General features: G+C 37.6%; 1 protein-coding gene across 1 annotated transcript; it reads left to right on the forward strand.

Moving 5' to 3' along the window:
- Positions 1–31,623: 31,623 nt before the first annotated feature.
- Positions 31,624–45,898, forward strand: snw1 (SNW domain containing 1). Its single transcript, XM_056480894.1, has 14 exons — positions 31,624–31,663; positions 34,644–34,797; positions 36,453–36,614; positions 36,718–36,813; positions 37,651–37,757; positions 38,656–38,760; positions 38,845–38,914; positions 39,081–39,146; positions 39,256–39,372; positions 39,687–39,828; positions 40,297–40,399; positions 40,796–40,913; positions 43,185–43,348; positions 45,492–45,898. The coding sequence occupies exons 1-14, from the start codon at positions 31,650–31,652 to the stop codon at positions 45,682–45,684; spliced, it is 1,611 nt and encodes a 536-aa protein (XP_056336869.1). The 5' UTR covers positions 31,624–31,649; the 3' UTR covers positions 45,685–45,898.
- The last annotated feature ends 26,191 nt before the right edge of the window (positions 45,899–72,089 follow it).

Below are 72,089 nucleotides of genomic sequence, written 5' to 3' on the forward strand. Positions count from 1 at the left end.
ATGTTCAAAGAGTACCCAGCATCAGATTCGGCTGACAGAGAACAAATCTTTTCGTGAACGGTCAAGGCGTCTTGCACCAGCTGATCTGGAAGATGTTAGGCTACATCTGGAGAAATTAAAAGGAGCAGGGATTATCACAGAATCTAGGAGTCAATATGCTTCTCCGATAGTTGTAGTACGGAAAAAGAATGGCCAGATCAGGATGTGTGTGGATTATCAAACGCTAAACCGACGTACTATTCCAGACCAATACACTGTTCCACGGATAGAGGATGCATTAACTTGTCTGAATGGGAGCAAGTGGTTGTAGGATTGGGTTTAAAACCACAGCGGTTCGAACTGTAGTTCTGCCGAATGGGCAGTATTATTAGCTATAAATGTGGGAGAGCGTTGATATGATGTGATTGTATTGTATGCAATATGGAACAATTAGATGTTGATGTTAAATCAAAAGTAATTCACAAATACTTGAAAATGAGATGATTTAAGGACAATAATTCTCTATGGTTACAACTGAATTAGTTACAAAATAACTGTATAAAATGATCAAATATGGAATGATAAACCATATGATATAAATTGTACCCAGCTTAAATGTAAAATTAAAGTTACCAGAGGTAGAAGGGGAGACACAGGAGGAGGGAGAGAGAGACAAAGAGAGCAGGCCCAGAAGTTAGCCTGATTGCAGAAGATTCAAAGGAGGAGAGGAGCAGAGGAGGAAAGCAGACCAGGAAAGACAGGCCAGGAAAAGAAAAGAGACAGAGCAGCATTTTACCACCTATTTTGTATCTTTCTTGACCATGTGACTAAAGCCCAAATGCTGAGACATTCAAACTGACCAATCAACATGTGACCACATCGTAAAACCCCCAAAGTCCACATACCAGTCCCTGATCTTATCAGTATCTGCCTTTGGAGTCAGTATGGACCTTCTTGAGTCAAAAATACATGTTTTGTCATATAAACAAACGCATATAATAATTTAGCCTCTTACATGGTTTAGTGTATTGGATCTCAGGAGTGGATATTACCAGATTCCAATGAGTGAAGCAGATCAAGAAAAGACAGCATTCATCTGCCCAGTGGGGTTCTATCAGTTCCAGAGAATGCCGCAGGGGATTTGTGGAGCTCCATCAACTTTTCAAAGAGTTATGGAAAAGATCGTTGGGGACATGAACTTTTTGGAAGTATTAGTGTATCTGGACAACCTCATCATATTCAGCAGTACATTGGAGGAGCATGAAGAGAGGTTGTTAAAAGTCTTGGACCGATTACAGAGTGAAGAATTGAAGTTGTCTTTGGATAAATGCACCTTCTGTCAGACCTCTGTTAGCTACGTTGGACACATTGTCTCCCAAGAAGGTGTCTCAACAGACCCCTCCAAGATTGGTGCTGTAAAGTCTTGGCCTCTACCCCAAAACATGTCAGAGCTGCGTTCATTTTTAGGTTTCTGTGGATACTATAGAAGACTTGTGAAAGACTATTTAAAAGTATCCTGTCCACTAAATCAGCTCTTACAAGGTTGTCTGCCTGCAGCAAGTTTGAAAAAATCAAAGCAGGACTTCAGCCAGAACAATTAGCGTACAAAGCTACTGACCCTTTTGGGAGTGGATGGATTGATGCATGCCATAGTGCATTTAAAGAGTTAAAGGTGAGATTAACTGAGGCACCAGTCTTGGTCTTTGCCAATCCTCAGCTTCCCTATGTATTACATGTCGATGCCTGTTGTGAAGGACTTGGTGGTGTGTTGTACCAGGATCAAGGACAGGGGTTGAGACCAGTGGCATTTGTCAGCAGAAGTTTGACGCCTTCTGAAAAGAACTACCCTGTCAACAAACTTGAGTTCTTGGCAATAAAGTGGGTGGTCGTTGACAAGCTACATGACTATCTCTATGGGGTTAAATTTGAGGTCCAGACAGACAATAACCTGCTAACTTATGTTCTGACAACAGCCAAGCTGGATGCTGTAGGACATCGTTGGCTGGCAGCCCTCTCATCCTATGACTTCAGTCTCAAGTACCGGCCTGGGAGACAGAATATAGATGCTGATGCATTATCTCGTCGATCTCATGGAAAAGAAAAGGAATGGACAAGTATTCCATCTTCTGGAGTAAGATCTTTGTGTAAGCTGCCGGGCCAGGACAAGCCGACTTGCTTTGCAAGTGCCAGCAGGATTGTGATGTCATTAGGAGGATCTCCTATGTCAGTCCCCAAAGCGTACTGTAATTTAGCTACGTTGGTTGCTCTAAAAATTCCAAAATTGAGTTCTGTAGATCTGTCCTGTGCTCAGCAAGAAGACCCATGTATGGGTGAGATATGGAGAGCTTTGAAAAAGAAAGATTTGTCCACAGTTAAGAAAGAAGCTCACAAAGACATTCCATTGGTCATGAGAGACTGGGACAAAATAGTCTTGGAGTGATGTTTGGGTGCACACAAGTACCAGAAAGGTCTTGTCATAAACAGCTATGTCTGCCCAAGAAGTTCCATGAAGTAGATTTAAAATCACTTCATGATGATTCAGGTCACATTGTGTTTGACAAGACCTATGGTTTTGTGAAAAATAGATTTTACTGGCCCCGAATGAAGGTTGATGTTGAGAAATATTGCCAGACATGTGCCAGGTGTGTCCAAAGAAAGACTCTGCCCAGAAGAGCTGCGCCCTTGTCACATTTGTCTAGTAACGGACCGATGGATCTTGTATGTATGGATTTTCTATCCATAGAGCCAGATTCCAAAAACATCTGTAATGTCCTTGTCGTCACGGACCACTACACAATGTATGCACAGGCCTTTCCAACTAAAGATCAGAAGGCAACCACAGTTGCAAAAGTTCTGTGGGAGAAATACTTCATTCACTACGGACTGCCTAAAAGAATGCACTCGGACCAGGGTCGGGATTTCGAGAGCAAGCCCATCCATGAGTTGTTTGACCTATTAGGAGTGGAGAAATCCCGAACAACACCGTATCATCCGCAGGGTGATCCGCAGCCTGAACGGTTCAACCGGACACTTTTGGATATGCTTGGGACCCTGGATTCAAGGCAGAAACATCAGTGGAGTCATCACATCAGACATCTTGTGCATGTGTACAATTGCAGCGTGAATGAAGCCACAGGGTATTCCCCTTACTTTCTTATGTTTGGCAGGGAAGCCAGGCTGCCCATTGACTTGAGTGTTGGTGTTTCAAGTGATGGTACTTCTGTAAAGTCTTACCAACGGTTTGTAAAGACGATGCAGAAAGAACTCAAGTCTGCTTATCAGCTAGAAGAGGAAAATGCTGAGAAGAAAAATGCAGGAAATAAGAAAAGATATGATCAGAGATTGCATTATTGTCACCTGGTTCCTGGAGACAAAGTCTTGATTAGAAATCTTGGACTGCAAGGAAAGCACAAGTTGGCAGGCAGATGGAATTCTGAGCCTTATGTTGTCCAGAGCCAGATGCCTAACCTACCTGTGTTTCGATTGAAGCCACAGAGTGGAACTGGACCCATCAAGATTCTGCACAGGAATCATATTCTTCCTATTGGACAACCGTTGAGACAGAGTTTCAGACAACATACCAAAAACTCAGGAAAGACAGAGAAAAAATGTTGGAAAAAGTCAGAGTACAGAACAAGGAAGTAATGATGCCTCTGTAGTGCAAGAAATTGAAGCCAGGGCTGATCAGACTGTTGACGAAAGTTGTGAGAGTGAGGATGAAGAATATGGAGTATGGGTTCCAATTGCTAAAGACAGTCAATTGCCTTTTAGTGTGAATGAGTCTTTACAGAATGATTCAGTTATTTCAGAGAACGAAGCCAGAGAAATTATAAAACATGTAGATGTGAAAGATGAGACTCCTCAAGAAGTTGGGAAAGATGATTCTGTAGAGACTGATTTAAGACTTCAGTCTGAGAATGATTCAGAAAATTTACAAAATTTGAGTCAAGTGTCAGATCTTTGTGAAGCTGTTACAAAGCATTGTGCAGGACATAGAGAGTGTGGACCAGAGTAACGTAAACAAAACTATCTCTGATAGTGTACCTGAAATTGAAAAGAGGTCTCAGAGAAAGAGAACTGTGCCTAAGAGGTTTACATATGATACTCTTGGGATGCCAACAGTTGAACCTGTGGTTGTGCAGGCCAAAGTAGTAAATCCAGTAAGATACAATTCTTCTGTATATTTGTGGTTGAATGTGCCATCAAGGAAGATGAGTACATGTACTATTACTTTAAAGAAAAGACAGAAAATATAGTTATTACTGGGTAATTGATCATTGTCTGATATTTGCTTTTATTTTGTTGTTTTTACTTTGAGAGTACTGTGCACGTCATGGATGCAGATATTGAGTAACTGTGTAAAAAAAAAAAAAAAAGTGTAATGTTGTGGTATTTCATTCATTTAGATGTAGTTTTCCTCGTAATGAGGGCATAACGATTCTTGGTGGGGGAGAATGTAGAGCCCTACTAATATAGGATCTGTTGATATTAAGCATTTTTGTTTTTTCTTTTATTTTTCAACAAATTATTTTAAGAACTTTCTGCTAAATTATAAATGTGTTTAAAATCTGAACTCATAGTTCTTTATAAAAATATTATCTAATAAATAAATAAATATATACGTTTTATGTGTTCAGTTTGATGACCCCTAGAGATTAAGGGGTCGGGGTTTTGGAAGACGGGAAGAAAAAAGTGAAACCGAGAGCAGAGAGTGAGATGCGATTGATTTAGAGTTTTTGTTTTAATAGCTTACCTTGAAATAGTTACACAAAACCAAATTCGTGTGTAGTTTCTGAGTTACAAAGACTGTTAACCCACACATTATTGCATTTGAGGATCGCTGGACAATCTGTGTGGTTAAACGTTCAGTGAGAGAGAGTGAACGTCAGACCTCCTGCGGACTGAAAGAGTGACTGGAGAGAGACTTTGCTAATCGGGCCTGTTGCGAGGATTTGCAACTGTGGTGATGCAATTCAATTTCGTGATCGAGGATGGACGTCAGAGACGTTTGGAGTGTGCTTGTCATCTTGTTCCTTGAATGGATAATGTGATTGTGAACATCACTATTTCAACGGATTTTGTGAGTACTGATAAGTTTTTTTTTCACGTGAGCTCCAAAAATGCGCGCCAACGTAAGACTTAAATCCCCGCTGGGTAGAATTTTATTTTGGGTTTTATTTGATGCTATAATGTTGCTAAACAGTGTGTTTTCTTTGTATGTCTGTTTAAGTGGATTGTATCCTCCGGCTTAACGTGATTTAAACAAAGAAGGAAGAAAAAAAATAACAATAGCCTCAAAATATTTAATAAATGTAAAAAGTTTATTGAACATCTTGCATTTGTGATTTTCCTGTACTAAAAGGGTGATAAAAAATGATGGTTAAATGGTCCAGTGAGTAAAGGAATTTTGTAAATGTGAGAGTTGAATTATATTATGCAATAGCATAACATAGTCATTTCTACTCTGAATAACACTACACATATATCTGAGACCCGGTATTATGTCTAAATGTTTGTTATTACTAAATGATGAACAGACATTTATAATATGAAAGTTATTGGGATGTCCCTAGACATACTATTTTTCTGAGCCAGTAACGGGGAGAGGGCTACATTTGTCTTTGCCCTTTTAATCTGCTTTGGACTGATTGATGTTGTATCATGTGAATCATGTTAGGACGATGCTTTCAAGATTACTGAAAAACCAACTGTACGTCAAAGCAGAAAAATGTGAGTTTCATGTAAAGCAAACCTTATTCCTAGGCTACCACATCCGTCATTTCATTGTGGAGGTTGATGCTTCGGGTCTGAGCATTGGAGCAGTGCTGTCGCAAAGGTATGGAACCCCAGTTAAACTGCACCCATGTGCGTTCTTTTCCAGAAAACTGACATCTGCAGAATGCAATTATGGTGTGGGTAATAAGGAATTACTTTCCATGAAGGAGGCAATAGCAGAATGGAGACATTGGCTAGAGGGAGCTGTTCACTACTTCCAAGTTATCACGGATCATAAAAATCTGCAATATGTTAAGAGTGCAAAAGACTTAAACCCCAGACAAGCATGGTGGGCCCTGTTCGTTACAGCACTGTCTCTTGCTGTCACGACTCCCCCACAGACAATAACACCACTGAATCCATACTCCCTTCTACAGTGGTCATTACTCTGGTATCATGGGACATTATGGAAAAAATCCAACGTGAGCAACAGAATGAAGCTCCATCCCCACAGTGTCCACCCAACAAACACTACTTGCCAGCTAACTTATGCCAGAGAGCCATGCAATGGGTCCATACTTCCATATGTGTCATCCAGGTATATCCAGAACAATCCATCTAGTGCAAAACTCATTCTGGTGGCCAATGATGAGCAAAGATATAACAAACTATGTAAAGTCATGGCAAGTCTGCGCCTAGTCGAAAACACTCAACGAATTACTCTCAGGTCTCCTCAAACCATTACCCATCCCATGGTCACACCTATCCATCGATTTCATAACAGACTTACCTCCATCAAACAACTTTACCACAATTCTGGTAATTATAGACTGTTTCTCCAAGTCATGATGAATGGATTCGTCGTAGTCAGAGGGTGTGGGACAGTTCCTATGTGCATCTCCAACGGGCCTTGAGAACACAGGAGTTCCAGGCCAATCGACGACGTCGTCCACACCCTCCCTACCAACCAGGACATCGGGTCTGACTCTCTACAAGGGACATCAAGCTACGGCTACCCAGCAGGAAGCTCAGTCCAAGGTATGTTGGTCCTTTCAAGATTCTTAAGAGAATAAATGATGTGACTTACCAACTAGAGCTTTCTGCTAACTATCGTACATCTCCTTCCTTTCATGTATCCCTGCTTAAACCGATCCACCCGGAGGCTGACCCTGGCCAGAAGGCCCCAAAACCACCCCCGCCATTGAACATTAATGGAAACCTGGCATACTGGGTAAACGTGTTGCTGGACTGAAGAAGAAGAGGGGGTCAGCTCCAATATCTGGTGAACTGTGAAGGGTATGGACCAGAGGAGAGATCATGGGTTTCTGCCAAGGGCATTCTGGACCCTTCTCTCATCAAGGAGTTTCATTGAGCCAGGCCCGACCGCCCAGCTCCCAGACCACGTGGGCGCCCACGTCAAGCTCCAGGAGTCGCTCCTGGGGGGAGGGGGTTGGGGGGGGGGTTCTGTAATGCTACGCCAGCAGAGGGAGCCCTTGCCCGACTACTGACTCAGCTCCGCTCCCTCTGCACTCACTTCCAGTTTGTGCTGTATATTAGTGAGAACTCAGGCCATGTTACTTTGCGAAGTATTGCCAGTTTACCTGCCTTGTTCCAAGTGACTCTCATGAATGCTATCCTGTGTATGACCCTGCCTGCTTTGATCACGTACGTTCTTTGTCTTTACCCTTTTGATGCTACGCCAGCAGAGGGAGCCCTTGCCCGACTACTGACTCAGCTCCGCTCCCTCTGCACTCACTTCCAGTTTGTGCTGTATATTAGTGAGAACTCAGGCCATGTTACTTTGCGAAGTATTGCCAGTTTACCTGCCTTGTTCCAAGTGACTCTCATGAATGCTATCCTGTGTATGACCCTGCCTGCTTTGATCACGTACGTTCTTTGTCTTTACCCTTTTGATCCGCTTTGAACTGATTGTTTTTGCCTTGAACTATTGCCTGCTTTTATCATTACGTCTTCTGGATTTGCCACGTGTTTGTTGATTGTTTTTTACTGCTCACATGTTGCCGACTCTTTACCTGTTTACACGTTGATGTCTCTGCATAAGCCCGTTAATAAACTTCCGCATATGGATTCTAACACTGTCTCAGCCTCCTCCTCATATTTTACATTTCTGTCAAAAGAGGGGATGTTTTGGTCTTTAATGGGTCTCATGCAGTCACATGTTACAATTCGCAGGTCAGAGTTTACCAAGCTTGAACTTTCCAACGCAGCGCACTGCGAAACTTGTTGCACGAGCTTGCGTCTTCAGTCTACCACATTCGCATGCGTATGAATAGACGTCTATGGGGAAAAAAGTCCAGTGTGACCGCAGCTTAAGTGTGTTGAAGCAGGGTTGAAACTAAACAGTGCAGAGCTGCGGCCCTCCAGGAACTGGATTTAATACCTGTGTCTTATTCCAGGTTACTTATCTGTATTCTTGTGCCAAAGTTCTCAATCTCCTTTGTCTGCTGCTTGTGTTCTCTGTGTGCATGCATGTGTGTGTAGTTATAACCTGTCTGTGTCCAGAGTCTGACTTCATGTTTGTCACAGCTGGGCCAGGTTCTCCCCACTCTGTAACCACAATCCCTCTGATCACAGTCAACTGAGTATTAATTAGCCCCGCACCTGCACGTCATTCCTGCTTATCAATCCAGCACCATAAATAGCATCAACACTCCAAAAACTATTCCAAGTTATGCTGTGGTCACACTAGAGTTTGTGCGTGCAAAATTCTGTCGTGCGGTGCTGCAAAAGGGTCGGGATTAAACAAGATGATTAGACATTCATGTTTTAAGATAATTTCTCAATCACATACATGTCAAAAGTGGGGTGTTAAAATATAGAATTCACCCTGCCCCCACACACCCAAATTTTTTCACATTATAAAGTAAATATAAATTTTTATTAAAGTTACTAAAGTTATTTAATGAAGAGCAGCAAATGAATCTCTCATTTATTTTTATTTTTAATTTTTTGTTTTAATTTCCATTAAATAGGTGACATGGTGGCACAGTGGTTAGTACTGTCGCCTCAGAGCAAGAAGGTTGCTGGTTCAAGCCCCAACTGGATCAGTTGGCATTTCTTGGTAAAGTTTGCATGTTCTCCCTGTGTTTGCGTGGTTTTCCTCCGGGTGCTCTAGTCAGAGGGCGGACTCTATTACATTTTAAACAATATGTTGTCTCAAACTACTAAAATGCCAGTAAAATTCACTTTGTTAATCTGCTGTGTTGGATTTTCAACATCAAAATCTCTTTACAGAGTGAATGGCCCATCTCTACTGACTCACAGTGAGCCTCTTTTGGCTCACATTATGAGAACATTATCAAGTGCAAGTAATGCCCTAAAGAAAAGGAAATCTTTTCCATCAACAGGGGTGCCTACAGGATTTTATTCCAAGGTATGTACAAATACAGCACCGCCTGCCCCCTTCCCCAATCATGTCAAGAAACACTGATGCTTACTGTCAAAGGCTACAATATTTAAGGCTTTTCGTTTCGACATAACTTGTTTCCTTTTTAATTGTAATATTTCATTAAAATCTAAATGTAATAAAAGCACATCAGCACCAAGGAAAAATCAGATGCTCAAGACGTAATCTTTAAAATTGACATATTAAAAAAATGCAAATATATGTGAGAAGATTGTGATACAATACAATTAGTGAAGCATTAATTAAATCCTTACTTTCCACTGACCGAAAATCATCCACCCGCAGTTGAGTAGTGGCAGGGCTCAAACAAAAATATAATTCGTATATTTTTCTTGGAAAAAAAAATATCTTTTTAAAATGAATTTAGTATATAGTTTGTCTCTTTGTTTAAATATTTTTCTGGGTCAGTTATCTACTAGATAAAATAGCCTTGAATGGTAGCCGTTCCATGCGAGGAGGCTGTGCAGCAGCTGGATCTGATCTGTCTAATGAGAGAGACAGTTTCCCCGACTCAGGTGCTGATGAGACTGCGGTCTCCACTCCATTTGGGGGATCAGTATTTGTCTTATTAGTTTTAGGTCTTTTGGCAAATGTCTCAATTAAGTTTATCTGTTTTAAAGAGCATTTACTCTTTTTGAAACTTGTTTTAAAGCTATCTGAATTGTAATTTTTAGTGTGCGGAAAAAACGTTATTAAACTAAAGCCAATAGATTTCTTTACCCATCTCCCACCATGCAAGTACTTACACTCTTTAAAACACACAAACGCACACCTTTATTTGTTGTCATTCTTTCTTGATTTGTCAGTATATTGTAGTGTATACTTTTAAAAAATCAATTTAAATTATGTAATGAATAAATAACAAAGCGGCATTAATTCCCGCCCTCTCATGGTAAGCACAGTGCGTATGGCCATACGGTTGCAGGCGCCACTGTCTATCAATATCATTGATAGACCATCATTAAGTGCAAGTAACATCCTAAAGATGTTCCAAGAAAATTGTTCTAAGATCATTTTCTGTCAAAATTATAAGAACATTAAGTACAAATAACATCAAATAGACATTTCATGAACATTATTCTAAAAAAAAATTCTTTCAGTGTTACAAAAAAAATGAATAAATATTACTTTGCATTATGCTATATGGTAACATACAACTTGTAAGGAACATTACTAAATATTCTGAGAATGTACCCTGTTAGCTGGTTAAACGCATTTATAGATTTGTATGGGAGGAGATATTTAGCTATTGAGAAAGGATGAAAAGAATCAAGAAAACCAAATATATGAACAAACACAGAAAGAAAGAAAAATAATAGAAGTAAGACCTTTACATCAGCGACGCAGTGGTGCAGTAGGTAGTGCTGTCGCCTCACCGCAAGAAGGTCGCTGGTTCGAGTCTTGGCTGGGTCAGTTGGCATTTCCGTGTGGAGTTTGCATCTTCTCCCGCGTTCGCGTGGGTTTCCTCGGGTGCTCCGGTTTCCCCCACAGTCCAAAGACATGCGATACAGGTAAATTGGGTAGGCTAAATTGTCTGTAGTGTATGACTGTGTCTGGATGTTTCCCAGAGATGGGTTGCAGCTGGAAGGGCATTCAATGCTTAAAACATGTGCTGGTTAAGTTGGCGGTTCATTCCGCTGTGGCGACCGCAGATTAATAAAGGGACTAAGCCGAAAAGAAAATGAATGAATGCCTTTTTTCCTAGAACCTTCGCTAGAACCAAACTTTACATACAAATAGCCACTACAAATAGCCATAATGACCATGTTAATATAATAAATTGTGAGTAAACAGTATACTGGCAGTGAATCTAAAAGAAGAGACTATTTAAATTGACATTAAAGAGATAATTCACCCTAAAATGTCAATTCTGTCATCTTTTACTCACTCTTTTTCAAACATTTATGAAATTTCTTATTTTGTTAAAAACAAAAGAATATATTTTGAGGAAAGCATGTAATAATTTACTTCCATAGTATTTGTTTTTTCTACAATGACAGTCAGTGGTTATAGTTTTTAAGCCTACTTCAAAGTAATTAGTGACTCAATATTAATTTTTGGACGAACTATTTCTTTAAGTCAGCTAAATCTCTGAAGTGTGTAAAATTTAAATGATCACAAACAACAATTTTGTTTTTGTCCAAAGAACAGGTCCAACCAACCTATTTTCAATAAACAGTGATCTCGCAAACTTGGTTCACACATATTACCACTGTGCTTGTCTTTTTCGTCAACAAGTTTTGATCACAACATAAGGATTCAATTACCTGGGTGCAATAGGTAAGTAGCCTTGAAAAAAGTAAATAACATTCCTGTTGATGAGAATCTCTGAGTGTGGCCTTACTGCTGAGGATATGGTCTGGAGATGATTGGGTCTATTAAAAGTGTTCTTATCCATGCTGAGGCTGTGTGATTGATCTCAGCTGACACGTCCTTTTACCAACTGTCACATTAATAACTTGGTGTCTCTCATGAGAATGACAGACTCCTTAGTCCTGGGAGCTCACGCTGCAGGATGCTCAAGGTTAGAGCACTCGCTCATCACAAATCATGAGCCCAAGTGTCGCTAAACACAGCAGAGCATTCAATTTTTTTCCTCTATCTACAGAAACATGATGGCGGATGATCTGCTGAACACTGCTACAGCACAGTGAGCAGTATGCGTTCATGTTTTACCCATATTTTACTTATGTTGCTGGCTAAATTGCACTATTCATTCATTTTCTTTTTAGCTTATTCCCGTTATAAATCAGAGGTTGCCGAAGCAGAATGAACTGCCACCTTATCCAGCACATGTTTTACGCAGCACATGCTCTTTCAGCCACAACCCAACACTGGGAAACAGCTATGCACTCTTGCATTCCCACTCATACACTACAGCCAATTTAGCTTACCCAATTCACCTATACCACATGTCTTTGTACTGTTGGGGAAACCGGAGCACCCGGAGGAAATCCACGTGAACACAGGGAGAACATGCAAACTCCACACAGAAATGCCTACTGACCCAGCTGAGGCTCGAACCAGCAACCTTGCTGTGAGGCGATCATGCTACTAACTGTGCCACAGTGACGCCCTAAACTGCACCAACCATACGCTCTGCTGGCCATACGCTCTTCCTTGTGAACATTTGAGTGTAGGGTTAAAAACTTGTTTAAAGCACCATCTGCTGTTAAAAACTTGTGTAGACCAGCATCTGCTGATAAAAGTTCGCATAGAGTGCCATCTAATGCTAAAAATTACCATAGAGAATTATTTGTTGTTAAAAACTAGCATTGAGCACCATCTGCCTTTATAAACTAGTGCAGAGTTTCATCTTCTGCTAAAAACTAACATAGAGTGCCATCTAATGCCAAAAATTACTATGGCTAAGTAATACTACGGCTAAAGTAAAGGCCCATGCACACCGGGACGCATATTGCTTGCGTTTTCTGTCAACGTTTAATGCCTCGTGACTAAATAAAGGGCACCAATGTGATCGTGCACACCAACGCACAAAATGCCAGGCGTAAAAGCATAATTTTTAAGAAACACCTCAAGGCTCGTACACACCGGAAAGCTTTTCGTTTGACAGAAAGTTGACACACTTGTTGTTATGGATGGTTCAAGTAGCAGCTCCAGCTCTAGCGATGAAGAACTGATTAATTGTTCACCAGTGCAATAAGCAGCTCCACGTTCATATCGGCAGCAGCTCCGTGCACGTGAACAAAAGTGGCAATCTAATTGGTAGAGAAGGCAGCGCGTCAAAAAATAAAAAAAATGAAGCTGCTGAAGTTACAGTAAACAGCAGTTGGATGCGCTCAAGCGCAAAACTGTCAATGCGAGTGCACATTGAAGAAGATGCCCAGAGGCGATATGAACGTGGAGCTGCTTATTGCAGTAGTGAACAATCACTTCTTTATCGTTAGAGCTGGAGCTGCTGCTACTTGAACCATCCACGCTTCGCCATGAATCGCCAGTAACTTTAACAACAAGCATGTCAACTTTCGGTCTTCTCCTGTGTTACAAGCGGGTGTCAGAAGCTTAAAGTTGTGTAGCACCTTCTAACGTCAAGGAGTGATTTTGCATGCTCTTTTGCTTGGCGCCAGTGAAAATCATTTGGGTTTGAATCCGAAAAAATGTCTCGGGAAACGCTGACGATAAACACAAATGAAAAGCGGCCCAGTGTGTACCAGCCTTAATGCTAAAAATTACCGCATTTGTGGTTAAACTAGCATTGAGCACCATCTGCTACTAAAAAATAGTATACAGTGCCATCTGCTGTCAAAAATAAAGTTCAACATTGCTTCAAGAGAATAGCAATACATTCTTGAACTATTCTCTGCCATAGCTCAAAGCATAACACACAGAAAACATGAACTGTACTTTAAATATAAATGCACTGTAAACTGATTTGTCAGTACACTGTATTACAATATACATGTAGGCTTTTTCTGCAGAAACATAACATAATAAAATAGTTTGTCCAATTATTTAACAATGAAACAAAGTACACTATAAATAGAGTTTCATTTCATTGTCAAACAACTGGACAAATTATTTATGTTTCTGCATTAAAGCCTACATTGCTTTATGTTGATTATTTACCCATTAGACATAAGTGTGGTGACCCTCCACATGTAATAAAGACCTCATGAGAATACAGCTTATAATAGTGGCCTACTCTATTTTCCAAATTCTTTGTCCAGTGTAAGGTATTTGTGATGCTGAAGTCCAACAATAACATCTTGGTCCAAAACCATATAGAAACACCCTGGAAAGATGATCAGTCCATCAAAACAATACTACATACTCATACATTCATACTCTAATTCATTGATTGAGTATTGAATTCACTTGTGCTGCATGCAGACTGCAGGAAACTGGAGCATCCACAGGAAACCCACAGCAAAAAACACTAAATGTAAACTTAAAGGGGTGCTATTAAAATCCTTTCTCTCTCTATTTTGCTCACATGACATTGATGTCTAAAATAGGCCGTGTGACAGAAGGGAAATTTTTCAAATGTGGCCTTGGGAAATCCCAAACTACTTTGAATTTGGTTTAATTAATCTACAGCCAATCTGAAACCCCACATAACCTACAAAACACAACAGTGTATTATATAGTGTGTTGTTAATAGTGTATTTTGAGTATGATCAGGACTGCAGGATTGGCTTAATCCTTCCCTTGGAAGAAAATAAAGATCTCTTTTTTTAAATAAATAAAAATATAATAATAAAAAAGACTAGGATGCAGTCTGTACAGTAAAAAATCATTATGTGTTTGTGTGTGAGAGAGCAATGATGAGGCAGTCAATAATGATTTTGCTTGAGATATAATTAAACTTGCTGGATTTGCGCCAGTCAGATGAAGTCTGAGCATTGAAACAAGCAATTATTATTATTCGTCAAGGGTGAAACTAAATCAAACAAAGAGGCTTGATCTAACAGAGGGAGGATGGACTGATCAAATATGACTGTGCCCAACAGTTATACAGCTTGACTTGTCCAATATATATTAACAGCAGTTAAGTAATAAGTATGTCAACCCATTGCTGAATCCTCCAACAGACAAAAAAAAATCCTATGGTGGTATTATGCAGTTGTCGATTATTTACTTAACTGGCCTCACACCACTTTTCACTGAACACTTTTGAAGAAAGCTTACATAAAGGTTATGTGCATCATTAAAGCAAGAAAATCAAAGCCCTGCCTGAATTGTTTTAAGCCTGAAGTGGTTCTGTTGCCCTTGTACATTCAGTCATGCTGTTAAGTCTTCTTGTTGTGATACAGCAATTACAATTGCTTTGATATGCTTCAAACAATTATCTTTCCAGTTTATCTTTTTTTTTTGTTTTTTTTATAAAACATCTGTAAACACTATAAGAGGCCGTTTTAATCGGCTTACTCCTGGTCAGATATCCTCCAAAATTAAAGGAACACTCTTAAGGAGCACTTTTAGCTTAGCATAAGTCATTGAAATGGACTAGATTGTCAGAATCTCACTTAAAAATGATCAAAAGGTTTTGATAATTTTCTTATTTATATGTTTGAGCGAGATGCTAATATTCATAATAACCTCTGCTATGCTAAGCGTGCTCTTGTCAGACCCAGGAATTGGCTGAATGGATTCAAAAATTGTAAAACTCAAAAGTTTAACTCTAGGGTAGTTGTAAAACGATTTTCTATTAAAAAAATAAAGATGTGTAGTGTTTCTTATAGCACAGTTCATGTTTATAAATGAAAGGATGGCTAAGTCTCTCCATAATATCAGACCCTGAGAACTGTTATGGAATTCCATGAATCAAGACCACGAGAATTGTCAGACACTAAAACAATAAACTTTCTTATCTGCGAAAAAATCAGCTAAGAAACCAGTTGTTCAACTGTCTCGATCATGCATCCTGAGCCTCCCTCTCTGCCCTCGACTTTACCTTCTCCACCAGAGCTGATCACGCACATTCCCAAGTTTTAAATATGGTTTATCTTGTGGCTCTATAACCAACTAGAAGTGAATGTTCTCTCAACTTTGGCTAACATTCCCTACAGGTTGTGTTAATGTTTTAAAGAAAACATTTCAATGTAATATCCAATGAATATTCAAAAAATGATTTTTTTTTCCCAAAACAATGAACAAGAACATTCAAGTAATGTTTTGAAAATGTTGGTAAGGGACCAGATTAAAGAATGTTCTCTTAGAAAACGTTTTCACAATGTTTCATAAAAAAAAGTAGGAACATTCTCACAGTCACATTACAGAAGTGTTTTAAAAACATAATTAAGATGTGAGATGTGGAATGTTTTTGAAGAATGTTCTAGCAATAAGATATTTGAACAAAGCTGAAACATTTTATCTGCAACATTTTAAAAACATTTTAAGATTATTGAAATGGCACCAGATTAAACAGTTTTCTCTTAGAAATCTTTTTCACAATGTTTTTAAAAAACCAAAGTAACAACATTCTCACTGTCACATTAGAGAAATGTTATAAGAACATCATTTCTTTTCAATAACGAGACAAAGTCAATTAACATACTAATTTTAACCTGTACTTATTAACATATATAAAATGCCATGTTCAAAAACTTATTTTAGACAAGTAAGTAAAACCTAGTGGTTTAAAAAATAGTGGCAAAGAAAACAGATTTAAATTGACAATTAATTAGTATTTCATACGATTAGTAAAATTAGTATTATGTGTCAGCAAATTATTCCTGTTTTAAATATACCTGATTTTTAAAATTGTTTTCTTTTTTTGTTTTATTTGTTACACGTTATACAATGAGCACAAGAATGTAAAAAAATGCAACAAACAATGTTATTAACAACAAACAATGTTATTAACAAACATGTAGAATATTTACGGAATATTGTACTGACTTTATAGAAGGCTTTCTGGGAACTAGAACAAAATACCTGCTGAAAATGTCAGAGTATAATATTTTAACAATGGTACCATTAAACGGGATTAGAATGTTTTAGAGAACATTTACCTGTCTTTTAAGAGAATGTTCTGGGAAGTGAAATAAAACAATATGATGAATAATAAATAATAATGTTAAAGTATAATGTTGTAGCAACACTTAAAAAAATCTGTTAAATTTACGGAAAAATACCGGCAGCTGTGGTTGCCACTATTCTACTGTTTTTAACATTTTACATTCGTAAACTCATTTTACAGAATATTTCAGTTAAAAATACATTCCACAGTCTGTATTTTTCATCCAACACATTTAACCCCTCAAATCCCAGAGCAAAATCCTCTCTGGTGTCCACACTACAGAGGGTTGAACACTCAGACAGTGATGAAGGTAATGATAATTAAGTGTCTAATTAAAGGAGGATTGATGGTTATTGATGAACAACTGTTAACAAGCAGAATCACTGAAGGAAAGAAAACACAAAAAAAAACAGCCAAAACCAAAGATGAAATCAACTGAGAATAAAAAATAAACAAAAAAATGTGAACAAAAGCTCCTGATTAATTTTTTGTTGCTCATTTGAAGTCACCATGATGGAGAACAGAGTCTGCTTTAGTTGGGCTCTTCAACTATTCATTAAGACACTAGTTTTTATATTGGCTGCTATAATTACTTGTGTAAATCACACTATTTGAATAACATGAAATGTCTAAAGAAAAAAGCAATTATAAGCCTAACAAGACTAACAATGATATTGCAACAACCCTGATCTGCTTGTGCCCTCATTGAATATCTTATTAATGAGAAATAAAAACCATGTGATAAAGAAGCCATGTAACTTACAGCAGCTAATATCTGATTAACAGGTCTAAATGCACTATTCACAATGAGAATGGTTGATCTGAAACAAAATTCAAAAACACACAGAGATCAACAATTAGTCTTTGAATCTCAATAATGGTGACAAACGAAAAAATCTAAATCAAATACAAGTCAACCCAGAACAATACAAAACAATCTACTGAAATATTACCTCCCAAAAACAACAAAGTAAAGCAAAAGAAAGAGATTGTAGGAACTTTAAGCTGCATAATATATTCATGCTGCAATGCATGCTGGGAGTTTTGTACTATGCTGGCACCCAGCATGCATTGCAGCATGAACGAATTAAGCAGCTTTTTTTTTTTTTTTTTTTAGCAGCCATGGTTGAGGTTCATATCCTGATTCTTGATGTCTGTGTGTCATCATAAGCAGCTGGAAATCTCAAAGTTTTGAGCATGAAACGAATTAAATTTATATTAATTCTTTCATAATTGTTAGTTGAATTTCCATGGGAAGCTGTATCATATTCCAAACAATAACAAATAAACTATTTTCTATGGCGTAACATAAAATATTAGAAACTATATCTGTAATGATTAAGTACACACAGTAGAGTTTCTCTTTGCCTTTCTTGTAATAACTAATACGTTTCAGAAACATTAAGAGAGACGAGTAAAGGTTCAAGAGCTCAACTAAAGCAGTCTTATCTCCATGATGGTGAGGTCAATTGAAACATTTTATAGTAAAAATATAAACCTCTGTTCATTATCAAATATTCTTGCAGATATGAGAGAATTGAAGTCAAACTAATCAGTGAAGCTGCTAATGCTGTTATTTAATTGTTATTGAGTTGTTTAATTCTCTGTTTTAATTCAGTTGGTTTGGTGTGAGGCTGTTTCTCTAGTTTTATGTTTTTTATATAGTTTTTATGTCTGTTTATCAGTGTCTGAATTCAGTCATTTGTGGTCATTTACTCTGTCTAGTGGACTAAACTAATTGACTAATTTAGGGACTAGTAAATGGGGGTGTGTGGAGAGAGTTCAGACACACAAAGGTTAGATCTGTTACAGTTATTGTCCGTATTTTGTACAGAAATGAGCTGTTAATCATTTAACATGTTTTCACTGTAGATTGTACAGGCTTTTACTGTTAAAATCACGGACATTTTTTTTTACAGTGAATGTTACTTCGAAATGTATTTAGAATGTATTTAGAGAATATTTTCCTACCATTAAAGAGAACATTCTGGGGACTTAAAGAAAACTACCCACTAATAATGTTATAAGAATGTTAGAATATAATGTTCTAAAATTGCTGCCAGCGAATGTGGTTAGAATGTTTCTAGAAATTTTTTTCCTATCTTTTAAGAGAATGATCTGCGAACTAAAACAAAACTACCCGCCGAAAACAGTAATGCAACATTGCTTGGTAATATTCTCAGAACATGTAGAGAACTAAAAATTTCTAGCTGGGTATTCATGTTTGGTATCGTTTTAAATGTCTCTGTGTGATTGGTAGAGTGGACTTAATTTCACTGTAATATTTCATAATTTCACTTGTATATGTTATCTGGGTTTCAGCTCTGATTAGATCTTTGCCAGATGCTCCACTCTAGGAAAAATGGTCTTCACATCAACTCATGACCAGACAACGGTCTTTGTGAAGCTTTTATTGTCTTGAATTTATGATGGTTTGTTTTCATTTGAGTATTTAAGGTAAGGGTGCAATAGAGTTCGTGGGATCCTGTAGCCAGGTTACCCAGTTGCAGTGTGTGAGTCTCAAGACTTATATGCTGTAACGTACTTCTACACAGTCAGGTATTAATCTCCAACTCATAGATGTATTGGGTAATTAATGTTGTACATTTCTGAATTTGCTTATTTTTTGTTTAATTATGAGAACTGACATGGAAAATCTATACCTGACAAATACATGGAAAATTCTTGTTTAACTGACTGTCTCCTGAAATCATTGTAACTAGTAGATTGTTTAGGCTTCCGCAGCCTACGACCAGGATTGCTCATACACTCAGGCATAGAGCAAAGATGGATCATAGGCACCCAGCTAGCAAAATTCACGTGGCTCAAATCCGGCCCACACCAGACACTTAAATCTGGCCCACATACTGCATGGAATGATGGCAATTGGGCGGTCCACTCCTGTTTGCCAGATATGGGCCACAATTAAGCCATAGCCGTACCAATGGTAGCCAGAATTCAACCAAATGAACAAGAACCGACCCTATTCTGGGCCACAGTTTGCTTTTATTCTGGCCCAGATCCGGCCCACACCAGACACATACATCCAGCCCACATACCATATGGAATGATGGCACTTGGGCGGTCCGCTCCTGTTTTCCAGATATGGGCCACAATTAAGCCAAAGCAATACTACATATCAGCCAGAATTAAATCAAATGAACCAGAACTGACCCTATTCTGGGCCACAGTTTGCTTTTATTCTGGCCCAGATCTGGTCTACACCTTACACTTGCTGGGTGTGGCAAAGTACAAAAATACAAGCATGCATTGCAGTATGAATACATTAAATAGCCTATTGATGCTACAGTTTTCATTATTTGCTTTTGATTCTGCTGTTTATGTTGACGTTGTTTATTTTGTCACTTTTAGTATCCCGTTTATGATGTTTGTCAGTTTTGTTCAATTTGTTAATTGTCACCATTGTTGAGGTTTATACGTTGATTGTTGATGTCTCTGTGAGCAGAAGTTGAACCATAGATTTTTTTTAAGCTTATAAACCTTCATAATTATGTGGCATGTGCAAGCATGTTATTACATTACTTCTAATAATGGATAAAACATTGGTCAACATCAGTGAATTATATTATTTCATCACAGGTTGTGCCTCACTTAATTTTATTTTTTATTTTTTATTTTTTTTACTTGGCTTGTTTGCTGTAATGAATAAACTTTTCAATCAAAGTTCTTACAAGTTACAGCAGCTTAAAAGAAAATGTAGATTAAGGGGTTCTGGGCTATGAGCCCAAATAAAGCAAACACTTTACTCCATGATGGTGACTTTACTCTATGTGGCCCACATATGTTTTAAGAAAACTGGGCCACATTTTCCTTATCTTCTCTGGCCCACTATAAGCTAATGGCTGCATTAGCCAGAGTTTACTGTGCTGAATATTTGCCAAAAGTGGCCCACATATGTTTTAAAATAACTGGGCCACATTTGCCATAATTTCTCTGGGCCACATTAGGCTCACAGCCGCAAGAGCCAGAGATTACTGTGCCAAATATTTGCCAAAGTGGCCCACATATGTCTTAAGATAACTGGACCCCATTTGCACTCAAACGTGTGAGCTACTTTAGGTTTAGACCCAGATTACCCTTAAATGACTATGCCACATTTTTGCCAACTGTGGCCCACATTTGTCCTCCATCATTTGGGCCAAATTTATCATTTTCCACATGGGCCACATTAGGCTGACATTCAGATTACGTTTTGCCATAAGTGCCAAATCTTTGCCTTAAATGGCCCATATATGAATTTGAATCTTTGGCCCCCCTTTGCCATTGTACAGATGGGACACTCCAGGGTCACATTTATTTTGTCTGGGCCGAAGGAATACCACTAGTGCCGCATAACTGCCTAAAGTGGCCCACATTTGTATGCTATCTGGGCAGCATTAGAGACATGTTGATTTCTGACAATCACTGACTTAGTATGATATAATCTAATGGCTAATTCAAAATTTCTTAATTAAGTTATATTACTTAAAGGAAATTAGTTTACAGTTATATTCTCTATCTAAGAACCAGAACTGGCAAAGATATGTCCGTGAGCAGATGTAACTGGCCAGCATACTGACACTAAGCAACTTCGGGTAAACGATGAACCATTAACTGAAAATAAGGATTTATTATGTATATCAGTTTAAATTAGATCAAATTACAACCTATAAGGTGATCAGCTTGAATCAGATGAATCTAAATTTAAATGATTATAAATTGGAGTCAGATAAGAGTAAGGGTCAAAATTAGATTCATGAAACAAAAGTTTATGAATTTTTAATAATCTGTTTACAGCTGCGCGAGAGAAGGCTTACACAATTTTAACATCACACATGCTGTTAGTTCTGTCATTTGACTAATAGATGGACCCTTACATAAACAAAAGCCTGTGCTGGACATTCACAATAACTCCTAATAATTGAGGCCTGTGCCAGGATGCAGGTCCACCCATTTCCACCAATGTGACAATTTTACAATGAAGCAGAAATTCATGTGATCAAAGACATGGACAATAGGTTTAGTTTAAAAAGAACAGACAGGCTGGTGTTAACAATTAGTACATTCAAACAATTAAAAACTGGACCATAATTTTTGAGTTCACTCAAAAATGAAAATCCTGTGCACAAAAGGGCTATTGCAGCTTCAAATGATTACAGTTGAACCACTGAAGTCACATGGAATGTTTTTACTTTTTTTTTGTTTTCAGATATCATCTAAAAAAAAAAAATCTTAATTTGTGTTCTGAAGATCAAAGGTGGGATGACATGAGGGTGTGTAATTAATAACAGAATAGACCCTTTTCACATGACGTCACGCTGTGTCCGGTTTCACTCCACGCAGTGTATCGTTACTTCCGCCCAACGGAAATCCCCATAGAGAACTCACCCAGTCAGCTGTATATTTACTACAGAAACGGATAGACTGTGACTAAGGCTGTTTTCATTTGTCTGCATTCAGGGTAAGACAATAGGACTTTAAACAGAGTATATTGCTTTGTGTTGCTGTCTTTGCAGATGAAGTTGGTATGGACTAGTCAGTATTTGGCAAATAAAGATTTCAGATGTTTACACAGGTGCTGAACATATTTTTATGCCAGATTTATTTTTATTATTTGTTTTGTGTCCTAAATAATAAGTAATAAATAAAACTGTGGGTGTTTTACTGTGGTTGTTTACAGTGGACAACTGATTCACAAACACATTCATATCATACACATTCTTAGTTCTGTGACTTTTTTCTATATAGGTATTTTATTCATGAACATAAAATATATGTCATATATATATATATATATATATATATATATATATATATATATATATATATATATATATATATATATATATATATATAATATTCAAATTAAATTAAATTAAATTAAATAGAATAACAATATTGTATGTGACTCTGAATATAACAAAATCAATATAAAAAATTTACAATTGCTAAAATAGCACCAAGAAGACTGCACTTTAATTCAGTATTATTAGATTATGAATTTCTTTGTAACATTAATTAAAAGGTAGTACAGATATCAAATTAAATGGACCCAAAAGGTGGCGGTAAGACATAATTAATTCATTCAAATGGAGAAAATTAACAAACATTAATAGATCAGTAAATTATTACAGATCTAATAATATGTTTGTTAATTTTCTCCATGATGAAAATGATGAAACTGATTGCATTTATAGACATACCAGAAGTTTTAATAAAGTATTCATACTGGAACATTTACATATAACAGATAACATTAATGAAATTTATATTCAGAGCAGCATTAAAGTAAAAATAAATCCATTATTGAGGAAATAAACTTAATTAATAAGTGAAAAGTTTGCAAACATATAATTTCCTTGATAAGCAATAGCTTATTCCTATTCTTAATAACTTAAAGGGCACCTATGGTAAAAAATCTACTTTTCAAGCTGTTTGGACAGACATATGTGCATGTATGGTGTATAGACTGTCATATTGGGGTGATATAAGCACACCCAGTGCTTTTTTTTCAATTTAACAACATAAAAAACGGTGGACCAATTGGAGCTGTTTTCAAATCGACCACTACTTGACGTAGGAGAGCGGTCCCCCCGCCCACCAATATTGATTGACAGGCGCGTCATCATATCCTCAGTTTGTTAATTCACGTCCGCCATTTTCAGCGTGAGTCGAAGCGATATCACTAAAGTACCACCCTAGTTCTATTTTTAGATGCAAGGCTCATTGGGCTCAACACAAGAGCAATATTCTCCACATTATCGCTCTAATCGGAATTATTGGTTGTATCTTTAGGTAGGTTTGCAAACATGTGTACTTCTCATTGAGTCTACCTCATACTTCAGCCATTTGCATTTCTCGCGATCCCAGAAGCTCCCTGTAATCTTAACTAGCATGCGTTTTAGAATTCTAAACATAGGTTTCTATCAGGGTACACTCAAGTCGACGGCTGGGCGCCGCGGACCGCTGCAGAAACCTATGTTTAGAATTCAAAAATGCGTGGCGTGACGATTCGGGACACTTCATGCTTCTGGTGCGCTATAGAGAGTGTCTAGTGTGCCGTGTCGCGGCTTCGAGCGGCGCATCCGGTGCCTCAGTCAAAGTTAATTCAGTGTGCATGGTTATTAGTTTCTGTGTACAAGCTCGGCACTTGAAACCAGCACACAGTTGGCTGTAAAACTGTACAAAGACACAAATGATTTTGTACTCTGCTTGGTCTGTGTCAGAGTCGTACATGTACGACTGAATGGTGATCCTCTCTCTCCTTCTCCGTCTGCCTGTCAGACTCTGTTGCAAACGCAGAGCAGGAGAGCTCATGGCCCCGCCCCCTTGTTACATTGGCAGGAAGTCGAAACTAATTTACATGTGAAGCAACACACCCATAAATCAGCGAACTGTGGACACGCCCCCAACATGACACTTTTTAACACATTATAATAAAAAAATCTGAATTGTGTTTTGAACTGAACCTAAACTGGCACACTTAGAAGAACCATAATATTGATATTAAATCATAAAAAAGAGGTAAACTATGTTCCCTTTAAAGAATCATTTTCAAACTCAGAAAGCAGCTCAGTATTGAAAGAGAAACATTAGGACACATGCCCAATACCAATAATAGTCTTTAATCAGATCGTGGAATGTTAATATTTTGATTTGTAAATTTTCCAGAGAAGTCTCCCGAAGTCTTTGAAGGTAAACCGGAACCGGAAAAACCGGAGAAATACACTGCGCTGCCGATAGTGGGAAGTAAAGTGACGTCATTGCATTCTCTATGTTCCTTAGTTCATATTGTTTCATTATGGTGTAATAATTTACTATTCAATAAAAATAAAATAAAATCTGGGTGAACTAAATTGTTGTTGTTTTGGAGTATGTTGCTGTATTTTGCGCTGTCTGGAGCAAGCACCTAAGCTTTTCACTCATCATGGCACGCGTGCTGCTGATGTGACAATAAAAGTGATTTGATTTGAACTAATCCTTTCAGGCTTTACAGAGCAGGCGTTTATGCATAGTACTGAGACAATGATGACTAATGAACTCAACAGTGATGAGTGAATTCAAAATAATTAGCTTTACTATGTTTGATTAAGTACATTTGCAGTCTTTTTCAATACTCTGTGGTGTGCAATAAACATCTACACATGAGCCAATATTGTCAAAGAAAGATGTTGTCTGTCAAACTTAAGAGCGGGTCTTCAGAACATGTGAATAGTTTTAAATGGAATCTGACATTTGGCATGGCTCGTGGAGTCCCTTGTGGCCATTTAGCTCAGGTAGTAATAACTGTCTTCTTTGCATGTGCCTCATTGCTCAGAGCTGACACAGGGTGTAAGAAACTAACACATCAGTATTCTAAGGCTACGCACACAGCTCGGCAGCCCTGTGAATTAACACGCAATCTGTCTTCAACCAGTGAAATATCCTTGAAGGCCAATACAGATGAATGGGAAAGAGATATTAGCCATGGAAGTGATATTAACACATCTCTAAATCTTTTATAGCCATATCTAAACTGTTTTATAGCCATATCAATTCTTTTTCCCCTAGTATAAATGAAATACAACCTTTCATGAAGCTGTCAATGCTGTCACAAAGAAAATATTTTGTATAATAGATTCTCTAGGGTGCAATTAGGTAGCATAGATTTTAAGATTCTGGATTGGTAATAAACACTGGAAAATTAGCCATTAGTTAATTGGATAGTTCACAGCCTAATATTATTAATTAACAGCTTAATATTAATTATTATTATTTACTTTCTGTTTATCCTATGATGTAAATGTATTTCCTCTGCTAAACAAAGTAAATATTTAAAAAAAATAAATAAAATAAATAAATAAAATTTAAATTACAAAACTTAATACAAAACCTATTTCATACTCCCACCATACCCCCACATTCCCCCACCAGCCTGCATGAAGCACAGTTATTGCATGAAGCACAGTTTGGTCAATACAGTGCTGAAAATGAGAACCATTACATTTAGTCCGGATTTTTTATTATTATTATTATTATTTTTCCTCTTAACAGTCACTGGTCTTAAATGTCATAAATCGCAGACTGGATTGATCAATAGTTTTAAATTGTTTTCTGAGTAATTAATGATGGTTTTTTTCCCCCCAATATTATTTCCAATAAGAGTGAACCCATAAGATATCATGCCATTTATTAGTTTCACACTCAAAAATATGACTGACAGAAGAAGGAACATAATAGAACTAGAACAAATGTCTTATGCCAAACGTTTTGTAACACACATTTGAAATTATGGGTTGCTTTTGAATGGGAGTTTACATTTAAAAGAAATCAAACTTTTATAGAACAGTGAGTTAATGGTGATAAAATTTTCAGCTTTGGATGAACTGTCCTTTTAATAGTGAGTATGGTTAATTTAGGGTGAAATATCCTTTAATATATTAGATTTAGGGATGCTAACGATTACTTGATTGATGATCTATTAATTGTCAATAACCCTTTAATCGATAGACCTTATCGATGACTGATTAAGCATGGACATTTAAAGGTTTAGTTATGCTTTGCACTGTGGGACGCATCCACGCATTACATAATCAAGTGTGTGCACTTTACCTTATTTATGAAGTCACCCTATTGATATCGCATATTGCGGGACGGATAAAAAATCCTGTTGTGCGCAGATCTACGTGATATCTGTGGGTGTTTTAACCAATTTTATCTCACAGACTGGCACAAATAGGCCTATGCAAACTCTCGTTTTATAAATCACGCGTCACGGCGAGACATGCGGGGAGCCTCTCCATTCACTCAACGAGCTCTCTCATCCTTCAGACCGAGTTTAATCTTCTGAGGTAACCTAAGAATACTATCAGTGCTGCAAATAGTTTGTAAAGACTGTCCAGCTCATGCTGCTCAAACCGTGCTTAGTTAATGAATTAAACTGAAACTGTGAAAACTGTTTATTGGATTGTTTTGGCGCTAAAGCATATACTATGGCAGACTTGTTTTAAAGCTCTTCACCTCAGATGTTATTTGCTCTTCTTGTTTATGTTGTAGATATCTGACCAACAAAATATACATTAAATTAAGTTACACATTAGTTATACATAATGAAATTAGTTGCAAAAAGATACATTTTCAAAGAAAAATATATAAAGTGTATATATTTTTTTGATTTCGTGCCCATCTTAAACAACTGCGGGTGGATGCTGCTTCGCTCCGTGGAAAGAATTCAATTAATGATCCACTGTTGTTGTAAGCGTCTGTCATAAATTTGCTGCATTTTTAATGTCATTATTTTAAAGATTATGTCTTGAGCATCTGATTTCTCCACAGTGATGATATTCTCTAAAAAGGCTAGTTATTTTAACATCGATGAGGGACAATAGTGGTATATACTCACTTAAAACAGTTGGGTTAATAATAACCCAACAGGTAACTCATAGATGGGTCAATTTGGCACCGACCTTCTGTTGGGTTATTTTAACCCAATCCATTGGGTTTATAAGGTTAACCCAACAATTTGGGTTATAAAAATAACTAATTTGTTGGGTTATTTTGCCAAAAAGTGGCTTAACCACTATATTATAATAAATTATTATTATTATTACAGTAGTAATCTTTATATGTAAATAAAAAATACACCGCTTTTATTACATTGGCAAAGCTTTATTTAAATCCATGAATTTAGTGCCACTTCATTCACAATAACAAACGACTTAGAGCAGTTTAGTTCATCCCCAAGCAGCAGGACAAGAGGGTTCTGTCTCTGTTGCTCCTCCTCCTCTAAGTACTGAACGAAATACAAGTATACACACAACTTAAATAATGTCCAAAGTTTGTTGTCATAAATAATGCACCTAGAGGTCGCAAATAAACAAATTCTTGTTTTGCCTCCTGGTATGAGGGCCGAACCATCTTGCTGCACAATCTGGACGGCAGTGGAGAAAGGATAGCTGGCAGACTTGTTAAAGCACCATCTCCAAAGCAGGATCTTCAAGGCTGTTTTTATATCAAACAGAAAATACACAATAATTAATCTCAAAACAAGCCCCTTATATATCAAAGGTGAAATGCTACAAATTGGGATTAAAACAGAGCTGTTATGCAGGATTGTCTCACCAGAAGAAATGTCTGCTTGGACTGGTAGATCCAAGGCTCTCTTCTTTTTTTTTTGCAATACGAGAGAATCCGCAGTGATGCATCTCCCCAAACTTCAAAAAGTTTCTTTGGTGTGTGGGTATAAAATACCCGTCCTGAGCAATCTAAAAACAAAAACAGCACTTAAATCCATGCCATGCAAACAGTACACTGGATTTATTAAAGGGATATTTTACACAAAAATGGAAATTCTGTCATCATTAATTCACCCTCCCCTTGTTCTGAATCTCTCCTATAGGTAAGACAATATAGGTAACTAAACCATTCTTGTTCCACAGTGAAATTGCATAGCATTTTTCTTCTGTTGAAATCAGTGGGGACAATTAAGTTTTTGATTTGCTTTGTCTTTTAAAGTTATCATTTGTGGTCAGCAGGAAAAAATAAAAATAAAAAAAAACAACTTGAGGGTGAATAAATGATGAATACACCTAAAAATCAGTGAAACACCCATACACTACGGCCAATTTAGTTTATTAAATGTACCTATACTGCATGCGTTTGGACAGTTAGGGACATGCAAACTTCACACAGCAATGCAAACTCACCCAGTTCCAGGACGTGATGGATTCGCATCTGCTGCTGAATGAGGGTGTTTCACCGATTTTTGGGTGTATTCATCATTTACTCAAGCTGTTGATTTATTATTTTTTTTGCCGACCACAAATGATAACTTAAAGGACAAAGCAAATCAAAAACTTGATCGTCCCCACTGACTGAAAAAATGCTATGGAATTTCACACCAAGAACGGTTTAGTGACCTACTCCTCCATATACCAAATGATGTTCGCTCCAACCTTAAAACAGAAATTTTAAATTTGCACATGTATGCCGGACCAAATAACAACAAAAATCATGTATTTACCCAGTTTAGCAATGGAGAAAAGATAACAGGAAGTGGTCATCTCCAGGGGTACCTTAAACAGATAAAGAGAAAAGAAAAACTATGAAAATGCACACTTTTAGCTGCAGGATTAGTCTTTTATGCGAGTTGTTAAGGTGCATCATATTTGCAAATTTGGTGGGCAAATAAGGTCCATTTTACATGGTCAATTGTGCACTGATGTTCATCAGTGTGCTTAATTCTCAAGCTCAGAAACTTGCAAAAGAGTCAATCGCTTGATAACAGATTTCTGCTGAAATAACTGGAACCGGTTAGTAAATTGTCATAACGCAATAATTAATATAAATAGGTTGATGTAATATCTCAATTTATTTGGTCAAATGTTCCAGGAGTGGAGTTCTGAAATTTCTGAAGTGTGCTTAGACTCTATATCTGTCATCTGTACTTACCTGTGGCCTCATGCCTGATACAGAGTCTAATACCAAATTCACACTCAAATAAGGCACAGAAACACTTTTGAAAGAGGCATTTGTGTCTTTACACACTACCGGTGCTGTTCAGAGAAGTATAAATGCATTTACAGAAGAATTACAAATGTAGAATTTGATTTTAAGACATATGGTGATGTAAAGACACCTTTACAGTGTATGATCCTGCTTAAGTGTGTGTATCGGTGCATTTTTACATCATGTAAATATTACAAAATACAGAGCTGTTGTTTTCTCACCTTTCTCAACAAGATTATCAAGGAGGTCCAAAGCTCGCTCTTTCCAGAGCAACCTACAATGAACAAACAAACAAAAAATAAAATAAACCATAAATTAACATGAGCTGACAGGCAACATTCATCAGTTGAGTGGTCACAGCATCACTTGAATTGAAAACTGGGCAAGGACAATGTATGTTTAAGGGTTTTGCAATATTGTTTATTAGCATATATTACTACTATTATTATACAAAGCTAGCAGATGTTACAATTCTTATATATAGAATTTTTTTAAGCTTATATTTAATTGTTGTATGACATTTATAACCGATTAAACATTTATATTAGCATCTAACATTATCAAGGTTGAGGTTTCATCCCTGTAGGTTAGTTTAAGATGTAGGGAAAATGCAATTTTTAGGGCCTTCAATATAGTACACACAAACAGTAATAATAACATTTAACTTTCAATAGATAATAATCAAGTACCTTGAAATGGATAATGAATCCTCTTCTGATGAAAGACGATGTAGCAAGCTTCTGCTCTGCTCTTGTTCAAGGTAACTCTCTCACGTTGCTATCCATTCAGCGCCCTCTAGAGGCGAATACTAACCAATAATAATATAATGCTCGGATTCCGTACTTCTTGGGAAAACTAGCAACTTCCTGAACAAAATGTAGCACATATATGTGTCTATATTAGTATTTAGTTGTTACAATATAGGTTCCTAGCGAAAGGACAGTGTTTTTTAAGACAACATAACATACCTTCAACAAGACTGGACGCGACTCCGGTTTGATGTCTCTGCTGGGTCCTAAAGACGAGAATGACGGCAGAATATATCAAATACGTGTAGCATTTCCTCCAAAACAACTGTAGAGATGAACACGGAGGTGGAGAAAGCATTTTTATCCGCATAGATCGGCAAAGCGCGCAGGCTTGTATCATCAATAATTAAGAGTCCAGGTGAAACAGATATAAAAAACACGACACGGAGAGGCAATTTGATTGAAAAAAAATAACAACATTACTGCATTAGAGCTAGCATAAACTTTATAACGCAAGAACAACATCATGTACGCATATTAATACAGCGGTTCTGTGTCAGTTCAATCAGTTGACTGTTGAAATTCAAAAATTGTAACCCAACTGGTTGAGTTATTAAATAAATAACCCAATAAAATGTTCAAAATAACCCAACAAAGCACCAAATATTTTTTTTAACTCAACCATTGGGTTAAATAAATAACCCAACGTTTTTTAGAGTGTAGATTTCAAAGAAAATATCTTAATATTAAAAAGGAAACATAAGCTTGACAACAAAAGTTCCTATCAATGTCGTAACAATGCCCTTAAATAATGTAGCTTGTAGTTTACAGCAAGCATCAAGTGTTCATTAAGATTGTGTTGTCTATCATATCTTTCGTCTGTCTTTTCAGGGGTTTTTTCTCGTAAGGCACAGCTTTAAAAAAAGACAATGACATCAAACTCTGCTGGGTAGTTGCGCTGGTTTACCAACACTTGTTTGGGTCTGTAATTTTATTAGCATCTCCATAATGGTGGTATTGTTTTAAATGATGAAACAAGTTTGTGGTGTTGCCTGCTTTTGGTGACACAAGTTGTCTGCAGTTTGCTCTATCTGCTCTGTTTTGTGTTGAATTGCAAAAAACTAAATAACTCCAGATTACTAAAGTCTAGTGACGTTTCTTGTCAACAATGTCTGTGACATTTTTTACCTTATTTTTTCTTACTCCTCCAAGTGCAACTAACACTGTATGGCTGTAAACTTGTACTGCGTGCGGCACCCGGAAGGGCAGGCTACAAAATGCCTGCCCAGCGTTACGCATAGATCGCAAATATTATCAAACATTTATAGAACTGTCATTATTTTTTTATCGAAAAAATATATACCGTGATAATTATAGTTATTGAATTATCACCCAGCCCTAAGTACTAGTAAAGAATAGACACTAGTATATAATGAATAAGCACTATCTAATGTACAGTACTAGTACTTAATGGAAAAGATACAAGTATCTAAAAAATAATTACTAGTAGTAACATGAAAATATTAGTACGCGTTATAGATTAAATGTTAAACGGCTTGCCATACTACGTGGTATTTCAACGTGATGTTTGCTGTCAGAAGAGTGTAGGCTAATGTATAATATTTACTTTATAGTATAGAGAGGGATATATAGAATGTATAGACTTATTTGATACATATAAAGCCTTTAAAAGGCTACACAGTATATTGTTCTCCTAATATAGTTTTGACAGCGCTTCCTTCCTAAACTCTCTAAACATCGCGAGACGTCATGAGAGAGTAGAGTGACGTCAGAACGCACAGAATCCAAGATGTCGCTCACAAGGTAAGACGCTGAGAAGCTGTTTTTAAGGTTTTATGCTTCCGTGTATGTGTTAAAAACTTAATTTAAAAGCATACATGTGTTTTTCATGAATGTACTTTTACAATTTGTGGACAATCTGTGTCAATTATTAACCGGTTTGTGTTATGTGAGACGATGAGGCCTGCTGTGTTGTGGTCTTTGAATGCTAAGCTAAAGCTAGAGCCACAGCAAAAGCAAAAAATAACATGTTCAAAATATAAAAGACTTTGAATATCTCATCATTATGTTTTTTAGTCATTATACTTGCTTTTATATCTTGTTAAAGCTATAAAACGCTTTTATATCTTCATTCCTGGATGTGGTATGTAACGTTAGGCTAGCGTTATTTATTATCGCCGTAGAATTATAATTTATCAGTGTAACGTATATGTACACCATTCCAACACAATCTCATAGCACTGCTCTCGCCCAAGATACGGCTGTGTTTATGTGGCCCTTAATGCATTACGTTAGTTTGCTTTTTTTCGACGTAACCTTAAAGTCATAAATGAGGCCACTGCATTTATACATAAGTCACCCACGTTCCAATGCATATAGATTGAAGTTTTTATCTAACGTTACGTGGCGTTAAAGTTGGTTTTATATTCGCACATTCCGTTCGGTGTTAACTTATGACATGCTCCCTATATTGTTTATCATAGTACTTCATGGTATCCTGGTACATGGTACAATATTCGGTCTGAAATAATATGTAAGTTTGACTTGAAAATAACATAAGCACAATTTTTTTCACTGTACAATGTTGTACTTTGATAGTCGGTGACTGCTAATATGATTTCCCTATGTAGAATTTGCAAAGGATACTTTTTGTAATTATATTAAAGGGCTGCACGATAACCGAAAAAATGCTAATCACGATTTTTTTGCTCCGTGTTAATCACGATTAATAATGACGGTTATTCCTTTGTGTGTGTGTGTGTGTGTGTGTGTGTGTGTGTATATATATATATATATACATATATATATATATATATATATATATATATATATATATATATATATGTATGTATGTATGTGTGTATATAAATGTTCTTATTAAACTTCACAGCCATAAAATATTAAAAAAAAAACTTGGTTACTAAGAATCCGATGCTTGTTATATAATTTAAATTTCGATTCCTCTTGTCCAATTGCTGCTTGCACATTTTTTTCAATTGCTATTCTGCCAGGAACTTCGCCGCTGGAGAGCACCTTCAATAATAATCTAAATATTTGTTTAGAGATAGACAGCAATATGTGCTCAAAAGAGTGGCTACATGTGGTGAAGAAAGATGGCAGAGCTAAGTGTAATTATTGTAATAAACTAATAAGTTATAAAGTAGAGTGTTGCGACTAACATTACAAAGCACCTGCGGTTAGTTCATACTTCACAAATATCTAATTAAAAGAATGGCGTGTTGGTTCATTCATTGTGCATCCCGCGGGTGCAACCAACAAGAGTTGTGCAATTTAGTTTAACTTTTTGAGCGTTATGAGCTGTTTAGTATTAGTTTTTATGTATATATATTGAGCTGAAAAACTAAACAGCGCATTCTCTCCACCTCCTCATTCATAAACAGTGGAACTATTATACTATTCAAAGCAACACTTGGATGCGAATTTATCCTTGGAAACGTGTCATGAGAGCGATGCATTGCCTTTTTTGCTGCGCGCGATCAATTCCTGATCCTTTTGCATAAAGGTTTTAATCAAAAGACAGGTAATTTAATTACTTTTGATGTGCTAATATTTTTGTAAAATGAATGTTATTTTAAAAAAGCATATATACATATCAAAACTGTAAAACAGACTAAAGTGCATGGTCTAATTGGAAATAAAGGAAATGAGTTATCTATTTCATTATTTAATGCATAAAAAAGGCTAGTCTTTTTATAAATTGAGTTTAATTGATCTGAAACTTTTAATTGCATTTTTATTTTCTGTAAATAATAAAAGTTGCATCAGATTGATGAAAACGAACCTGAATACCTGCGTGAACAGGGCCACAATAAATTTTTTATTTTTTTTTTTACATCAAAACAATTGAATACAGTGTCTTCTATCTACATAACTGGCAACTGCGTCAGAAAAAAACTGCTGAATCTCTGCGAATATTTGGTTAACTTATAAAGCAAATGTTGTCTGGTTTAGTTAGTGTTAGTAATGCATAGAAAGATGCAAAGCAGAATTCTCCTAAGCTCAATAACCCACTGATGCCAGCCACTTTGTGATGGCTTTTAAGGTGGTTAATAAGGTTATTGTGTTACCTTGGGAGGTTTGGAATGAACAGCAGCAAGGGCTACCTGATTAACATTGCATTCCTCGAAAAAAAAAAAAAATTGCAATCTAGAAGCAATCACCTCATGCTTGTGATGTGGTACAATCCATAAACTCCGCCCATTCAAATAACGGCTTGGTCTTTATGCTGTAAAATCGCAACAATATGTAATTATTGATTGTGGGCCACAAATATTGTTAACGTGATCATAATACGATAAATCGTGCAGCCCTAGCTATGCCATTAGACAAAAATATAATTTCACGATAAGTGAAATTATAGTGAAATAGTGAAATTTAACACGATAAGTGATAAAGATAAGATCTTTTTTTACGTTGTTAAAGTTTATACTCATTAATTTACGATTAGTTTTTTTGTGTGTGCTTTATTTAGAATGTCATGGCAAAATGTTTGATAAATGTACAGATATAAAATAACAATTGCCCAGTGGTTTAGTGCAACTGCTCCTGGCATCCCCGATTCCTGGCTTGTGGACCTTTCCCGATCCTCTCTACATCCTCATATTGTAGTGTAATATTGCGCACATTTAAATTATGAAAAAGTATTACTGTTAATATTTTGTGACCCCACATAGGATAGACTTTTTAAAAATTCCTTATGATTTATAATATCAGATTGCACATCCCTAAATCTGACTTGGCTCTTTTCCCCATTCTCTTTTAGTTTTCTCCCTGCACCCACCCAGCTGTCCCAGGACCAGCTGGAGGCAGAGGAGAGGTCTCAGGCATACAGATCCCAGTCCACTGCTTTGGTCTCCACCCGCAGAGAACCTCCTCCTTACGGCTTTAGAAAGTCATGGGTACCCCGGGCACTAGAGGTACTACTATAAACTGATCATTAAACATTACATGCTGATAGCTGTTATATTTTTTGCTGCATTATGGCCTTGTCCCATTACTCACATTTTTAAATAGACAAGTGATAACACCCTGACATTTGTGTTTAGCAAAAGTTTTCAAGTGGGCCTGATGACATCAAGTGTATGTAAGTTTAGTTTAACACGCTTAAGTTGTGTAGAGCTTTTACACAGTATGAGGTTTTGATGCTTTGCATTTTAAAATAAACTTTAAATTTCTCTTCAGTCGTTCCTGAAACAATGAAACAACACAGTTTTTAGTGCATCTGATTAAGTGATAAAGTAGTTGAAGATGTATGAAACAAAACATATATATATATATATATATATATATATATATATATATATATATATATATATATAGTCAATGAGATTTTGGGGCATGTGAGTTTCAGCCTCAAATACCAGAATGTACATTAAAGGAACTGTGCTTTCACCTTTTTAGACCCGTAACACTTTTGTGGCTCATTCACAACGAATGTGTCTTTGCTTTCTAAAACATGAGATGCAAAACTTGCATCATCTTTTTCCAACAGAAACTTGGAAAGATGGCCCTGCCTCCAAGCTCTTGTGATTGGTCCACTGCTGTGGAACTGACAGTGATAAGCTGCACTGCTTGTGAAATTTGAATATCTTTTAACTTGACAAGGCATTTAAAAACATGTCACTTCAAATGACGCTAGCGTAATGGTCAAACACAACCACCAATTAAAAAAAAACAATAGAAAAGTATCTTTGGACAATAGAAATAGAACAATATAAATATCTTTGGAAAGAAGAAAATACATTCTGTGTAAACGGCCCCTTATGAAAACCAGGTGTTTCCAAGCATCAATTTAGTAACATTGTATTTTTTTGTATTTGGAAGCATTGCAGCTTTACTATTAAGAGTTCTCTCGTTTATGTTAACTCAAATAAGTAATCTCAACCCCTCTTATATTTCCGTCTGATTTCAAATCAGAATGTGACATTTCCTAAATCTACTAACCAAAACAAATGACAAAGTAGTTCTTTAGCTATACATATTGGATTTAAAATGTTTATTGCACAACTAGTACCACTTTATTTTGGAAGTGCTTGTAGGAATTTGTAACATTTAATAGTAGAATGCAATTTGAAAAACAAACCTAGAATGTGCTCAAATTTTTCTATAAACTATTATTTTATTTTAAATGTGAGTACACTTTAAATACTAAAATTGAACTTGACAAAATGGAACAATTGTTTTTGCTTTCCTGGTAATCACATTTTTTAGGTTTAAAAAAATATGGTCAAAAATAGTAGGAAATATCCACTGAGAATTACAAATGGTTAAACATACATTGTGTGATGCTTTTTCATTTCACATCAAAAGTCAGTTCAGAGGCAGTTCAGCCAAAAAATAGAAAATAAGTCAGCCAAATGATTTGCCACTCTAAAAATGACCTAAAAATGGCTGGTAGCAGGTCATGGGTTATATTCAACCATACTGTAAAATTACTCTTGTAATCTAATTATAAGTGTTATGATATTTCTTTTGGCTGTTCATTCCGCATTGGTGACCCCTGATAAATAAGAGACAAAACCGAAGGAAAAAAATAAAATAAGTAAATTAATGAATGATATTTCTTTTAAAGGACTTTGGAGATGGAGGAGCTTTTCCGGAGATCCATGTTGCCCAGTATCCTCTGGAAATGGGTAGGAAAAAAAGGACGTCTAATGCTCTTGCAGTGCAGGTGGATGCTGAGGGCAAGATAAAATATGATGCTATTGCCAGACAGGGCCAAAGCAAAGACAAGGTACCTGATCTTCTTGTTTTATTTAATATTTTATTCATATTTTCAGTGGCTCTCACCTAGGGATATGATTTGTTTTCATTATTATTTTGTTTTTTTTAAACAGGTCATCTTCAGTAAATACACAGATATGCTTCCTAAGGAAGTGCTAAACCAAGATGATCCAGAGCTGCAGAAACCAGATGAAGAGGCAGTGAGAGAGGTAATGAGACAATTCAGTAGCAGTTTCTGATATATTTCATTAGTTTATATCAGTTTCACAATCATGCTAAAGACTGCTATAATGTACGCTTTTATTTGAAAATGAAATACTGTAATATTTACACAAATTTAATGTGTGTCTTTTTGAAATTATGTAAATGTTGCAATTTTTCTTATGTTGCTAAAGTGAATAATAAGAAAACATAATTAAACAGTGTTTTTCTATCATTGTTGTTTGATTCAATGGCACATTAACATTAGGTTTGTTAGTATTCATTTACACACCAGTGTATCTAGGTGTCTGCGGAGTTTTAATGTCACATAAGTGTTAAAATGTTTTCAAAAGCTAAATTTTAGCCCTTAAAAAGTCTTGCATTCACTATATTACAGTGCTGTAGGTCTTTAATCATTTTAAACCGGTCTTAATTTTCCTGTGTCCAAGTAAATCGGAATCACCCAATCACCAATAATGAGTATTAGCTTTTTTTTATATTTAAGTTTTTTTTATTGCATAAATATACATCCCTTTACATGGTCTTCCATTAATACAAAAACTATTTATAGAAGTAACCAGGCCATTAGAAAAAAAAATCCTTAGTGTTTAGCCCTATAAGTCTAAAATTTCACTCATATTGGTCTTAAAAGGGTCTTAAATTTGACTTGAAGAAACCTGCAGAAACCCTGAATATACATGCACTGGCTTGAAATCCTTAATTTGCATAACTCTTTTGTACTCTTGTGCTAAAACAGCATTGATAATGTAAATATTTCTGTTCTAACAGTTCACATGAAATCAAATGGTCGCATGATTAACTTTTCCTTTTTACCCCTGATGTAGCTTACAGAAAAGACCAGATTAGCTTTGGAGAAACAGGTTTCACAGAAAATCGCTGCAGCCATGCCTGTGCGTGCTGCAGATAAACAGGCCCCCGCGCAATACATTCGGTAAGAGTGACTTCACTGATGAATGATGTGAAATGGTTGAATTTGAATAAATCTTCTGGGTTTAGTACAAGTTGAGCAGTTTCAACAGTATGATGTTCATTCACTTTAGAAAAATATATAAACCTCTTCCTTATTCTAAAAAAGTAAAGCATTTTAGCTAGTGTTTAAAAACTGTGATGAAAAGCTACAGGTTTTGTTAAAGCAAACGCTTAAATCATCAACAGTTTATTCTTTGAAGTCGTCTAAATTTACTTTGAGGTCGGAATAGTTGAGCTCTTGTTTTTTTTTTTTTTTTTGATGCATCATTGTTATTAGTTTAGCTATAAAAACACTGAGAAGACAATTATATTCTCTAATAATGGAGGTTATGCCACAGATACTGTATAAGTGAAGTTTTACAAACTAATTTCAAGAGGAGCGTGTGATATGATTGATCGTGGCTGACCTCTCATCCGTAATCAGTAATAATCCAATCAGATTCATTCAGGCTAACAATAAATGGACCGATTTTGCCCTACTACCTTATCTTTGTTTTGGAAGGATTCCCCCTTCCACCCCATTTCCTCCTCTTTCTCCCTTTACCAGGGGAGCTCTTGAGACCTACCTGATCTCGGACCCTCTTATATGCTTATTGACCAGATGGGAGCTCTGGGCTCAATTATCTCTGAGCTCAGGGTTCTCTCCCGGGACAGCATGCCAAACGTGCTATTAGCGTCAAGCATATCTAAGTGAGGACTCTTGAAATGGGGCTTATTTTGAACTTGTGACAATCTTTTAGAAACTTATTTTCTACATGATTGTCTTTACTCACACATCTAATTGTCTTTAAACACATCTGTATTTCAGTTGTTTAAGTTCCAAAATTATTTTGTCAAAAATGTTTTTATATTTCTTAAAGGTACACACCCTCTCAGCAAGGTCTCGCATTTAACTCTGGAGCAAAACAGAGGGTCATCCGTATGGTGGAAATGCAGAAAGATCCAATGGAACCCCCTCGATTCAAGTATGTTGTTTTCATCTGCTTTTTTAAAGTGATCTATGAGGGAAACTCTTAAGAAACTCAATGTTTTTTTTTGTTTTCTTACAGAATCAATAAGAAAATTCCTCGTGGACCTCCTTCCCCTCCTGCTCCAGTCATGCACTCTCCAAGCAGAAAGGTGGGAGTCTTGCTTCCTCTAAATATCGATCCCAAACATCGATAGTCATCAGCTTTGTTTACACTCCAAATCCATACAAGCCTGTCTTGAAGTATTTCTGAGAATATCCCAACAGACCTCAAAGCATCATTGTTTTTCTTTTGTGTGTGTGTGTTTTTTTTTTTAGATGACAGTGAAAGAACAGCAGGAATGGAAGATTCCTCCATGTATTTCCAACTGGAAGAACGCAAAGGTATCGCCGAGCCTTCATTAATGATTCAGCTGTTTGTTGTCTGTCCAAAATATTGACAATGAATACAACCCACATTGCTTTCTAACATCTCTCATTTGTTACTTCTCAGGGTTACACCATTCCTCTAGACAAGCGTTTGGCGGCTGACGGACGAGGCCTCCAAACCGTCCACATCAATGAAAACTTTGCCAAACTGGCCGAGGCTTTGTACATAGCAGACAGAAAGGTACGCTTCTTGTTTACGCATCCCTTAACACTTTGACAGACATTGCTAAGTTTACTAACTTTTACAAATGGAAAAAGTATTCTAAAAGACTGAAGAATGTCTGAACCACTGATCTGTTTCAAGGTGACGTCTGTGAAAGTATGTTGGCGTCTTTTTGATAAATTTTGAGAGCAATTCATGGTCTGGAATGCAGACTTTTTCTAATGCAAACAGTTCCTAATTAAACGGTCTGTGTGGGGTTTTGCAGGGTTTTACTTTCAGCTGATATGTGCACAAGGCTGGTTATGGTAATGTTGGTTATGTGATTTGTGCAGGCCAGAGAGGCTGTGGAGATGAGAGCTCAAGTGGAAAAGAAGATGGCCCAGAAAGAGAAAGAAAAGAAAGAAGAGAAGTTGAGAGAGCTGGCTAAGATGGCCAGAGACAGGAGAGCTGGTATCAAACCCCACGGTGATAAAGGTACCAAAACTAAAAGACTTAGCCAGTCATTTAATGACAACTTCATGCTAGCATAGTGGCAAGGTCCTAAAAAGCGAATTGGGTATGTCTTTTAAGTTTTATTTAGAAACAGTTTGAGATCACACAGGTTTTATCATTTAAACTTGAATTGCAAGTTTAAGTACTGTAAAACGACATTCAAATTATTAAATAAATATTTTCATTATTATCAAAGCTTCTAAGCTCAAAATATGGTATTCGGACCAGTACTAGAATCCTTCCTAAAAACTGTTAAAACTTTCTTATGTGTTTATTTATTGTGGTTAATGGATTTTTGTTGTTTTATAAATATGTTTTATATTGTAAGTTGTATCTGTTTTTGCCACTAAATAGTCATTGAAGCTGATATCGACCTTGGTTTTAAACTGATCCTTAGACTAGACCTTGGTAATGCTGTCACATAACCATTTGTGTCTGGTTTTGTCTCAGGTGGTGAAGATTCCGAAGTCAGAGAGCGCGATGAGATTCGTCACGATAGGAGGAAAGATAGGCAGCATGACAGGAACATCTCCAGAGCCGCCCCCGATAAGAGGTGCATGCATTTTTTATACTCTTGCCTTAAAACATTTATGGGTCGGTCCAACTGGTGCACACATTTCGTTTTAACTTGCATGAATCTGCATTATTTTCTGTCCTCTGATCTCACACAAGTCCCAAAGGTGTCCATTTTTACATTAGGCACCTTTTAGTGAAATAAACTGACACATTCTGTATTCAGACCGAGCTTTTCATTCAGTTGTTTAAAGCGATTTTATCTGTAGTTGTAAGTGCCTGAATTATTCATGCCTTTTCCTCAAAAGATGTTCGTGTGAGAATACTCTGAACACTCAGTTTGAGATGTGTGTAATGTAGCATGAATTGTCTGGCTGTCTGTATGAGGTGTTATTGTGGAGTTGGCTAATGTCAGTGTGGTTTTTGCTCTGTCCAGGTCAAAGCTTCAGAGGGACCAAGACAGGGACATCAGTGAGCTCATTGCCCTTGGCCAGCCGAACCCCCGTACCTCTAGTGAGGCTCAATATGACCAGAGACTCTTCAATCAGAGCAAGGTAATCAACCCTCAGGCTTTGCTAATCTTGGATTGGACACTTAACTGATTTTAAACCACTAAAGAGATATTTTAGTTAGAGTAGATTTTTTGGGGGGTCTGGGCAATATATCAGAATGAAAATGCAATTGTGAGTAAACATAAGCTGCATTTTGTCCTATAGTTGCAGTATAATCTTTTAGCTTTAATTGCATTCATTGATTCAAATTGACTAATAGACTTATAACTAGCAAATTAAATAGTGTTATTACAATATTGACTTTAGTTGCAAAAAACGATTACTTTAACAAGTATAATAACAATAATTAAGCGTATTATTTACCATATTAGGTAGCTTGCTATGTTAGGTGTGCAGTCTGACACTATGACAATGACACAAATCATAAACCTAAAGCTTCTTTATTTTGGTCTCTTGTCAAGACAAAATCTAAAACAGATCTAAAATGGTATAGATTAAGCCAAAGTAATGTTGTATAACTATTATTTTTACCCACAATCTTACTTTCTCTCAGATTTAACTCCCGGAACATGACATGTACCTCACTCAGCGCGTGTTAGGGCTTCCCCTATTGTAATACACCTAAAACATGGACTGGCATAAAACTCGTCAATGGCAGGGAAGTGTTTTCTCTTTTTAACCACAGGCAAAGAGTTAAACGAAATCATTTATTGATTGCACGGACATCATAATACCAGCCTTTACATGTAAAGCACAAATAATGCCTTTCAATTCAGTCACATCCAGCTGCCGTCATGCTTGAACCCATCTCCATCATTGTAAGATGCTTGCTTTTCTGTCTCTTCCACTGCTCCGTATGTTAGATATTTGAACCTACTTTCTTTTGCAGTCTGAAGCGCACCAAACACCCGAAACGCCCAATTTGCACCACAGGATGTCTAATCGCATCTTTGCATTGACTTCACATGTAAATCACCCGTGCTTCATCTGTGTCTGCTTACTGTATAGGCTGCAAAACAATATGCCAAAACAATCCAATTTTGCGTTGGATTTAGAGATCGCGGAATTGCGAAAAACTAGGGGGTCTAGTTGAACCAGATTAGATGGCTAAATAATTCTACAGTACAAGTAAGAATACAGTACTTTTAGTAAGTTTTAATAGATGAAAATCAACTTTCAGAAAAGGCCAGATTTATTTCACTTTCCATGTTAATATTGGTTTAAACGTACAACTGAATTTTGTTAGTTAACTCAATTTAATAAACCCATTACGACCTGTGATCAGATTATGACTACAATTTTAACGTATTATTGGGCATTAACTAAGAAATTAACAGGACATTATATTAATCAAAGCTTTTTTAGTTTTCATAGTGAGTTTAGTTAAATTAACTACTATTGAAGCCTTATTGCACAGTTGTAACATGCATTAGCTCTATAAATATTCACAGAATTTAATCAATATTTCATCATGCCATAGGCTAAATTAACATGTTCATGTTTGAACTATAAAGCTAACCAATTAGCTCTCCAAACATGTGACGATGATATCAACACCACTGCGATTATTCTTAAAAAGCTACACAAACAGCTGTAATTGAAGAACGATTATCTTCCAATTTCATTATCGCATGCGACACTGCATTGCCATTGAACTCTGGCTATTTCTGAAATTACCCCTATACCCTTAAATAATGTTCTATTTCAGAAAACTGCATTTCTAGTTGTCATAAGCTATAGTGGACATTGTGAAGTACACTCGATGCATCTCACAATGGATTGCAACCCATGTACACTCAACAGCTAGAAAATACCCATAATGCACTGTGAATATTCGCACACCAAATGAATTTTCGCATCTGGCAGCAGCAGAATGACATCAATGTACATTTCAAAAAGTATTTAATTAAAGTAATGTTTGTATACATGACAGAAATCAAAATAAGCTTCATTACTAATCGACAGCTTGCTAAGATTTACAATTACAGAACCCATTACAGAACCGACTTTACTGACAAAATGTGCTTATACTCTGCACACTACTTTGTTTTGTTTTTGTTTATTTCACACAATCTCAAATCTTATATGTAATATAATATTATATTTTGAATTTACTCAAATATTTTGATGTCTTTTAACATTGTAATGGTTAAAGTTTAAAAATTGTGGTAAATTAGTTCCTCCCTGTCCTCAGGATATTTAGATGTAAAAAAAAAAAAGTATTTCTAGCAAATGCAGACTGTAAGATGTTTGTTTCATAGCAATGCGTTTTTGATTCCTTTCAATTTGGAACTCATTATTTGTGTTTTTCAGGGAATGGACAGTGGTTTTGCTGGTGGAGAGGATGAGATGTATAATGTGTACGATCAGCCCTTCAGAGGTGGTAGAGACATGGCACAGAATATTTACAGGCCCAGTAAGAATGTGGATAAAGACATGTATGGAGATGACCTGGACACCCTCATGCAGAACAACAGGTACTGTGGCATTTTGATTAAACATTTGCATTCATTTTAACCACAGACTAGACCAAAACAAAAGAGAAAAGAGAAAAATAAATTTTAAAGAGACCATTCAATTCTAGCATTTTGAAATGCCAAGGCGATCATTATGATCTCAATAAAGGGGGCCTATAGGGTATATGCAGAAGTTTTAGTAACCTGGGTCAAACGCTTCCGATAAACTGTGTCATTACAACATCATGCGTTTCTTTAAAAATTAACCACCTTCACTGCTTGATTGCTATATGAAACAGTAGGTCTCAGAATGCAGAAGCACTGCATTAAATTACATTTTTCTGCACCATCTCTTTAAAATATGAACATTTATTTTACCCCAGTATTTTCAATGGAGTTTCTGCCCTAGCCTGCTGATCCTGACGGTGCATGCGTGTAAAAGGCTTTTTATCTCATTTTACACTTGAACAACTAAATGAATGCTGAATTTTAATTGTTACAACATCAATGCTGTAAAAGTACCCTGTATAACATTTTAAAAAGTCACTTTGACGGAAGTTTCAAAATCACATTTTTAAGAGGTTTGAACACAGTTGTGTGGTAAAAGTCTTTGTATATAACCAGCTTCTACCAGGGTGTCCGCGCGGTCTAAAAGACTTAAAAGGTCTTAAATTTCAAAAACAAAATTTTAGGCCTTAATAAGTCCTAATAAATTCACAGAAATATTGTTTTGAAGGTCTTAAATAATTTTAAACAGGTCTTAATTTTAAAAGTTGTTGAAGTAAAGTTACCCAATTAGGCTTGCACCCTTCCAATCACCAACAATATATATATATATATATATATATATATATATATATATATATATATATATATATATATATATATATATATATATATATATATATATATATATATATATACTTTTTTTTTAAATAAGCTTTTTATTGCAAAAGAGATTATTTCACAGCAGCTGTTTCACAACATTTTACAGCAATTTTTTTTAAATTATATTTTCTAATGAAGAAAAGAACTAAAAACAATTAAACAATTCCTCATGATAATAACAACAATATATCCCTTTACATAATTATCCATTTACACAAAACTATTGTAGACATAATATTTATAAATAGGCATGAAATGCATGAAGTTGGAAAGGAGTTATACTCCATTCATTTGGACCAAAAGCAAACAAATATATATTTTTCATTATTCGTGTTGTTTTCTTCGTAATAAATATACTTTTAACAATGTTAAACTTGTCATTAAAAAAAACAATGTTGAAAAAAGTCTATACAAGGTTTTTTGTTTTGACACAATAAAATATGTGGTTAAGAAATAAAAACGTTTGTTTGTTTTTTTTTTTTTTTTACAATTTTTATATTATTCCATTAATTTAACTGAGCCGTTACAAAAAATCCTTAGTGTTTAGCCTCGGATAAGTCTAAAATCTCATTCATAATGGTCTTAAAAAGTCTTAAATTTAACTTAATGAAACCTGCAGAAACCCTGTTCTAATGGTAAAAATGTGTTCAATCAATTTTTTTATAGTAGCACTTGTTAAATTGTCTCCAGAAACAAATTGATTGACGTTCTCCCTTTGTACATGTCATCAGAGTGGGAAAGCCCCGCCCATTAGTAATGATCTAATCTTAAATAAGATCGTGCTCCTAGTATTCTTTTCAAAAGAGGGCCGAGCTACAAATTCCTCTGTCAGCATAGAGGCAGATTCAAAAACTTGTGATCTTTCCTTCATTAGCATAGCACATTGGCCTTGTTTTTAAATCTCTATGCTGACACAGGCATTTGTAGCTCTGCCCTCTTTTGAAAAGAATACTATGAGCACGGTCTTATTTGAATTTAAAGTGACAGTTACCAAAGCGCCATAATTCGGATCAAAGCCTAAAAGGAGCAGTTTCAAAGAAATTAAAAAATACATATATTATTTGTGGGAAAGTTTGTGCTGAAACTTCACATACACACTCTAGGGACATCAGATTAATTTTACATCTTGTGAAAAGGGGCATAATAGGTTTCCCTTTAACATGTTTATGCTCATTTGAGTGTTTTTTTTTTTTTTTTTTTTTTTTTGGAAGTGGGTAGTATCATAACAAATGTACACTATTGTTTGGTAATTTATCTATTTCTCTTTTCCGTCCAGGTTTGTTCCTGACCGGGACTTTTCAGGTGCTGACCATGGCCCCCGCCGGGACGGTCCTGTACAGTTTGAGGAGGATCCTTTCGGTCTGGACAAGTTCTTGGAGGAAGCCAAGCAGCACGGAGGCTCCAAAAGAGCGTCCACTAGTGGGCGCTCCAAGGACTATGACCATGACAAGAAACGTAGGAAGGAGTGAGACACTTTCTCTGTCAAACTGCAGTCTCAAATCCTTCTCCCCATACTTTTTTTTGTAACTGAATAGTAAATGGTAAAATACTAGCAGTATGGTGTGTCATGCTATTTTTTTAGTCATTCTCTGACATTTAAATGTTTTTTTTTCCAGTCCATGTTTTCTGCAAGTTACTGTTGCATTGTAAAAGCCATCCTAATAAATTCCTTATGGAGGATTACATTGAATGTGAATGATTGTTCATGGCGGGCGTGAAATTAGTTGAATCGTAAGAGTGCTTCGTCTGCTTTGGTGCAAGGTGAAATGAATTTTGAATGCCTCTCTCCATTAGTCTTATAAATCTGGTCAACAGCAGTTTCATTTGCTGAGTCTGCTATTTATACCCTGCTGTAAATTAAGCCTTTCAGCAAGCGTGTGCTTTCCCTGAAAAGGGGGGAAGGATTAGTGTTTCATTTTGTATTCTATGCAGTAATAAGTCAATAAGTTGGACCTCTATTAATAAATGGGTACTATTTTAAAATGTTAGAGTCTGGGTTCAATCTTCAACTGGCTGGTGGGAGCCGCCAGTGGCGGGTCACGTGACCTGACAGTGACTGGTGGCAGCCGCCAGTGTCCAATTGCCTGGTCATGTGACCTGCCAGTGGTGGGTTAGTTGCAGTTACGTCTGGTGTGTCCTTTGTCGCTTTTTCTTTCTCTGCTTTTATTTACTTGTTATCATCATGAGTATAATTTTATGAAGTGTTTTTTCATTGGGTATTCTTTAGAGTCTATATGTTTCCGTCACTGACATTTGCAGCAATGTTTCCTCAAAGAAGGTCCTACCACGTTCGCTTTCACTCTCTCAGACTGGTGGGTTCAGGCAGCAGACAGCGAGCTCCGAGTTTACCGCGTTTGCTTTAACTGTCTTTGCAGCTTTATACATTGATGCATTGATTTCTTATTATGAAATTGTGTATATTAGTCAGCTTAATTCCAGATACGGTCCTTAAATAGCCGGGATTACAACTGGCTGGTCACGTCTTTCCCAGCTTCACCAGCGCATTCGCTCTCCGAGATCGACGCTTCTCTTTGCACTCTCGATAGGAGCAATCAAAATTGTATGTATAATATTTTTATTCCTTACAGTCTATTGCGTTACATCAGTGATATTTCCAGTACATTTATCCCAAATAAGGTCTTCAAACGACCCGTAAACTGACTGGTGGGTTACCGACGCTAATCATGCAGTCAGCAGACAGGGAGCTCTGCGTTCGCTTTAACTTTCTCTCCAGCTTTATACATTGATTTATCATCATGAAAATACTCTTCTGGACCTTTTCTATTACAAATTGTGTATATTAGTCAGTTTAATTCCACATACGGTCATCAAATAGCCGGGATTACAACTGGCAGGTCAGGTCTCTCCCCAAAAGCTCTGTAAGACTTCAGTAAAGTTAGCAACAGATTCGCATTTTCCGGATCAATAACTCATGACCGAAACATTGTTCCTACACAAATAGGATCTCTTTTCAACCGTCGAAATGTATACAATCACCTACAATCTTATTTTTCTAAAAATGAGCTTTCCTACGCGCTGGACGTATTATATTGATCTCTATGTGCAGGCTGCGAAGAGAGACCGATCCTTAGGGACCGTCTACAAAGAGCAAAACGCGAAAACCAATACTACAAAAGTTGTCAATAACTTCCCTCTAACACATTATACTGCCATAAAATTCATCATCAAATTTTTAAACTTGGTTTAAAAAAACAATTTTGTATATTTTTAATGAATTTTTATTATGAAAAAATGTTCAATAACTTTACTGTAAATTACTGTATTTCACCAAATTCAGATCACACGTCACTGCTGTCCAGCTGGTTATACTACAACACTTCTGTTTAACAAAATTGTTTTGCATGAGGCGACGTGGTGGCGCCGTAGGTAGTGCTGTCGCCTCACAGCAAGAAGGTCACTGGTTCGAGCCTCGGCTGGGTCAGTTGGCATTTCTGGAGTTTGCATGTTCTCCCCGCGTTCGTGTGGGTTTCTTCCGGGTGCTCCGGTTTTCCCCATATTCCAATGACATGCGGTACAGGTGAATTGGGTAGGCTAAATTGTCTGTAGTGTATGAGTGTGTATGGATGTTTCCCAAATATGGGTTGAAGCTATAAGGGCATCCGCTGCATAAAACGTGCTGGATAAGTTGGCGGTTCATTCCGCTGTGGCGACCCCGGATTAATAAAGGGACTAAGCTGAAAAGAAAATGAATGAATGAATGTTTTGCATGATTTTTATTATTCACCAATAATGGCTGTTTTTTCATAATAAAAAAAGTGTTGTAATATAACCAGCAGGACAGCAGCGACAACTGAACTGAATTTGGTGAAAATGCAGCGTTACAGTGAAGTTATTAAAAATTGATAACAAAATTAATAAAAAATATGCAAAATTGTTTTGTTTTTTTAGTGTTGTAGTATAACCAGCAGGACAACACTGAGGTGTGATCTGAATTTTATGGCAGTATAATGTGTTAGAGGGAAGTTATTGACAGCTTTTGTAGTATTGGTTTTCGCGTTTTTCTCTTTGTAGATGGTCCCTAAGAATCAGTCTCTCTTCGCAGCCTGCGCATGGAGATCAATATAATGCGTCCAGCGCGTAGGAAAGCTCATTTTTAGAAAAATAAGGTTGTAGGTGATTGTATACATTGCGACAGTTGAAAAGAGGTCATATATGTGTAGGAACAATGTTTTGGTCATGAGTTATTTATCTGGAAAATGCGAATCTGACTTCACTGCTAACTTAACTCTTACAGAGCTGCTGGGGGGAGACCTGACCAGCCAGTTGTAATCTCGGCTATTTGAGAACCGTATCTGAAATTAAGCTGACTAATATCCACAATTTGTAATAGAAAAGGTCCAGAAGAGTATTTTCATGATGATAAATCAATGTATAAAGCTGGAGAGAAAGTTAAAGCGGACGCGGAGCTCCCTGTCTGCTGACTGCATGATTAGCGTTGGTAACCCACCAGTCAGTTTACGGGTCGTTTGAAGACCTTATTTGGGATAAATGTACTGGAAACATCACTGAGGTAACACAATAGAGTAATAAAAAATATTATAAATAAAATTTTGATTGCTCTTATCAAGAGTGCAAAGAGAAGCGTCGATCTCGGAGCGCGAATGCGCTGGTGAAGCTGGGGAAGACGTGACCATCCAGTTGTAATCCCGGCTATTTGAGGACCGTATCTGTAATTAAGCTGAATTATATACAAATTTGTAATAGAAAAGGTTCAGAAGATTACATTCATGATAGTAAATCAATGTATAAAGCTGCAGAGACAGTAAAAGCAAACGCGGTAAACTCTGAGCTCGCTGTCTGCTGACTGAAGCTAATTAGCTTCAGTAACCAACCAGTCTGAGAGAGTGAAAGCGGAACTCCCTGCGTTCTGATGCAGCGAGAGTTTTGCAAACCCACCTGTCATTATTTAAAGATCTTCTTTGAGGAAACACTGCTGCAAATGTCAGTGACGAAAACATATAGACCCTAAAGAATACACATTTCATGAATTAAAAATGTAATTCCTCTGAATGAGCGCGAGGAGACGTGCCAGACGCAGAATGTGATCGTGCTTACTGAGGGAGGAGGGACCAGCCAGTTGTAATCCCGGCTATTTGAGGACCGTATGTGGAATTAAACTGACTAATATACACAATTTGTAATAGAAAAGGTATATAGAAATGATATATCAATGTATAAAGCTGCAGAGAAAGTTAAAGCAAATGCCGACGGGTTGGGGGTGAATGTGCCCAATGTCTAAATGTACAGATCCATTATATTATTTTCAGATAAATTGAAAGCAACAGAAGGAAACTCAGACTTTTCCATATTTTCTAGATTTGAGGACACTCTATTTGTAATAAACATTCTGAAAATGTCCCATTATGAAGAATAAATCCGTAAAAGTGTTCATTTTGTGTATTGTTAAAAACATTTGATGCAATGAAAGCTCACATGACCTGCCAGTTGCCAACTGCTACCAAGTGGCCATTGGTAGGACACCTGACCCACCAGCCAGTTGATAACTGCCACCAACCAGTCACTGGTAGGACACCTGACCCACCAGCCAGTTGCTAACTGCCACCAACGAGTCACTGGTAGTACACCTGACCCACCAGCCAGTTGTTAATGGCTACCAACCAGTCACTGGTAGGACACCTGACCTACCTGCCAGTTGACAGCGTCCATTGGTAGGACACCTGACCTATCAGCCAGTTGCCAGCAGCCACTGGTAGGACACCTGACCCACCAGCCAGTTGTTAATGGCCACCAACCAGTCACTGGTAGGACACCTGAGCAGGCACTGGTTGGTCACATGACCCACCTGCTAGTTGTGAAATGCCGGGTTAGATGCGGCTGCCACTGGCAGGTCAGGCTACCCGACAGTGGGACACTGGCGGCTGCCACCAGTCAGTGACAGGTCACGTGACCCGCCACTGGCAGCTCCAGCCAGCCAGTTGAAGATTGAACCCCTACTGAAACGTTATTAGAAATTGTTCCTTAATGTGTTTAAAATGTATTATAATATTCCTCCTGATTTTAGGGCAAGGTTACATGTAGGCATGGTACGATAACCGTTTTCAAGGTATACCGCGGTTTGGAAAAGTCAAGGTTTTAAAACCGGCAAAATTTTCTCTAATACTGTTCCTAAGGTATGTGTAAGATTTTTTTTGTTTTGTTTTTAAAGACAACAGTATCTCCAGCAGAAAAAATATCCAAAGATGCTATTTTAAATTGTAAAGAAATTTGTGTTTTTGAAAGAAATGAAGACGTGTCTAACGTGTTTACTGCTCCAAAATATCATAAATCTTTCAAAAAATAGAATATATTGTTTTCAAAGGAAAAACATTTTTTGTATTTAACTCAGACATTTAAAAAGAATATATTTTAGAGCAGTGAGCACAATAGCGTGCAACCGTGATATTTTTATCAAAGGTTATCATACCGTCAGAATCTTATACCGGCCCATGCCAAGTTACATGTGTCTGTGGTAAGCTTGGGCTTGATATTTTTTAAAACAGTGGCTACCATGTCATTGACATTTTTGAAGCATATGAACATTAGCTATGTTTCCATCCAAAGATGCGAATTAAATTTATGCACAAACGGGAATAAAAAGAAGAATTTGGATAAAAGAAGTTTCCATCCAACGAGTCAAAGAGAACAAAATCATCACTTCCTGATCATCTGGCGCCAAATATCAAAAGTAAAAATGAAATTTGCTGCGGTAGAAGACGTCCTGTTTTTATCAAAAATGCTAGAAAAAGTGTTATCTACAAAATTATTTGGCCACATTTTATATTAGTTTAAGTACTATGTACTTGCAATAAAAAAAAGCTGATGATAAAAATACTGTGTTCCATAATGTATTGGAGAACACTTCTGGTGCTCTTGAGGTAGGGTACTGGTTGTGTTAGGGAGTAGGGACAGGATTGGTGGTATGGGTCGGTTAAGGTGTAAGGAATGGTTGACTCTGTAATTACATGCAGGTATTTATATTTATTTATATGAGGCCACCTAATATAAAGTTGGAGCAATTGTCCTAAGAGAGATACAAAATCTAAGAAATTCAAGATTTAGAATATTTTAAAGCACTGAAACAGCCCTCATCAGAGTTACAAATGACCTCTCTCATCAACTGATCATAGTGCCACATTTGACAGTACTGATCACAGTATTTTCCTGGATAGGCTTGAAAATTTTGTTGGTATACTAAAATAAACAGTTCATGCTAGTTGTGAAATGCCGCTAGTTGTGAAACAGTTCATATAAGCTGAATTCAAACAAACAAATTTAGACTAACGTTACTCAATTTATTTTGTTTAAATTCAGCCCATATTGCAAACACTAACCTTAAACCTTAAAAAAATGATATAACTGAGTGTATTACTGAGACTAGCATGGTTCAAGACTAGTCATGCTTGTCAAACATCATTTTTTATCAGTTAATGAAGAGGAATCATATCAATCAAACATATATACGGGGTACCACAAGGCTCAGTTCTTGGTCCCTTTCTTTTCACATTGTATATGTGCTAGGAGATATCATTTAAAGCACAAGAGTTTGTCACTACAACATATTATCAATGTCTAATGCATAAAAGCTAAAAGAGGAGCAGGAGGAAGTGTCTGGGGAGAGGGAAGTATGGGGTTCTCTCCTAGGACTGCTGCTCCTGCGACCCGGCACCGGAAAAACAGATGGAAACGAATGAATGAATGAATGTTTGCTCACTGTGAACAATGCTGGGTTCCACGCAATTGCTTCATGTTGTCCAAGTACAAATTGATTATGCATTGAACATAAAACAATTATTTTGTCCCCCAAAAACCTCAAGAACTAAGTTCATTCATCTAATTTTAAATTAGTAGTTTGACCAACCAGCAAAAATAATTGTTTGAGTGCATATTCAATGTGCAGATTGAGTATAGTGTCCAAAAGAGAAACAGGGATGTGTTTTAGTATTTATGTTTTCATTTTGGCGCTGAAATTTGACTAAAACATGCTTTTGAAATCACAGAATATTTATATCAGCCACTATTCTTTTGATGAATCTCATTAGGTTGCTGTGAAGATACATACCTAATGCATTAATGCAGAATCTCTGGCTTTTAACTTCCACCACACTCATCATCCAAATATACTTTGTCCCCCTTCTTTCTTCTTCTCTCATTTAGATTCCAGCATTGTCCAGGTTTTCAGGTGTATTTAATTCTCCCGGACAGGCAGATAATGAGTCCTCACTCTTCTCTTGTTTGTGTTTCTAAATGCGTTGAGAAAGAGAAATGAGTTTCTCATTGATGATAGCCCATAAGGAAATTGGTTCTTTTGCAAGCTTTTGTACGGTTTGAAGAACAAACAACCAGCACATTGTTTTGCGTCATAATGGAAACTTTGGCAAGCAGACAAAAGCTAAGATTGATAGGTTCTTATCTGCTGTCCACGGAGGAACAACCAGCAAATATTCCAGGCTGCTTGTTTCAGTCCATTGAGCAAAAAGCTTTTTGTTCTTTTAGAGCAGTCCAAAAACAGCATTCAAATATCATTCAGCTGCATGTCTCAAGCTCTAGAGTGCTTTAGAAAGGAAAGTAATGGTTGTGTCATTCAAACACATCCCTCTTCAAAATGAACTAGTAAATAGGTTTTTATATATTTATTGAGTTGGCTGTTTATTGGTGAATCCATAAATTAAAAAAAAATAATAAATTTTAAAATGCACCTATTAAAAAAATTATATCCAAGGCTAGCTATACAGGCTAAATCTGTCTTGAAAAATAACATTTTCATCACTTAAATAAAAGCACAAATTTCCTGTAAACAAACTGCAACTTATTGAGACAAATTATTAATTTTTAGGAAATTGCTCATTGTGTTTCAAGTCATTGTATTGTTTAAAGAGCTGCACACACACACAGACACACACACACACACACACATATAAACGTGTACAGTAGGTAAGATAAGTATTGATCACATCATGTTTTTTCTTGGTAAATATAAAGGAGCTATTGACTTGTATTTGTACCAGATTTTGCAACCTAGGCTCATTCTGATTACGTACCCCTATATACATTTCTGGAGAGTGCCACATACGTCCCAGGAGGTACGTTTTATGCAGTTTTTGTTTTCACGATTATGCCAGAGGCCGTTGTGTGTGCTTTTTGAGATCTCAAATTTCAGTGTCATTCGCACCTGCTGTTCTCACGTAAATCCACCAGAGGCAGCTGTCAAATGACTCACTCACTTATTAACAAACCGACCAATACCCCAACCCACCCCCTCCCTAAACCCAACCGATAGTGTTTTAATTCAATTCGATTCAGTTCACCTTTATTTGTATAGAGCTTTTACAATGTAGATTGTGTCAAAGCAGCTTCACATAAAAGGTCATAGTAAATTGGAACAGTGTAGTTCAGTATTCAGTGTTTAAGTTCAGTTCAGTCCAGTGTGGTTTAAAAATCACTACTGAGAGTCCAAACACTGAAGAGCAAATCTAACGATGCGCAGCTCTACTGATCCCAAACCATGCAAGCCAGTGGCAACAGCGGAGAGGGAAAAAAACTTTACTAATTGGTGAAGTGAAGAAAAAAACCTTGAGAGAAACCAGACTCATGGGCACGATCATTTTAATTTCTCCGCTGGCCAAACGTCTTGTGCAGAGCTGCAGTCTCAGCGGCGGAGGCTGCAAGCTGGCCTCAGCGAAGACTCATCTGTCCCTGGAGCGTCACAGGAATAAGTCTCATGTTCTCCACTCCTCCATGACCACCACAGTAGCTGCTCAGGATACGGCCTGGTCCAGGATATGGAAACCTTGGGATAATCTCGTCGTTGGTCTTGGATCGACTCAAAGTCTGACGGCCTCGGGAAGAGTATCCCCAGGTGGAAATGGAGAATAAAGAGAATAATTAGCGTAGCTGCTGTTCATAGTGTATATAAACAAGATGCAGAAACCTGTGTGGAAACCCGCTAAGTGGTGCACTGAGTGTATGCTTTACTAAAAAGATGTGTGTCTGAGCAAGTGTTTCTGAGCCTCAGACGTTATCAGGAAGGCTATTCCAGAGTTTAGGAGCTATAAATGAGAAGGCTCAACCTCCTTTACTCGACTTTGCTATTCTAGGTACTACCAGAAGCCCTGACTTTTGAGTTCTTAAAGAGCGAGTTGGATTGTAGTGAGACAGAAGGTTGTTTAGATAAACAGGAGCTAGATTATTTAAAGCTTTATATGTAAGAAGCAATATTTTAAATTCAATACGAAACTTAACAGGCAGCCAGTGTAAGTAGGATAAAATTGGGGTGATGTGATCAAATTTTCTAGACCTGGTAAGAACTCTGGCAGCTGCATTTTGTACTAATTGAAGTTTGTTAATAGAGGATGCTGGGCAGCCAGCAAACAGTGCATTACAGTAGTCCAGCCTAGAAGTCATAAAAGCATGGACTAGCTTTTCTGCATCTGAGATGGATAGCATACTTCGTAACTTAGCGATATTTCTCAGATGAAAGAAAGCAGTTTTTGTGACATGGGATATATGATTTTTAAAAGTTAAATTGCTGTCTAATATGACACCCAGATCTTTTATAGTAGAGCTAACGCTAACTTTGTGTCCCTCTAATTGTAGGTCGAGTTGTGAGATATGCTGTTGTTATGAACCGCACAGTTTTGCGTGTATGTTCTTTCTGTCTCTATCCGTCTCTCTCTCTCTCTCTCTCTCTCTCTCTCTCTCTCTCTACTGGCCCTATCATTTTTACAGGTACCGCCTACTTTGAAGCACTATTGGCTGACAGGACTGCCAATCTAAATCAACCATGTGACGACGACTTCTCTCTCAGCCAATCACGTTTGTTGCAGAGCTCTTTAAATAGGAAGCGGCAACGGGAAGAGATCAGCTGCAGCTGCTGTTGTTGTTTTGGCGTGTTGTCTGTTTGGTGGTGTCCGTGTGTTTTGTAGCTGTTACGGATGTTGACTTTGATTGAGATTTACTGACGTTGACTTTGAGTGAGATTTGTTTGAGAGTTCTGATGTGTGTTTTTACATCTCTAGCCCACTAATGCTCCATTCCAAAACCTTCTGTGACTTATGACAAGGGAGATCCGGAACAACATAGTAAGTCACGTGACATACATACTTTGCACGCAGGATTATTGATGTATAGACACACTAGTTAGCGAAGTGCGCTAATTTTGTATTTCTATTTTTCAGATTAGTGTAAGTTCAGAGTGCTTTGGGCGCTGAAGATTTTTCTTTTTATATTGTTTTCTTATTTAGTGGTTTGGGGAGGAGTTAAAGGGAATATTTTTGTTATATTTATTTCTTTGATTTCTGCTAGTGCAACTTCAGTTCCCTCTCCCGGGTTTATCTTGGTTCTTTTCAACTTTATCTTATTGTTTATAAATATTGTAAATACAGTGGGAGCAATACATCTTTTGCGGTGCTAATTTGTAGTTGTGTCTTCTCTTGCCATTTTAATCTCCAGTTTATACTTTGGTCATCTTTATGTTTCTCCTTTTATTTCCCTAGACATATTTTCATCAAGGATCGTAACATGAAATGGGGCCCCGTCCAAGATATTTATCTGAGATATTTAAATAAGATCAATTAAGGTAAGATATAATAAATTATCTGGGATAAATTTAATTCACCTAAGAAAATAATTTTAGAAGTAACATTTTGAAATTAATATTTCTTAAGTTTATCAATGATAATTTAATCCTTTAAAAAAATGACCAAAAGAAAAACTGTGGTGATGGCAATAGAAATTGCTGTGCAGTAGGCTAGGTGTGTAATTTGGTAAGTTGCAGAAGTAGCAGTTTGTAGCACTTGAGCACGTGACACTTTAACTTAAAATGTTCAGTTTGGAGGAATTTGTTAAGAGTCCATCATCAGAGCTGCTTGACGTTTGTCGTAAACAAGACTTGTTTTGGATTGCTGATCGTTTTAAACTGGTAGTTAACAGACATGATCGTAAAGCTGAAATTAAGCAAAAGTTAACAGAGCAGTTGGTTGAGCTAAATGTTCTTACCACACCAAATATTGAAATGGATGAGACAGCTGATCATTTAAGCCCTAGTGATGAGGTGGTGACTTTTGATATGGGAGATAAGAACGTGTGTAGTGGCAGTACAGAAGCAGAAGCAGGGGTGGAGGCCGCTGTTGATACTGATGTTGGGTTGCCGCCGTTTAAACCGTTCTCCCCATTCTCCATAGGTTTACGAGACAATGCGCAACTGAAAGTTCGCATGGCACGTCTTTATTATGATGCCCAAGAGCGCACCCGTCGGGCTGAACTTGACTTACGTTTGCAGATACGCAAACTCGAAATCGAGGCTGATATGCAGGTGAGATTGCGCCAGCTCGAGTTGGATGCTTCAAAGAAGGCTTACGGAGGCTGTCCAGCCAGCTCCAGCTTCTTCAAACGTATCTCCGGTGTCGACCTCATCCACTTCAAGTTTTGACGTGAGTAAGCACATTGCGCTTGTTCCACAATTCAGAGAATCTGAAGTTGATTCTTACTTTAATGCGTTTGAACGCATTGCGACTTCATTGCACTGGCCACCTGAGTTCTGGTCTTTGTTATTGCAGTGTAAACTTGTAGGCAAAGCTTTGGAAGTTTATTCTACTTTATCGCTTGAAGAGAGTTTAAAGTATGATTCAGTCAAATCAGCAATACTTTGTGTATACGAATTAGTTCGAAGCATATAGACAGAAGTTTAGGACACACAGAAAGATTTCCAATCAAACTTTTGTGGAGTTTGCCAGAGAAAAGGGCACGCTTTTTGATAAATGGTGTGTAGCTAATGATGTGGCAGATTTTAAATCGCTGCGTGAGCTTGTTCTTTTAGAGGAGTTTAAGAATTGTTTGCCTGAGAAAGTGGTAGTTTATCTTAACGAACAAAAGGTAAATTCATTGTCACATGCCGCTGTTCTCTCTGATGAATTCATTTTAACTCACAAGAACGTATTTGTTCACTCACGTGTGGAGAATGCACCTGCCGTTCCAATTTTATCTAACACACAGTTTGTGCGCTCAAAATAATGCACCAAGAGTTGTCTGAACGTAACTGTTATTATTGCCATGTGAAAGGACACGTTATTGTTGATTGTCCCCGACTTAAACGAAAACAACAATCACAAGCTAAACCTGTAGGTTTTGTAAAGACTTTAATCAGAATGTGGCTGAAAACTCCAAAGATAAGGTGGAAGAGACGTTCCGTCCTTTTATTCTTAAGGGGTTAATTTCTCTGACTGGTCGTGATGAGGATCAAAAAGAAATCACAATGCTTCGTGATGCAGGCTCAATGCAGAGTTTTATTGTTGAAATTGCGATCAAATTTTCTGATGAGACGTCATGTCATTCTAGTGTAGTAGTGCAAGGAATTGAAATGGGGTGTGTAAAGAGACCTTTGCATAATCTGCATTTGAAAAGTGACTTATGATCTGGATTTGTCCGTGTAGCAGTTTGTTCTTCACTGCCAATGAAAGGGGTAGATTTAATCTTGGGCAATGATTTAGCGAGATGAAAAGTCATGCTGTTATTAGAAGTTCTGGATGAACCGACAGAATGCACATCTGACGAGGTGTGTGAAGCCTATCCTCATGTTTTTCCTGTGTGTGCTGTCACTCTCGCGCAGCCGCGTAAAGAGATTTCATTAAATGACTCTTTCTTTCCTTCTGTTGTAAATGGAGAGGAAAATTTGAACTTTGAGAAAAAGAAACCAGAGAAGGTGAGGATTTTTGCATGATGTAACTGACACGAATTTGTTACTTTTTAAAAATCACATGAGAAAAATTAATCACTGCACAGAAAGAAGACGAGACATTGACTACACTTTTTAATGCTGCAATTTCACATGACTTGGCTAAGACAAAAGAAAGCGCTTACATTTTAGACAATGACTTGTTAATGCGTAAGTGGTGTTCGACACCTGACAAAGCAGAATTGGATGTTTTTTTTATCAGATTGTAGTTCCTGCCCCGTATCGCCCACATGTCTTATGCTTAGCACCTGATCATCCACTTTCTGGTCATCTGGGTGTAAGGAAAACTTACAATCGGATTTTGAAACATTTCTTCTGGACTGGATTGAAAAGTGATGTAACTCACTATTGCCATTCTTGCCATGTCTGTCAAATTGTGGGAAAACCAAATCAGGTTGTTCCACCAGCACCGTTTAAGCCTATACCTGTTCTTGACGATCCATTCGAACATGTCCTTATCGACTGTGTAGGTCCATTAAAAAAATCCAAAAGTGCCCTGCTGAAAAATCCAGCTTAAACCAGCCTAGGCTGGTTAGCTGGTTTTAGCTGGTTGACCAGCCTGGTTTTAAAGGGGTTTTGGCCATTTCCAGCCTGGTCTTAGCTGGTCAGGCTGGAAAATGACCAGCTAAATCCAACTAAAACCAGCTTGACCAGCCTGGTTTGAGCTGGACATAGCTGGTTTTGGCTGGGCTCCCAGCCTGGCTAGGCTGGTCAAGCTGGTTTTAGCTGGTCATTTTCCAGCCTGACCAGCTAAGACCAGGCTAAAAATGGCTGGAAACCAGCCTGGAAATGGCCAAAATCCCTCTAAAACCAGGCTGGTCGACCAGCTGAAACCAGCCAACCAGCCTAGGCTGGTTTAAGCTGGATTTTTCAGTAGGGTGGTAATCAATTTCTGCTAACAGTGATGTATTTAGCCACTCGATTTCCTGAAGCAATTCCTTTGAGAAAAGTCACTGCACCTGTTGTTGTTAAGGCATTAGTTAAGTTTTTCTCGACATTCGGTTTGCCTAAAATAGTGCAAAGTGACCAGGGCACTAACTTCATGTCCAAGCTGTTTAAACAGGTCATGCAAAATTTAGGAATCACACATCGCACCTCCAGCGCTTACCATCCAGAAAGCCAAGGAGCTCTGGAGCGTTTTCACCAAACTTTAAAGTCGATGTTACGGAAATATTGCATGCAGACTGGTAATGAGTGAGATGAAGGTATTCCAATGCTGATGTTCGCGATTTAGAGAGAGTGTTCAGGAGTCGCTTGGGTTTAGCCCAGCTGAGTTGGTATATGGATATCAATTGCGCGGACCTTAGAAAGTTCTAAAAGACCAAATTTTGGAAACTGATAGTTCGAAAACGAATTGTTTGGAGTACGTAACGAAGTTTCGAGCAAGGCTGCAGACCGCTTGTTCAATTGCTAGAGAGTCACTTGCCCATGCGCAAAAAGAAATGAAACGAACGTTTGACAAAAAGGCAGTCGTGCGTTCTTTTAAGCCTGGTGACGCAGTTCTTGTTTTTATGCCTATACCTGGTTCTTCGCTGTCAGCTAAATTTTTAGGACCTTATGAAGTGAAAGAAAAATTGAGTGAAACTAATTATGTGATCTGCACACCTGACCGTAGATAAACTCGTACTTGTCATGTGAACATGCTCAAACTTTATCATTCGAGGGCACATGATGATGCTGAGAAAATGACAGAAACTGCTGTTATTTCTGTTGCGGCTGTGACAGAAAATCCTGTTGCTGATGAAGATGAGCTAGTGTTTCCAAGTATTTCTCAGTCAACCGTTAGTTTGTCTAATTCTGAGATTTTAAAAGATCTTGATTCACATTTTAAAAACTTGACTGTTGATCAGAAACGCGATCTTGTGACTTTAATTTCTGAATTTAAGTGTCTGTTTAATGATGTACCAACACTCACGAATGTCATTCAACATGACATTGAGGTCAAAGATGCTCGCCCAGTCCGACAGCACGCTTACAGAGTAAATTCTCTGAAACGTTTAGTTATGCAACAAGAGGTTGACTTTGTTGGATAATGGTCTTGCTAAGCTTAGCTCTAGTCCATGGAGTTCTCCATGTATTTTAGTTCCAAAATCAGATGGTTCTTTTAGATTCTGCACAGATTTTAGAAAAGTGAATGCACTTACAGATGTTACTACTTCAATGTGTTCCTTATGGCGCCATTCATGCCGCGGCGACAGCGGTACTTGGTGCGCCAGCAGCTTTTGACCGCTGGGTGGCAGTTTAACCACAGATATTCAGCTTTGCCTTTCCACAACACTAAACAGACTTTTCTGTGCGTACCTTATGTGATCAGATGTGTTCTATTAAAATATAATTTTGATTTAGTTTTCTTAGTAATAAACACGATCTTACCAGGGCTTAAAGTATTCCGGCACCATGCCGGATCTCCGGCGTGCGGCCGTGAGAGAAAAAAAATAGAGCTTGCACATGCGGTTTAGTTGGGGATGCTCAAAATAACCCATTAAGCAATAACCGAAAGGGCACGTTTGTAACCGATGAATGGTATCAGTTAAACGATTAAAATATGCTTTATACATTTTTAAAGTTTGGCTGCAGACGGGGCATCTGTTAAATGGTTTACTGACTGCAGCCAGTGTTTTACGCTCTGCTTATGCTCGCTCAGCGCCAATCTGGAAACATTTTGGATTCCTGGCGAACGAGAAAGGCAAATCAATAATTAGGATGAAGCTATTTGTTGGGCTTGTTTAGAAAAATAAGTGTTAAATGGACAAACACGTCGAACCTCCAGAGGTGCGGTCATGTCACCCAGCCCATGGAATGCGGAGCCAGCTCTGGTGTCATCTACTGAACGCAAATGCCCAGCTAGTCCAGCCAGGTATGGCAGAGAGGCCTTTTCAAAAATGGCCAAATACAAAAGAGAAACTGATAAATAGTAGACATTGATGAGAAATGGAGCAGCATATTTGGTAGTTGAGAACGCGCCGCTCCGCGATGTAGAGCTGGTTTCCGAGAAATGCAGGCGGCGGAGCAAGATACCCTCTTTGCCACGGTTGCGAAAAAGTATCTGCATGCGCTACAGGCACACCGTCTCAGTGCTGCTGGAAACATTGTAATCTCAAATAAGTCTCCGCTTAAACCGAACAAAGTCAACATGTTAGTTTTTCTGGCAAAGAATTTAAAATATGAATAGAAGACAAAAGGCGGAGAGACGCAGTTTTTTTTCAACATCTGACTTATGTTGTTACAAGCCTAGGCTAATATTTTTTGTTCTTCGTTACTATTTATATTATTATTGATTAGTATTTGTGAAGTTTCTAAAATGTAACGTTTACTGTTTCAAGCAGTTAAAGTTATTTCTATTTAACTAGCCTTCATTATTATAGGCTGTATTGTGTTGTTTTATCAACGAAAGTTAAACAACAAACATGTTCGTTTGTACGGATATTTAGCATAATACTTTGGTCTTTTTTGATTTCTTATTTTTTACATGAAATGTAAATTAACTTAGGTAGGCTACTTGGGTACAGGGGCGTAATTTGTTGGTAGTATACCGAGGAATGCTTAGACAGTGAATATTGTCATCATTATTTAAAAAATTATAAATAAATAAATAAATAAATAAATAAATAAATAAATGAATAAATAAAACAACTTACGGAAAGGATGAAATAAAGGAAAAGCATGCCCACACATGCAAGCTAAACTAGATCATATCTGAGTCATCACGCTTTATTACCCAACCAAAATCAGCAAGGAAAAAATAAATGTTTTAAATTGAATTATATTTAAATGTTAAATTAAATAAAAAAATGAATTTAAATTTTAAATGCCATTTAAAAATAGTTGCTAAAATTAATGTGTTACTTAGTTACATTTTTAGGCATTAGCCAAACAGAAAGCCTGTCTACGGTAAATCCACACGCACTAAATAGCCTACCTTTTTCTTTTATAACACTGTAAACATAACTTCGCAGGTCGATCATCTTCAAACGCAAAAGGCATTTTTAAGTGTCCTAACTTGACTGCTGCTGTAGAATGGGATGTTTTTTTTACATAACTTTAAACGTGTGCTTTAGCTATGTCAAAATGAAAGCAAATTTTTTAAGGATTGTGCGTTTTGTCAATTGTATAGCTTAATAATAATAATAATAATAATAATAATAATAATAATAATAATAATAATAATGGATATAACAAACTATAATATTATAGTATAGACACTTTTACTAGGCTACTTTAATATTAATCCCTAACTGAAAAACTAATGTGAAAATGACTGGCAGCTGTGCTAAAATTAATATAATGGCAAATTTCTTCTGCGTTTTTTCCCTTTATAGCTCAATAGATTTATTCAAAGAATTAGTTAAGCAAAACATGAAATAAATTAAGCTGCGTGTCTTCGTGATATCCACTAGTCCAGTTTTCTCCAGTGTGAGTTTAGAGTGCGCCTCTACCGCATGCGCATTTATGCCTGCACCAGATCAAAGCAGGTGTAAAGTCCAGCACAGAGCGCTGTTAGTTGTGCGTTCAACCAGCAATACCCGCTCCACTGTCTACAACACACAAATACTCGAACTCTTTATTTGTGGACTTACTTTTGATAATAGGCTATATCATTACCTTTATCCTGATTTTATTTTTATTATTCTTTTTTTTATTTTATTTTCTTTGTGTTATATCCATAATTGTTTGCACTACTGCCCTTTTTGCACTGTCTTTGTACGCAGTGACACTGCACTGCTTTGGCAATATGAATGTACAGTTATTTGTCATGCCAATAAAGCACCTCAAATGTGAAAATAGCCTAGGCAACAAATAACAAATCGGAGTCTAATAATAAAATAAATGCCATTTTCATTTTCATACATGTGTGGGTTTTGACAATATGTGTTTAATTAAGCTATAAAGATTAGCCTATCAGATGAAATGCATAGTGAAAAAATTTTTAAAATCACCTCGCTTTGGCCCAGAGAAAGAGGCGCGCGGCACCAGCGGACCTGTGCTTTCCCAAACAAAGACGTACTGTAACTTGCAGCTGAACTATGCATAGTTTTGGGGGGGAAAGGATATAGTGATGAGTGTTTCCCAAAACCCTTAGTTTCTCTGTCGCAGATCCATCATTTGAATCACGTCACTATTAACCCTGCTTTTATTTATTAAATGCTTCCCAACGCTGCATTTCTGTTGCACGAAAAAAAGCTGCTGCAAATAAACACTTATTTTAGTTATGCCAATGCCATTTTAATAGTTTCATGATAGTAGTTGCTGGTGTGCTTCATTTGCGTGATTTTGATTTGACATTCTTCCGCTAAACTTGCACTGTCTTGGTGTAAATGGGCTGTGAACTGTTGCTATTGAGGCTGAGGCATCAAGGTGTAAATAGGCTATAGTTCTCTCTTCAACTTTCCGGTTTGAGGTGGGGGAAGAAGTGGCAGAGACAATTCAAATGTACCATCTCTAAATTAAAAAAGGCCACTTACGCGGCATCTGTGTGTAAAGATTATTACCTTTATTTTTATTTTATTATTATTATTTATTTATTCATTTAGTCATTCATTTTCTTTTTGGCTTAGTCCCTTTAATAGTCTGTAATTGCCACAGCGGAATGAACCGTCAACTTATCAAGCATATGTTTTACGCAGAGGATGCCAGGAGGGCCAGCTGGGGCTTCGGGACGGAGTGAAAGGAGAGGCGGACTTTGCCCCGAGTCTGGGAAAGATGGCTTGCCGTCATTACACTAGTTTTCCGATGGCACATGAGTTACATGCGCCAAACACATGAACAAATAAATTAATAAATAAGGGGAAGAAAACATCTAGCCTTATAGGCTGAGTTCTTTTTGATTATAATCGCCGTTAAGTTTCTGTTTTAAATGTAAGTGTAACGCCACGCCAGCAGAGGGAGCCCTCGCCCGACTACTGACTCAGCTCCGCTCCCTCTGCGGCTACTTCCTGTTTGTACTGTATTTCAATGAGTGCTCAGGCCATGCTTCTTTGCGAAGTATTGCCAGTTTACCTGCCTTACCAAGCGTTATTCCAAGTGACTTTCATGACTGCTATCCTGTGTATGACCCTGCCTGCCTTGATCACGTACGTTCTCTGTCTTTGCCCTTTTGATCTGTTTTGGACTGATTGTTGTGTTACTGAACTGCCTGCTCTTATACTTCATCGCCTGGATTTGCCCCTGTGTTTGTTGTTTGGATTGGATTGCTTATGTGTTGCCGACTCTCTGCTTGTTTACTCGTTGATGTCTTTGCCTAACCCCTTAAATAAACTTCTGCACATGGATTCTAACACCATCTCAGCCTCCATGTTACAGAATACTTCGCCCACCATGAATCCAGCGGAAGTTTCAAGATTGCAATCTACAATTGCATACCAAGGTGAAGTGATAAAGGGCTATAGAGAACAGTTGATGCAAATGCAGTCGATCAATGAACATTTAACACATTATATCCGGGCACTTCCTCCTACCACGCCGAAGACGGTAAGATTAGCTCTTCCTGATAAATTTGATGGCACTGCTGAACAATGTAAAGGTTTTCTACGTCAAGTTAAGGTTTATATGGAACACCAGGACGAAATGTTTGATTCAGAGGAGATAAAATGTGCTTTTTTGATGACATTGTTGACTGGAAGAGCAATTGACTGGGCCGCAGCAGTGTGGGATTCTGATGCACAAATAAAAAACTTCGTTGGAGTATTTCATTACACAGATCCGTGAAGTGTTTGAATATCCAGATGGAGGAAAAGGAGTGTCTACCCAATTGATTAACCTCAAGCAAGGAAACAGATCGGCTGCTGATTATGCGATCGAGTTCAGAACTATAGCTGCTCAAAGTGGATGGAATGATGTGGCATTGAAAGCTATGTTTCAACGCAGTCTGGATGTGGATCTTCAAACTGAGCTGGCCTGTAAAGGTGAGGAATTGTCTTTTCATGAATTTGTTAAGTTAACCATTAGATTAGACAACCTCATGAGACAGTCACCTCGACGTAAAAATGATACAACAGCCCAGAAATTTTGCATTCCAGCCCAAGCTAATATTGAACACTTTGCTGTGTTAAGTAACAAAACGTTCACGTTACCAGTCACCATTCAAGTTGATGATGTCTGTGTTGAGTCTACAGCAATGATTGATTCGGGAGCTGCACTGAATATTATCAGTAAGCAAATCATTGATAAATATAAGATTCCTGTTCAAGCTTGCACTCCACCCATAAGAATCAAGTCAATAGATGATGCACTTATAGGAAATGGCATTACCCATCAAACACAAACTCTCACTCTCAAGACTGGAACTCTGCACCAAGAATCTATTTCCTTCTACGTTGTTGATACTCCCAAGTATGAAATAGTTCTGGGATATCCATGGCTTCATATCCATAATCCAGAACTGTCATGGCATTCTGGAGAATTAACTCGCTGGTCTACATTCTGTTTAGAAAGCTGTATCCAGGCAAAACCACAACCATGTATGACGACCAGCATAGAGAGCCCTGAGACCAAAAAAAACAGTAGTTATTCCAAGGTGTTACCAAGATCTATCAGAAGTGTTCAGTAAAACTAAGGCAACACAACTTCCCCCACATCGCCCCTGGGACTGTGCTATCGATTTACTGCCTAATGCCATGCCACCAAAGAGTCGTGTATACCCTCTCTCTCTCACAGAAAGCCAAGCCATGGATGAATATATCGATGAAGCTCTGGATTCAGGTTTAATTCGTCCATCCACATCCCTAGCTGCAGCAGGATTTTTCTTTGTTGAGAAAAAGGATGGAGGGCTGCGACCATGCATTGATTATAGAGGTTTGAATAATGTTACAGTGAAATTTCGTTACCCACTCCCGTTAGTCCCCTCTGCACTTGAACAGTTACGTGAAGCCACCATTTACACCAAGCTTGATTTACGAAGTGCATACAATTTGATCAGAATTCGTGAGGGAGACGAATGGAAAACTGCATTTGTCACCACTAGGGGGCACTATGAATATCAGGCAATGGCCTATGGACTGGCAAATGCTCCCGCAGTGTTTCAATCATTCATCAACGAGATATTCAAGGACCTGATCAATAAGTATGTGGTTGCCTATATTGATGACATTCTCATATACTCCAAGAACGAAGCAGATCATGTGACCCATGTGAGGACTTTGCTTTCAAGATTACTAGAAAACCAGCTTTATGTCAAAGCAGAAAAATGTGAATTTAATGTCAACCAAACCTCATTTCTAGGCTACCACATTAGTCATGATGGAGTGCGAATGGATGAACTCAAGGTCCAAGCAGTCACGGAATGGCCAGTACCCACTACAGTCAAGGAACTTCAGCGATTCCTGGGGTTCGCGAACTTTTATAGGAGGTTCATTCGTAACTACAGTTCAGTCGCATCACCCATGACATCTTTACTGAAAGGCAAACCCCAGAAGTTAAAGTGGACAGATGAAGCTAACCAGGCATTCATAGCATTAAAGGAGAGATTCACCACAGCGCCCATCTTGAAACATCCTGACCCTAACTCACCATTCATAGTGGAGGTTGATGCCTCAAATCTGGGCATAGGAGCAGTTTTATCACAAAGGCATGGAACACCAGGCAAACTACACCCATGTGCGTTCTTTTCCAGAAAACTGACCTCTGCGGAACGCAACTATGATGTGGGTAATAAGGAATTACTCTCAATGAAGGAGGCTATTTCAGAATGGCGACACTGGCTAGGGGGAGCCAAGCATCCCTTCCAAGTCATTACAGATCATAAAAATCTTGAATATATTAAGAGTGCAAAACGGTTAAACCCCAGACAAGCACGATGGGCCCTGTTCTTCACAAGATTCCAGTTCACGGTTACATATCGACCAGGAAGTAAAAATGGTAAAGCAGATGCTCTTTCCCGCCGTTATGACTCTCCCACAGACAACAACAATTCTAACGACTCCATACTCCCTCCGACTGTTATCATTGCTCCAGTATCATGGGATATCATGGAAGAAATTCAACGTGAGCAGCAAAATAAAATCTCACCCCCACAGTGCCCACCCAACAAACATTATGTACCAACGAACTTACGACAGAGGGTCATGCAATGGGTCCATACGTCCATTTGTGCAGGTCATCCAGGCATTTCTCGAACAATTCACCTAGTGCAAAACTCATTCTGGTGGCCTATGATAAGTAAAGATATTACTAACTTCGTCAAGTCATGCCAAGTCTGTGCCCAGTCGAAAACGCCCAAGGAATTGCCATCAGGACTCCTCAAGCCACTACCCATCCTACAACGACCCTGGTCACATCTATCCATTGATTTCATCACAGACGTGCCTTCATCTAATAATTTTACCACTATCCTGGTCATCATCGATCGCTTCTCAAAGGCATGTCGTCTAGTCCCCTTACCAAGTTTACCCACAGCCATGGAAACCGCTCAAGCCTTGTTTCAACATGTATTTAGGGTCTATGGATTACCAGAAGACATTGTCAGTGATCGGGGCACACAATTTACCTCACAGGTCTGGAGAGCCTTCTGCCAGCAACTAGACATTAATGTAAGTCTCACGTCTGGATATCATCCCCAAGCTAATGGCCAAGTCGAACGGCTTAACCAAGAAATAGGCAGATACCTCAGGACATACTGTAGTAGAGAGCAACATCGCTGGTCTGAGTTTCTCCCATGGGCTGAGTACGCACAAAACTCATTAACACATTCATCGACAGGACTTACCCCCTTCCAGTGCGTATTAGGATTTCAGTCGCCATTATTTCCGTGGTCTGGGGAGCCCTCTGCAGTTCCAGCAGTCGATGAATGGATTCGGCGTAGTGAGAGGGTGTGGGACAGTGCCCATGTCAGGCTCCAGCGGGCTGTGCGAACACAGGAGTTCCAAGCCAATCGCCGACGTCGTCCACACCCTCCCTACCAACCAGGACAGCGGGTCTGGCTCTCTACAAGGGACATCAAGTTACAGCTACCCAGCAGGAAGCTCAGTCCCAGGTACGTGGGTCCTTTCAAAATCATAAGGCAAATCAATGAAGTGACCTACCAGTTGGAGCTTCCTGCTAATTATCGTATTTCTCCTTCATTTCATGTATCCCTGCTCAAACCGGTTCACCCGGAGGCTGACCCCGGCCAGGAGGCCCCAGAACCACCCCCGCCACTGGACATTGACGGAAATCCGGCGTACAGGGTAAACGTGTTACTGGACTCAAGGAGAAGAGGGGGTCAGCTCCAATATCTGGTGGACTGGGAAGGATACGGACCTGAGGAGAGATCTTGGGTTGCTGCCAAGGACATTCTCGACCCTTCCCTCATCGAGGAGTTTCATCGAGCCAGGCCCGACCGACCAGCTCCCAGACCACGGGGGCGCCCACGTCGAGCTCCAGGAGTCGCTCCTAGAGGGGGGGGTTCTGTAACGCCACGCCAGCAGAGGGAGCCCTCGCCCGACTACTGACTCAGCTCCGCTCCCTCTGCGGCTACTTCCTGTTTGTACTGTATTTCAATGAGTGCTCAGGCCATGCTTTGCGAAGTATTGCCAGTTTACCTGCCTTACCAAGCGTTATTCCAAGTGACTTTCATGACTGCTATCCTGTGTATGACCCTGCCTGCCTTGATCACGTACGTTCTCTGTCTTTGCCCTTTTGATCTGTTTTGGACTGATTGTTGTGTTACTGAACTGCCTGCTCTTATACTTCATCGCCTGGATTTGCCCCTGTGTTTGTTGTTTGGATTGGATTGCTTATGTGTTGCCGACTCTCTGCTTGTTTACTCGTTGATGTCTTTGCCTAACCCCTTAAATAAACTTCTGCACATGGATTCTAACACCATCTCAGCCTCCATGTTACAGTAAGGCTGTTGCATAAAATAATAAAATTGCATAAAATAATACAATTTTAATTTATAAGTGACTTTGCTGCGTCCCCCTTGATGTTTCAATAACGCATAATAATCTATACACCATATTAAAGACACTTAAATAGTCTACTTAACACTTTCCTTAAGATCACAGAATAATATGCAACATCTAATTCCGGGGAAGTTCTGGGGGCAGGGTTTGAGTGACATGCTGCAAGCTAGCCCGACAGTGAAAACGCGACATGATTTCGGCCTCACTGATGCCCATTAACACCTGACAGGCAAGCTTTTGGTTATGAGAAGGGGGAAGGGGTCTCCACTCTTAAGTGTTTTTCACAAACATGAATACACAAAATCCAAAACTCCGACATAGGACGGATGGCGTAACAAAACCTATGCGTTTAAAAACGAAACCGCATTAAATATGGGGCCTTATGAAAATGAATGTTTCTATGCACAACAACTTCTGAACTGAACTAGGCTACCTGTTAGGGGTGGGCGATATGACCTAAAATGAATATCACGGTATTTTTCATCTTTTGAACGGTGAGGGTATAATATCATGGTATTACTTTCAATAGCAAAATAATATACATCTCAAGGAAGAACGGACAAAAGAAAGTCTCACTTCTATCACTCTTTAAAAGTTTTGGTTTGGGTCATTGTAAATGCTGAGTCTCGTTATGAGCTGATCTTCATTTCTCTGTGTTGGTGGAATAAAGCAGGCGAGTCAGCCGCACCAATTTATGAGCAGACAGAGCAGGATTCTCGCGATGACCACCAGCGCAATTCCGCTCTTTGTTATGAGCCGTAGTTTCAGTGTAAACTTAGTAAAGGTGAGTTTCTTTGGCGATGATGTGTACAGTGTTAGATTTTATATTTAGCGGACATTTGCGCTGAACACGCGGTGAATGCAACGCATCGAGATTCGGGCACCTTCTCCGAAAACACTCGATTGATCTCAGCTGGCGGATCAACATTTACCTCATGTCATGATCGCTGTCATCTGCGCCATTATTATTATTATAACTTTTGCCATTTGCATTTCCTGCAGTAACAAAATCTCCCTGTTCATTATATTCAGACACACAAATGCTCCCAAATATATTATGAGGGCGCATAGATTAAATTTCGGGCGCTCATGTGACCAAAATGGTTGCAATTTCGAGCCCTGTAGTATAAGGACATGTATTCAGACCACAACTGAACGTTTGAAGAAAATTGAATGCCTTATTATTTAGAATTAGCTATTATTGATGTAAATGCAGCCGTTCAAGCCGCGCAAAATTGATTTATTATGGTATTGACGGTATTAGAAAATCCATGTCGTGGCGCAATGTCACACCGGTGATGACTATGACACCGGTGTACCGCCCACCCCTACTACCTGTTATTTAAAATATCTATATTACGCTCCAAGCATTCGCCAAAAAGAAAATATTTTTAAGTAAAAACACAGAACATAGCTGAATAGAGTGTTGCCTGCTTTAGACGATGGGTTAATTATATTATAACTGGTTATGTTCAGGTCAATGAAATACCTTTAATAAACAAAATATGTTCGTAAGAACGTGGTGGGCCAGTGATTCCGTCGCTGTCATCAGTGGTTTAATGAGCTCAGGAGAATTATGCTTTGCATTTGTCTATGCATTACTAACATCACTAAACCAGACTTTTGTTTTATAAGTTAACCAAATATTCGCAGAGATTCAGCAGTTTTTTTTCTGACGCGTTTGCCAGTCATGCCAGTCAGTGAAAAAAAGTAACCGTGGCCCTGTTTGCAGGTATTAATATTCGTTTTTTTGTCAATCTGATGCAACTTTTATTATTTATACAGGACGTTAAAATGCAATTAAAAGTTTCAAATCAATTAACTCAATTTATAAAAGGGCTAGCCTATTTTATGCATTAAATATAACTAATTTCCTTTATTTCTGACTAGACCATGCATTTTAGACTATTTTACAATTGTAATATGTGCATATGCTTTTTTTAAATAACATTCGTTTAACAAATATTTTAGCACATCGAAAGTAATTAAGTGGCCTGTTTTTTTTTTTTTTATTAAAACCTTTATGCAAAAGGATCAGAGGATAAATTATCGTAGGATAAACGTATCTTATGGAAATACACCAATTGACGGGCTCTGCTTTCGGTTCTAAAAGAATCAAGCAGCTTTAAAAAATATAATTTGCTGAAGAGAAATGACAGGAAAAAAAGAAAGAAAAAGATCAAATATATAGTGACTGTTAAAAGAACATTTCTCTTTAATATATTCTTTCGACTCCGAAACATCAGCTAAGATTATGATGAATGACGGAGTTTCTCTATTGCCTGCTTTAGCAGTGCGTCCCGGTCCCGCTGGTTATGAACGAGGAGGCGGAGAGAATGCGCTGTTTAGTTTCGGCTTGATATATTAAAATAAAAACTAACACCGAACTGCTTTTAACGCTCAAAAAGTTAAACTAAAATGCACAACTCTTGTTGGTTGCACCCGCGGGATGCACAATGAACCAAACGCGCCATTATTTTAATTCTATATTCGTGAAGAATGAGCCATGAGATTGAGATTTTTGAAGGTGCTCTCTAGCGGCGAAGTTCCTGGCAGAGTAGCGAGTGAAAAAATGTGCATAAAGAAATTGGACAAGAGGAATAACATTTTAAATTATATAACAAGCATCGTATTCTTTCTAATCCTCGCCCAGTTTTAATACAAGTTGTGTTTTTTTAATATTTGTGGCTGGGAAGTTTATTAAGAATATATTTATAATTATATATAATTAAATAACTACATATATATATATATATATATATATATATATATATATATATATATATAGAGAGAGAGAGAGAGAGAGAGAGAGAGAGAGAGAGAGAGAGAGAGAGAGAGAGAGCAAAAAATTATTTTTATTATACTTTTAGTGATCTGCTTAAGGTAGGTCAATTTATTTATTTTTTTGCTTTTGATGAAGCAGCATTCAACTTAAGCTCTTTAGACCATGCCCCTGACCGTTTCTCAGTGTTTCGCCGCAATATCTTTAAATAAATTATTTATTTAGGCATATTTTCATTATTAATTTATTTTCATTATTCGTTTATTATTATGTACAATAATTCAGACATAAAATAAGATAGTAAAATATAATCAACAACGAAAATGTAAATAAAAACATTAATGAAAAGTCTTGTCTTAGTCCTATCAAAACGGCAAACACTGAACATTTAGGCTAAAAGACTGCTTTATTTATTTATTTATTTATTTAAGACTACTTATTTGTACTGAATGTGTGTGTCATGTT

This window comes from Danio aesculapii, chromosome 20 (genome assembly GCF_903798145.1).
Source record: "Danio aesculapii chromosome 20, fDanAes4.1, whole genome shotgun sequence".
NCBI classification, from domain to species: domain Eukaryota; kingdom Metazoa; phylum Chordata; class Actinopteri; order Cypriniformes; family Danionidae; genus Danio; species Danio aesculapii.

Excerpts from the sequence above, each read along its gene's own strand:
- snw1 (XM_056480894.1), top strand. Across the intron at positions 37,758-38,655 it reads GCCCCCGCGCAATACATTCG|GTACACACCCTCTCAGCAAG; the intron begins GTAAGAGTGACT and ends TATTTCTTAAAG. Across the intron at positions 39,147-39,255 it reads CCAACTGGAAGAACGCAAAG|GGTTACACCATTCCTCTAGA; the intron begins GTATCGCCGAGC and ends GTTACTTCTCAG.